This window comes from Phoenix dactylifera, chromosome 4 (genome assembly GCF_009389715.1).
Source record: "Phoenix dactylifera cultivar Barhee BC4 chromosome 4, palm_55x_up_171113_PBpolish2nd_filt_p, whole genome shotgun sequence".
In the NCBI taxonomy this organism is placed as follows: domain Eukaryota; kingdom Viridiplantae; phylum Streptophyta; class Magnoliopsida; order Arecales; family Arecaceae; genus Phoenix; species Phoenix dactylifera.
The window spans coordinates 15,258,846-15,330,934 of record NC_052395.1 but is presented as its reverse complement, the minus strand read 5'-3'; the positions used below and the strand labels follow the sequence as shown (position 1 = coordinate 15,330,934).

Below are 72,089 nucleotides of genomic sequence, written 5' to 3'. Positions count from 1 at the left end.
TTTTTTCTTTTTTTTTTTGGCGTGGGTTGTGGTACTGTTGGTCAGCGTGGGAGGATAGTAAGTTAGCAACAAGCATAGGTTCACAGAATCCAAAGGAACGTCGGCCCGTCAGGATTCTCTCTCGATCTATTACACTGTTGATACCTCTGGTGTTTCGGTAGCTGCTTTTTTTTTTTTTTTCCTTCTGTTTTTTGGTTTTTGTTTCTTTTAACTTTTGAAGGGAGAAAGTGAGGGAACACTGCAACTGAATATGGGTCATGTGCCAGTTTTCTGTAATGGAATTGGATTTTGGAAGAAGGTCCGGGATTTTTTTGTCCTCGTGAGAGGGGAGCTGGGAGACACCGAGTTCCATCCAATCAGTCATATAGATAAAAAATAGTGTGATATGAAATTTGGCTTGTAGACCGACTTAGTTAGTCAGTCATGGGTCATCTGTTCTGACTGGAGCTCAAATGCAAGTCTTTCAAGTCATGGGTCACCCAGCAACTCATAATTATGATATGGCCAAATTAGATTTGCCCAAATTTTTTTCCAAAAGCACAAAAAAACTGGACCCGATCGGATCCGGACCCGACCCGACTCAGACCCGGATCCGATCCGAATCCGACTCGGACCCGACCCGACCCGATCCGATCTTCAACCGGGTCAGATCCGGATCCAAAATTGGGATCCGAACAAAAAACCGGGTCGGATCGGGGTCACCTAGAACCCGACCCGACCCGACCCATTTGCACCCCTACTCTGAAATAAGAGTTGTTGCCTGTCCTATAATGCACAAAAGAAAAGGTCATATTAATGTATGGCAATAATAGAACTAATAATAATATCGTTGAAAGATTCAAAGATGAATACATACAACTATATCTCTTGCCTCCTCCCGAACAAAACTACCATCTCGGTGGGTGTGAGTCATCTTATAAAACTCCATCTTACCAGGCTCCCTCCCATTATCATCCATCTACAACAAAAAGTATATTGACAAACTAGTTATCATAATACATGCTATATGATAGAACATTTTAAAATAGTTTCAAAGAGTTTCAAAATAACTTACGAATTCAGCTCTACGCCTAGCATAACTCATCGAGCCTGAAGTATGAGGAACAGTCTGAGAGGCTCGTGCAGCTCTTCCAATGTTGAAATATGTCTTCCCAAAAAAAGAATAAATAATATAATATATTTAATGTATAAATTTGTAATCTATATTATTAGTAAATACAATTTAAGGAATTGAAAAAATATACACAACCTGAGCTTTCTCTGAAAACTAGTAGTGGACAAGCTCCCTCCATTAATGAGGGATTACATCAGGAGGACAAACACGAGCCACCTCCTCTTCAGTCATGCCCATGTGCTTCCAGTCCGCCTTTAGTTTCGCTTTATATTCTTTTCATTTGCGGTTGACGGACTTCAGCACCAAATCATGGCTATTTGCAGGAAGGACAAACTTTTTCTACACCAAAGTTAAGAATGTTATAACAATGATAAATCAAAAAATAAAATTGTGATAGTAAGCAAATTCAATTCTTTACCTCAATAACTTTAAGAAGCTCAACCTTATACGAAGGAAGCATTTCATTCCATTTCGTATAGTTGAGCGGACACAACTGACCCTTCCGCGCAACTGATCCTAGAAAAGTCGATAAAATGCTTGCAGCCCTCTTGATAGGCTGCCCCAGTTCATTGCATTGGACGACGATTTTCTCATCCTCACGTAGGCTCCACATGTCCTGTGCTCGAGTGGGTCCTCGTGTCCTCCTCACTCTCTCCAGTCCATCTATAAAAATAAAATAAAATATCCATGGATTGTAAGAAAAATTAATATAAAAAATGTAAATCAAATTATCCTGGATGTGCACGTCATCCATGTCTGGACAATCAACAGGTGGCACGTGCGCAGACTGAGACTCGTGCTGCTGGGGCTCGTCGAGCTGTTGGGACTGATCGGAAGAAGATCCCACGGATGTGTGCTGAAACTTAACATCTCTGAATCGTTTTCTTCGTGGCATGTTGTTACCTAGTATGCACAAAAAGAAGCAATATTAGTTAAATAATAAATAAAATCTAAATAAATTGCAATAGAATATGTCTGTTTCACCAGGTTGTTTCTTGTGTTTTAAACATTGTAAGACCACAAGATTCATTTCAAACATTTATGAATAGTTGAACCAAGTCAATGCTCTTTTCTTGCTCTTTTCAGGCATTTCTTTTCTATTGCCTTATTAGTTTCGAAAACTTTTATTGACTTCCCCTCTCACTGAACTTTCTCAAGTAAATGCCAGTAAACTTTCTCGAGTCCTGTGTTTTATCACTCTTGCTGAAAAACCCCTCCAACCCCTTCTTTTGTGTGCACTCGAATATATAAACTCTCTCCGTGGTATGAAATGTCTCATATCTTTGGACCAGTAGCCAGTTTTTCTGAACATACATACAGTTGTTGAGGCAGTTGTTACTTAAATTATCATGTTAAGCAAATTTCAAGTGGTTGGCACCACAAAGGTATCATCTGAATAAGTGTGTTCATATTCAACAGCAAATGTTGTATTCTCATTTACGCCACCCAGTTTAGCTAGAATGTTTTTCTTGGGTTTTACATTCTTTGATGCTTGACACCTGTTCAAGATATATGTGATGTGTGTGCATGCAGTCAATTAGTTAATCATCTAATTCTCTTTAGGCCTTGATATTTATGCATCTTCCAAATGCTTGGAAATATGGTTAGTTTTATTTAGATAGTTTCAGGTATTTTCCTAGTTACGTGTTGAAATGAACTAAGAAAAGAAGTATTCCATGTCTGTTATTGTACAATTGATTAATATAACCTGAGTCATCTATATACATGACTCAGTCAATGTGACGGAAAAAAGCAAAATTCAGGTGTCAAAACAGCTGAAATAGCTAGGCTCAGCTGTATTCTAAAACAGAAGCCCTGAATTATGTTCAATTGCTTAATGTGCTTGAGTTCCATGAGGCTTGTATCAAACATGCAAAGTCATTGGTGCACTTTTCATATCTTCAATTACATTAACTGAGGCCTTACTTTATGTGATTGTATAACTACTTATCTTTTATCTCTTTTATCTTAATGCTTTTATATTTTCAGGCTGTCAAGCTGCTGCTTAAGTTGGATGAGAATAATCCTGATTGCCACAGGTGTTTGGTATGTCACCCTGAAAGTTTCAACATGCCTAAAGCCAAGTGCTCTGGTTATTTCCATGGCTTATCTGGACATGCTTTTTAACAGATAAGATTCTTTCATAAAGTTAGCAGCTTTCCTGCCCCAGTGACAGACTCAGTGATACTAATTTGAAATACAAAAGTCATAAAATGCTGATTATTGCTCATTTTCTTTATTCTTCATTTTACCAACACTATATTTCACCAAGTTAATCAAAACATTTAGAGATTATAACGCTATCACGAGATCAAAACTGCGAAAATAGAATGGAACAACAAAAATATCTTCCACACCTTCGGCCGGAGATTCGTCGGGAGAAGCGGTTGGAGGAGATGGTGCGGAGGACGCCGAATGCTGGACCGCCGCCACCGGAGAGGAGGGAGGAGGAGGGGACAAGGGTCGGCACTCAGGAAACCCTAGAAATCCTAGGTTTTGGAGAGCGTAGAGGCGGAGGAAAAGCATTCGAAAGTCAGAAAGCGAAAACCGTGAATCAGAAAAAGAAAAAGGTGAAAGAAAAAAAAAAGTTTATGGAAACGGCAAAGAAAATACTGAGTCTGTGACCCAGGGCCTCTCTCTTTTCTCTTCTCTTAGATAGCGTGGTCCAGTTCGCCGGAGAGAACCCTAATCCAATACCATCTACGGATCCACAAAAACAAAAATCCAACAAAAGGTTTCTTCCCAAATGATCAAACACAAGAGGGATTCAATCAACAATCTAATCAAACCGAAAGAAAACAATGGATTCGAAAAAGAGGAAGAACAATCATACCTTCAAGGCTCTCCTGGTCGGCGCTGCAGAGGAGAGAGTAAGAGAGGAGGTTGCGCCGCAGAGGAGGGAGGAGGAGAGGACGTCGCTTGGCGCCGGAGAGGAGGGAGAAGGACGGGACAACAGTCGGCGCCGGAGAGGAGGGAGGAGGAGGCAGAGGAGGGTCGCGCGGCTATTAGGGCTTGATATGTCGATCGAGGATGGAGGAGGGGGGCGGACGTGGGTTTTGAGGGGTATTTGGTTTTCAACGACGCGAATAAGCATCGTCTTAGGCCAACTCTACGACGACGCTAAGGAATGTCGTATATTGCCAATGCTTTTAAAAAGCGTCGGCTATTTTTGGCGCTCTGCGGGAAATTGACGACGCTTGTAGTAAACGTCGGCAAAAAAGCGTCGTTAAAACCCCTTTTTCCTGTAGTGATGCGTGCGTTTTTAAGACCACCGCTGGCAGCCACGCGGGACCAATAATCACATTAAATGGGCATATACTTTGAACTCTCATTTTGCCCACTTGACAGGCCAATTAGGTCTTAAGACATCAAACTTATGAAAGAGACCGTATAGACCACTAGAGTCTTTTGACTTATTCTTCATTCGCTGCTATAATGACACAACTGATATTAGGGCATGTTTAGTTTGCGATCGGAATCAGAATGAAAATGAATTAGAATGAAAATCAAAATAATCCTAAATATTTGATTCTTAATCAAAATTGAAATCGGAATGAAATTTGAATACTGGAAGAGAATAGAGATTGGATTTTGATAGATTGGAACAATTTTTATTTTTCTATGGAATCGGAATGAGCATGGCACTTCTTCCAACCAAATGGTTGGAATGGAAGCCGCTCTTTCAACTCCCCACAACCAAGCATGCCCCTAGTTCTTTTCTAAAAACAAAACTAAATTAGCTGCACTAAACTTTAGAGTACCTTCCAGGGAAGATTTCTAATCGGGTTGGCATGTGTGCCACCAAATGTGTCTAGATTTAGTGTAGCTAATTTAGTGTATGCTGACGGCCCAGCTTGTATGAAGATGAGCAAATTCTGGCTCCATAGCTAAGCCTAAGCCATGAATGAAAATGATTAAACGAATTGAGTTTTAGTTGCGTATGATGGGATTGTACGTGAGATTATCGTGTCGTATAAAACTAACCAATCTAGTGAGTTGGACACATGTTAGAATTAGCATAATCAAAGAAATTCTGCTATATATGTTGATTCTAGGGATTTCTTACTGCTAGGATTGCCGGTCTATGTTCACAAAAAAGTAACTTATTCCAGGAATTTGTAGGAACATATTTATAGGTCTAAAGTCCTCTTTAGCTCATGGTAAGAGGAGTAGGGATTCCATTAAGGAATTCCTCCTTTTTCTTTTTCTCCATGTCAAAAGAAACATACTTTATTCTTGAGAGTCAATAATCACTTACAGGTATGAATTTATTCTCTAACATTTTTTGACAATAATAGTAGGGTTTTATTCTGTAGATAATAAATCAGATTGCAACTTTATGAGCCAATGCTGCACTAGTATGCTTGTCAGCCATTTGAAAGTTAGGTTTTTACCTAAAAAATTCGGTCAAGCTAATCTATCCATCGATATGCATACTTGTCTAAGATGGGCAATATTACAATTATATGCTATGAGAATGCATAACTAATTTTCACCAATGAGAAAAGAACTACATCAAAGTTCTTATCAAGATTCTCATGAAATGAATGATGCAAATTCCTATCTTCTTTTCGAGGGCAAAAAAAGAGTTTTTCTTTATGAAAACCCAAGCATGTTGTATGGAATAGTTGACCCATCCTGCATCCCAAAGAGAACTCATGAAAGTGGTGGGACCTAGATGCTTGCTTCAAAATGGGAGAACCCTTCAAGGTATCTTGGTTTGCATCTATCCACCCTATCCTAATCCATCAAGGGTAGCATCACAGAGCATGCGAGCCCAGCTTTCGACACAAGAAGCCCAAAGCACAAGAGATGCGTCAAAAAGAGTGGTGCTCCCCTATGGCATATGCCCCCACAAAACTTTAGTGGAGTGCCACCAATCTACCTTGTTTGTGAGGCAGAGATCAGACCAATGTGTGCATGTCTCAAGGTGCTTTTTTTTTTCCCACTGAGATGCTTGAGCTCCTAGATGTAATGTTCCCAGAAAATCATAAGGCTGATGAGAAGTTCCACAACATTTTCTCTCCGATGTCTCGTTGCAATGAATTTGGTCTCCTACGGTTCATAAGCTTTTACCTCTCCTTGCTTGAACACCAAGGCAGAATTCTGTGTCTCGATCGCAGAATGTAGCTCTGCAGCGACCATAACACGTCTGTCGGCCCTTGATTATTGCAAAGCCTCGTGGTGATTAGACTAGCTGAGTCATGCATGGGCATAGAGCCAATTTAAGCCAAGACCTAATAATCTGACGAACAATGTACAGGCTCGAGACTAACGTAATCAGAAATAAGTTGGACTGGATTAGACCATATATTCTATTTAACATAAAAATCATGATTCACCGTACCAGTACAAACCAAGTAGTATGAAACATACCATATCTTATCGGTTCAATACCGATACTCGGTATGCCAAAAAAATTTTATACTGTACCGTACCGACACTGTGCTAATGTAGCACTGGCACAGAATCTGGTACCAAAATAACAAATCTCGATAAGAATAATTTAGTTCGGTGGTACTTAGGTTCGATTTACTCCATCTAAAAGGATTTACTCTAGCCACCAAGGTGGTAGTCTAGTGGTTCGGGGCAACAATTCTAACCACATGGTCCCAAGTTCGAATCGCTGCGGCGACGATTAAATTGTGGACCGGAGCTCACTACTCTGGACACTGCTTGGACTTGTGGTGTAGAACCGCTCTTGAACCGCTAGTAGCCGGGGTGGTGCCGGGTGTGACGTACTCACACGTAGGACTCGAGCCAGAGCTCAGAGGAGTAGCTGAGCCGAGTCCACGGGTGGGGAGGGTATGAGTAAAACCGGTCGGGGTGCCCAACACACGACCATTTCTGCCCGCATCGAACATTCTCCTAGCAGGGCGGGGGCCCAGTGGGGGTTGCTACGCGGAGGTGGGCTTGTCCCTTCCTTCCCCCCTACCCCTTCTTTCTTTAGCAAAAAAAAAGGATTTACTCTATCTACCAAATTGACTCCAATTTGAGAAACTAGTAATCTTAAAAGTAATTTATCATGACTGTTCTATGGCTTCTATACATTTCACATATGTTTTATACTATACATGAATCTTATGGTCATATTTTGCATTTCCCACATTAAGGTATTCTATTAGGAATCATTTTCGCGTTCTTACTTTCATATTATTTCCTACATCCAATTCCTGATGATGACTATGCTTCAGATATTGTTTCATGCGGCCATCCTTAGAAGAAGATGGTACCTCTCTCTTTGCTCGGGTTTGCTTGCACAATACATCATGATGCTAGGTAACGAAGAGGTGCTAGATAAAACATGCCACATATCCAAGAATTTAAAAGAACATTCAAATGAATTTTTGAGAAAACACGATGCGTGCGGAGATGCACAAGGCTATAAAGATTTTAGATTATAAATAATTTGAATTCTACAAATATAAAAAATAATAATTATAACTAGTTTTTTGCAATGCATTATATCACACCTTTGTCACTTGGTTCAGAAGTATCTCCTTTTCTCCTTGAAAGTTTAAAATTCTTAGAATCTAAAATATACTAAAATATCTTTTCTAAAAGTTTGTGGAGTGCAGTCCAGAAAATATCAAGAATTTTAAAAGAGAAGTCTGACTAGGATGTTTTGGCCTTTTGAAAGAGAACTCTAATTAGGGCTATTTTTGAAACTAAAAACTGAAAAAAAAGGCCCCTTTATACAGTTTTAAGGATAAGGGATTAAGGATCCAAGGATGATTGGCAACACCATAAAACATGTTGCAAATTTTATATATTCATAGATGATGAATTTTGTTGCGCGGACTAATTTTCTAGGGTTTGACAATTGACACTAAGAAAAAACTATAAATAGATGAGGCCTACTTAATATATGAAAATAAGTGAAATACTGAAGAGGTTTGTAGATAAAAAGAAAGAGGAGATCTATGAGAATAAAACCTCAGCAATGTAGCTCGGATGTTTGCAGTAAAAACAGGGAAGCTTGAGGACTACTCCGGAAAAAGGGGCATGGACATGTGAACAGCAGTCTTCTTCAAACTTGGGATTATAATAGAAAGTTTATCTGGAATTAAGAATCCGTAGTACCATTTAACCAGTATATCGAGCTAAACATAAGAAATTTCGTATATGTGTCACACCTTATGAGAACAAAAACAGCAGTAGGCATATCTGTTTTGAACCATATACAAAATCTGCAAGCATGCTCAAAGTATCAGACCGGGAAAAAAATTATAAATTGCAGCACAGCAGCTGTCAATAACAAAACAATACACGCAAAAATGGCCTACCGACATTATTATGTTTCTGTCATTGAACAGAGTACTGCAGCATGACTCTTGCTTTGTAAGATTGGGAACAAATAATACTCCCATTGACAGATGAGCACAGGAGAATGAAGGATTAATGAATCTTTAGCAACCAGAATGGCTAGTCGATCATGATCAGCACAAGCGAAGTAATCAAAATAAGGCTCGAGGTGCACTAAGGCGTCGAGGTCTCTTGCGAGGCATGTGATTTTGCACGAGGTGAGCCACAAAAAACACACACACATATATAATTATAAATAATAATGAGTGCAGGATGTTAAACACATTCAGACTATCAATATACTAACATAAGTTAAAGAAGAAAGACCATATAAACTATCACCTAGTAATATATTAGGATCATTTGGACAGGAGCAAAAACAGCAGGAGAGGAGAGGTATGCTGCCCTGCTGCTGCTGAAAGAGGTCGAAAGCTGCAGGGAAGGATAGATGGGAGATGGATAAGGCCATAACAAAGCCCAGCCTAGATCTGATCCACTTCTCCTTTTTCTCTAACTAAAGAAGCCACTTAGTTGTTTGAGGGATGGCCCTCGCCTACGCCTTGCACCTTAGCTCGCCTTTCACAACAGCAAGCCCAAGATGATCAGATTGCAAATCACTACCTCGCCTTACTGCTATGCATCGAGTTTATCTATTTTATTGAATCCATCAACAGCCCCTTGAACCCTAAATAGGAACATGTATTAGAAGTTTAAGAGCCCCTCCTTTTGGTAGAAAAAATCTTCTCTAATGGATGTTGACATGTGCTTTATTTGGTTCGTGATAAATGAAAGAAGCAATGTACTGGGAGAAAAGAACAGGAAAGAAACTTGAAAATTTTCTTTTGCTTTAGTTGAAATTGAAAAGGGTTGATAAATCAATTGATATATCATTCAGCTACCCAAATGCATTTGCTTTTTCTTATTTTTTTCACAAAGTAAATTATCAACAATTTTAAAAAAAATAGGATCTCCTGCATAAAATTTTAACTATTTTATCCTTAATAGGCTCTCCAACAAAAGCTTGCTAAGTTTGGCATCCCTCCCTTACGAAACTTCATGAAGTAGTTGACATTCTATAAGCAACTTGTCATGTTTACAAAGCTTAGAGCCCTAAACATCCATTTTCCAAACACTTTCTTTATACTACTGTAAGACAACAATTGACTCTTATCCCCTCGACAATAAATTAGCACGACATTACTAATTCATCATGAAGGTAAAAAGTGGCATGCTGTATGAGGTATTAATTTGGTAAGAACAGATATGGAATTTGATTATATAAATCACCTGTTCTGTTTAAAAGCAATTACAACATATGCAGTAAGATGAAGACAACAATTTATTTTATTTGGAAACATTAATAATATAAACAGGGGCACTGAGAGAACACACACAGAGAGAGAGAGAGAGAGAGAGAGAGAGAGAGAGAGAGAGAGAGTTGGGTCAAAGATTATCAAACAGTTACTTCTCCAACATATTTGTATTTGCTCAATTCCCTCCATGTCATGACAGAATATTTTTTTTGCATCAGAATATAACCAGCACCACGTATTAAGATGCTTGCATCCATGACCAGCATGTAAAATAACATTTAAAGTTTTGACCGTTCTAAGAACATAAATCTAAGAAATTTGTAGTCGTGATATCTTATACCTGAGGCAACCAATATTGTGATACAAAACGCCAATCAATGGGTTCGCCTGAAGAGAAAACATGAACAGCAGGTGCAGAAATGCCAAGATGGAGGTGAAGCTAAGACAAGTTTCCCGCAGAAATTTCATCTAATTGTTTGAACATTGAAGCATTTGTTAAGCCCAAAGGAACAAAAAGATATAAATAGATTCATAGATGGAAAAATACATACGCAACTATCACCTTTACAAGAACAAGTTTGTATCATAGTGCACAAATATAGCTCCCATAAAACAAATCATGGGCCAATTGAATGGAGCACCGTATCTTTGCCTACTCTGACATACCTCTATATGCATCACCTTTGACAGCTCCAGGGGTAATGACCGCAAGAATCACAAATCCACCAAGAAGTACAAGCAATATGCCTAAGGAGTTGATTAAAAAAGCCTCATTTGAGTAGCGTGATATTACTTGGCTGCTCTGAAGAAATGTAGCCTTCTCTAAGAGGCCAGTAGCAGCAGTAGCAACGGCAAGGGCATATATGCATGCCCCGAAAAATACATGCCAAGGAAGTAAAAAAGCTCTGCCATGTCTTGAGCCACCAGGATACCAGAAGGTCACAAATCCAGTCCCCCACTGCACAAAGATGATAGCTACAATCACTTGGGAAACAAAAATGCATCCAAACATAAAATGATTGAATGTCAATGAAAAGAACTCCAAAAGCACCTGAACGCCAAATAGTAAGAGACAAGCCAGGCCCAACCAAGAGTGCAGGCTATAAAAGTTGTCAATTCCCTTGTCATTATGGAATTTTAAAGCTGCCCATACACCAATTAAAGCCAAACACAAGGCAACGAACTGGATTGTAAGATGCACCAGCTTTTTTAAATTCTTTGTTCCTGAGATTGTCTTGTATGCTAATATAGCTGCAGTCACCCCATTATGATCATTGATGCAGGAAGAATGAAGAAAAAAGTGAGACTAGAGATTAACAAAAAGCACCACTGCAGAATCTAACAATGAAATTCAAATGAGTGGATGCAATCCATTTTATTTGCTTTGGTGAGTCTCCTAGAATATTTCGCAAAGAAATGCATGGGTATCCTCTAGCTTTTTCTTGAATTCCCAAACGCCCATCTCGACTTCAAAGAGGAAAGCTCTGAGCTTTACTTCAGTACTTAAACTAATAATTCTCCTACAAGACTTTCAATAGAAGATCTTATTTCTTTCAATGGCTGAAATAATGCATGCAATTATCTGCATAAATATGTGGAGTATGTTTGCAAACAATACAAATGGTAATAATTTCTTTCATTATCTTTGCTTTCCCCCCAAAGTTTATGGTCCATGCATGACAAAATGTAACTAGCAATTCAGTGAACCAAAAAAACCAAAAGAAGTTTTAGTACTTGTTTAACAATGACAACATATAATGATAATGGTGGTGGTAATGATGATGATAGAGAAAATAACAACAAGATGTTCATCTTCCTATTATATAATCTTCCTACTTTTCTTCTCTGAAATAGATGGAATCCAAATGAAACCAATTGAAAAGTTCTCATAGTCAAAGGTTGCTGGTCTTTAACCCTCTCTAATATCAGGATCCAACAGTTCAGAATATTTCGTCACAGCATATTTTCCTATGGTGGTTATGAAATCAGAATTATTAAAGAAAAAATCAGATGAGACCATGAGAGAATGGATTAGATCTTTCCTTAAAATTAGGTTGCGATTAAGAGTTGTGCAATCTAAGCATATCTATATCTATTGATTGATCCAAGTATAAATGGGGAAAAAATTTAATAAGAAAGAAACGAGATAGCATAACAATTTAGGTTGGTGGTTGCTGGATGTGAAGCTTTTTATTTTTTAAGCAGCAGATCAAATAGTGTGTGTCGCGTTTAAGTTAACCTGGTGGTTTTGGTAAAAACTGCCGATGCATATTCTACACATTCCTACTATGTGAATTTTGTTTGACGATTCGTTAATGTCTCAATAAAACATGCATGGCTTCTGCTCCACCTCCTAATTTATGTAGTAAACAAGGTTTTGATCTAGTAAGTCAGGAATGTTGTTACATATATCTTACCAACCACAGTAGAAAAAGGCCAATCAACAGGAAGAAAATGTAAAGCCCACTGCACATATTGCTGACAATTATCTACTTTGCATCAGACCTAATGTAGCAAATAGATAAGCTGGAGGAGAAGAAATATTCAAGACCTAGACATATAATATGAAAGCTACCTACCAGACAAGTTGTCAGATAATAGTGCTAATCTCATCAGAAAATAATGCAAACATATGTACTTTCATAATTCTTTAGGTGGCATTGCATCATTTGCTTAAACCTGTCGGTTTAATTTTTAATAAAGAAATATTAAATTTAAAACATTTCAAAGCATTAAATTCTTAGCATTAAAATCTATGCACTTAAGCAAGAAATGAGTGAGACAACTATTTAGGACACAAAAATAAAATTCAAATGCTTATGAAAGCATTTATATATTTTGGCAGAGAACTTAGTAATATAAACTAAACAATCAACTTTCATGAAGAACAATCCTGCTGATATGATCAAGATATCTTTGTGAACCTTATGTTAAATTAAAAGATGGTATAGAGGCATAATTTTTTTACCTTCACCATTCAAAAGAATGAACCCAATCACCATAAGTACAGGATGGACCTGCAAGGATGTGATTCTATTAACATTAGCATCAATGAAGTAATATTTTATGAGTTTATCTAATGGATAAATAAAATCAGCTTTGCTCCATACAAATTAAATTATGCAGGTATAAACTAAACAAAGTGCAAACTCTCTAGACTAAGAGGTTCAGATAACAATTAGCATAGAAGTCGGCAACCAAAATGATGGAAAAAAGTACTTGGTCAGAAAACAAAAAACAAAAGAAAAGAAAATCAGATTTCAACAATCCACAACAAAAATGTCAACTCAAAAAAAAAAGATATTTGTAATTCTTGTTTATATACATGCACAGATGAAAAGTTGTATAATCAATTTTTTCCTGTAGTTTATGATGACATAATACACATTTGATTTACTAACTGTAGTTTTTCTGTATGTCACAAAGGAGGTGCTCACAAAAGGGCCTGCTAGTATCAGAAAAATTGACAAGTAAACATCTAAGAAAAGGTGTAAAGAAAGTCGCTATACCTACACATCACATATGTAATTGAAGAACCCGTAAATCTAGTGCACACAGTTAGGGACTGATTAGTGACAGTCATGCATCTAGGAGATGACCCGGATAGAGAAGGATGGTATAATCTAAACCCCTGCTACTTTGCTGGCATATATGATTATATGCATAAGATCAAAACCAACTCTGTCAGGGCATCAACCCAAATATTACAGCGGCACAGACCAAGATGAGTGTTGCCACAAATAGGAAGTGCACGTGTTCAATACATGTTTAAACAATGATTAAACAATTAATAAACATATCAAGGTATTCCAAACATTTCCCCGCATGCAGAAGCTTGTAGCAATCACCAATTTCTCCAGATTTTTTTTTTCTGTTGCCATGTAGGCATGCAGTTTTGTGCGTAATTAACTATTTTGGATACTCTTCTGGTCAAAGTCTCTATATTTCAAGAGGCAAATTGGATTTTTTTTTTTTTTTTTGTGGGAGTTAGTTTTGTTAACCAATGTCATCTTCTAGCAGTCCAACCAAACATCATTGCAACATATTGCAGTAGTACAAGGAGACGCCCTAACCCTAGCTGACCTCTGCACATCTTTCTCTAGAAAAGCTGTGATTCATTGCCCCCATAGGACACTGTAGTTAATATCTCCCTACTTTCACTAGAGTGGATCAAATCCGTGCCACGACAAAGAACAAATCAACATTCGGATAAATTAATATAGGATCAATGTCATCATTCGAGCTTGGTACCATAATCATTGGACAACCTAACATTAATTCTCCACCCTCTTCCCTCCGAGTTTGGAACTGACATCAATAGCATTCATCAATCGCATTCATATGCCAACTGAGGAAAAATTGTGCAGCTGATGCCCCAGAATCATTTAAATATCTAATTTTATTACAAATTAGAAGTTATGACCAGTGTTCCCTAAGTGTTCTCATATATTTCAATTATCATATAACAACGCAAAATTGGCCAAAAAATCTGTTCATGCATCAATCTGCCCACTATAGTCACCTTAAAGTCGAAGAACATATTGCATTAAACTCTTGTAGCAGCTAGGAAAGATAAAGATGGAAAAGTCCATGCTATTAAATTGTCCGCATCAGGACCTGAGAGACCTCTCTTGCAATATCACTAACACATGATACCAGACCCTGCCAAGCAGGATGTCTTAGTGAATACACTCGAAATCACAACTACACGCAGCGACTGTAAGTGTAAGAGATAGCCTACTGCTGTGTATAATCAGAATAAGGATATTTCTCTGCATCAGATGAAATCAACTAAGCAATCGACAACTTCTTTCACATCGCCATCTTAGTTTCAATTCATGGTCAAGTTGGGTAAAAATAGTTCCCTTCTCGCCATCCAAAATTCAAGCCAAACACAACTAAACAAGAACAAAAAAATCTCGTCTTCTAGACCAGAACATTAACCAAGTCCTCAATCTGAATCGAGAGTCGCAACAAGAAAAATAACTAAAGGCGATCTACAAAATAGAAAAAGATTGAGGAGGGATGGAAAGGGTTTACATTGAAGATGAGATCCTTGTTGTCGGAGATGAGGGCCATTCCCCCCCGGAAATGCATCGCCCAGGTGATGACCAGAACCGCAGCAGTGATCCCCATCAGCCGGATCACCAGCACCACCGGAAATCGGACCGCCGGAGCCGCCGCCATGTTTCTTTTTCTCTTCGAATCGCGCGGCGAGAGATGGGAGCAGGCAAGAGGTAAGAGGGAGGAGGAGATGGAATCGATGTGATGGGGGTGGGCGTGGGGGCTTCGGCTCAGCCGCTGCGGTAGCGAGGCTGCGAGATCTGCTAATATTCCCCGAATACTGATCGGGAACGGAAAAGCGGACGAAAACGGGAAAACCGCTTTGCTAAGCCAGCGGCGGGGTTCGGCTTTGACGGGCTGGCGGGCTGCGGACAAGGAACGGCAATGCCCTGGTTGCTAAAATGGGCCTGGTGGGTTTATCAAGTTCTTGTTGCGCCACGTATCAGTTTGATCTGATCAAAGGGTTGGGTGATCTGATCTAATCTGAACCCAAACGATGCATACAATCTGAACCCAAGCGATACATATAATATACGTACGGTTTATAAACTTAATAATGTTGCGGTTTATGTTAACTTTGTTCTGTCGAATATTTGGCTTTGTTTCGGGTGCTTGAAATTTCTCTTAGGTTATTAGTGTTGCAATGGGCTTGATTGTTTCAGGCGATGGTTGCTCAAATCACGCATAAGACGGGCTTAGTTATGCCATCTCCCCCGGCATATCTCTGTTTTAGTAAATGTTTGGTGATAATTTTGAATTACTCAAGTCTTTTCGATTATTAGTAGGCAACCATTATAATAATGCAGGGCCTAATCCAAAAAATCTAATCCAAAAATATTTTTTGAGTTTCTTAATGTTGTACAAGTAGTACCAAGATCTACTCAATAAATAATAGATGTAGGACTAAACACATGCCTGCACGAGTTCTCGCATACTTCTTCTATTTGAACTCTTGCGTTCTCACCAAGCTAAGGATCTAAATCCATTCAAATCTAATCATAAGTGAGAATGATAGTGTTATTTTGATGATTAACAAGCATTTAACAAGAGTATGTTATAAGTTAAATCGATACTTCATTTATAAGTTTATTACTCTCAGTATATTTGTATAAATTGATATAGATACATTTCATTATTTATATGAATGAATCTAACCTTGAGATGCAGCAAAGTGTGGATTGAGTCGACCCAAAGGATGATTAGGTCGACCCCGGCACATCAAGAAATCATTTGGCACACTTCTGCAAAAATGGCACAGATGAACAGTGAGTTGGGTCGACCCAAGGAAAGCATGAGTCGACCCAAACATCAAGATCCTCAAACAACTCAGAAAATGGTTCTCTGGATTTGCTGAGAGGGTCGACCCAAGAAGAAGTTGAGTCGACCCAAGTAAACCTTGAGTCGACCCAAAGAAAGGTTGAGTCGACCCAAGTGAAGAAAGGCTGAAATTCAAGATTCTGAATTTTCTGAAAGTTGGGTCGACCCAAGAAAAGTTTGAGCTGACCCAAGGTTGAGTCGACCCAAGAAAAGTTTGAGCTGACCCAAGGTTGAGTCGACCCAAAGAAAGGTTGGGTCGACCCAGGGAAAGGAAGGCTGAATTTCAAGTTTCTGTGTTTTCTGAGAGGGTCGACCCAAGAAATGTTTGAGTCGACCCAAGTGAAGGTTGGGTCGACCCAAGGACAGGTTGAGCCGACCCAAACACGGGCTGAACATAACGGCTAGTTGTGCAGAAATGCTTTTTGGACTCCCAACGGCTATAAACGGCTAGTTTCTTCAATCCAACGGTCAGAAAGGACTATTTGGAGGTTGGAGAAGTATTTAAGAGGGAGTATTCATCAGAGGAAGCAAACTTTTGGGAAAATACATCAAGTGCATTCAAGAGAGAACCCTAGCAAGGCAAGCTTCATCCAAGTGCTTCATTCAAGAGTCAAAAGAAAGGGGTTGAGCAGATTCAAAGAGTCATCAAGAGCTCCATCCTCCCTTGAAGAGTGAAGCATCCTTGACAAAGAAGAGCAAAGCGACTTCAAAGCGATAAATACTTTCTAACTCTTCTTTGTAGTTCATATTGTTTTATATGCTCATTTAGGAGTTTGAATCTTTTCTTTTTATTTGTTAAACACTTTGTAAAGGTTCGTTGGTGAGCCCGCAAAACCAACAAAGGTTTTTGGTGAACCTGGAAAACCAAGTGTATAGGTTCGTTGGTGAGCCCGCAAAACCAACAAAGGTTTTTGGTGAACCCGGAAAACCAAGTGTATAGGTTCGTTGGTGAGCCCGCAAAACCAACAAAGGTTTTTGGTGAACCCGGAAAACCAAGTGTATAGGTTCGTTGGTGAGCCCGCAAAACCAACAAAGGTTTTTGGTGAACCCGGAAAACCAAGTGTATAGGTTCGTTGGTGAGCCCGTAAAACCAACAAAGGTTTTTGGATTGTGAGCCCGGAAAACAATCCAACTGTAATCCGCGGAATTATAGTGAATTCCCAAGGGGACGCTTGGGGAGTGGACGTAGGTGCTAAGGAGAGCACCGAACCACTGTATATTGTTGTGTTTGTGTTGTGCTTGTGCTTACGTTTATTCTTGCATCATCTTCTATCTTTGCACTAGTTTAAATCATTCAAATAGTTTAAGGAAGCATCCACCGCACTTAATTAAGAAAACGTTTAAAGCACCAAAATTTAGAAGAAACCAATTCACTCCCCCCCTCTTGGCTTGTCACCTTGGGCAACAAGTGGTATCAGAGCAAGGTGCTCCAATAGTACTCATTGATCTCACAATCAAGAGTTAAAGATCATGACAACCCAAGTGGGATGTTCTATGAGTGAGGGGCAATCCACAAATAGACCACCTCTATTTAATGGCACAAACTACACATACTGGAAAGCTAGGATGAGGATATTCATTCAAGCTTTAGACTATGAATTATGGTACATTGTTACTAGAGGCCCTCACTCACTCTCTCACACTATTAATGAAAAAGACTTAGCACAATTAAATGCTAATGCTATGAACATACTATATTGTGCTATCCATGAAACTGAATTTAATAAAATCTCTGCATGCTTATCTGCTAAGGAAATCTGGGATACTTTAGAAAATATTTATGACAAAATTCAGATTAGCTCACATGTGCTTCAATTACACACTAACAGTGAGCCTGCAGAAAAAGATGTTGAATCTCCCAATCCGGAAGAAAGAACAACAAATGAAGAATTCGGTGATGAAAACAAGGACCCATACCCAAACACCGAAAAATTCAAAAGCTTCCTAAAGACAAAGAAGAAGAGGAAGCAAGAAGAAAGGAAGAAAGAGATAAAAAGCAAGAAAGCCTTGACCAAGAAAGAGTCAAGCAAGAAAATGAAAGTGAGGAGCAACAATAATGATACTAGCTCCAAAGAACTACAAGAGGTAACTAACTTATGCCTTATGGCACAAGAAGATAAGGTAAAATCTGAATCTGATTTCACACCTAATGAATTTCAGGAAGAATTCTCTTATGATGAACTATTAAATGCTTTTCATGATCTGTATGGTGAATGTAGAAAATTAGCTACGAAAAATAAAAATCTTAAAAAGCTAAATCTGGAAATGTCAGAAGAAAGAAATTCTTCCGCTGAAATGAAAGACAAATTAAATTCTGAGAATGAACGCTTAAGATTAAATTCGGAAGAATTGATTCAGAAAAATCAGAATTTAATTAAAGAAAATCAAAACTTAAGTGAAGAAGTTAACCAATTGAAATCTTTTATTAACAAATTCACTGTAAGTTCAGAAAGATTAAAAACGATGTTTGAAAGCCAACATGCTGTTTTTGATAAATCAAGACTTGGCTGGATTCCTTTGCTCAATAATAAACCCCTAAAGAAAAAGGTTATCAATTCGCCAAGCAAACCATCAAATAAGATAACTTATTTCAAACATAAAAAGATTGGGCATAAAAACTTTACCTATGGTTCTAATACGAATAAATCAAATGGTAAAGTTATTACGTTTAAACAGATTTGGGTTCCAAAAGGAACCATATGCACTAACCCTCAAGGACCCAAGCAAGCTTGGGTACCCAAAATGAAAATATGAGGGTGTAGATATAAGTGTGCCAAGCTACCCATGGAACAAATGAAACTTTCATACAAATGGGTGCGTTGACACATAATTAAAAATAAGTCTCAATTTATTCATTAAATCTAGTATAAGGTTTAACATTCTACATCATGTATCAAAATTATCTTTTTATGAAATTACGATACTCTCTGCATCAAAGTTCTTAAATGCCTCACATGTTGAATTTTTATCTCAACGATCTTAGTATAAAATTTTTCTAGTGCTTGCATGATAATAAGAAGACAATGAATGAATATGTATAACCTTCTCCTTTAAGTTTTTCAAAATCTAAATTTCTTCTCTAATATAAATGGTTGATGCTGATTTCATGCTAAAACTTTATTGAGCATAATACTTATGAAATCTTAGGTTATCCTTCGTGAAGGTATGAATGTAATTCATCATGTTATTATACCATTCATTCCTTATATGATTATCTGAAATGTATTATGATTTGCTTTATAAGTCTCATATATGCACTATGAATACCAAGATTAAAGAAACCTTTATTTTGGCATTAACTCATGCTAGTATGTACTTAGTCTCAAAAGACCTTGTCATTGGTTCACTTAGATTAATTTTTGCAAGGTCAAAGTTTGCTATGTATGTCATCTAGAAAAATAAACTAGAATCATTTCTAAATTTGAAAATATTGTTTCCACCTTTTAGCCGTTGGAAATTCTCCATAAGAACTTATTTGGATCTCTAGGATTGTGAACCTAGGAGATAAGCTCTCTAATTTTGTAATTATGGATGATTTCTCAAAGCTAATGTTGGTTTTATTCTTGGCACTTAAATTGAAATATTTTCTGCTTTGGCACAAACTTACAAAAGGTTTCAAATGAAAAAGGTTTGCAAACTATGAAAATAAAATTGTATCATGGCATAGTTTTGAAAACCAATTTCTTATTAAGTTGTGCACAGAAAATAATATTGAATACAATGTTTCTACACCAAGAACACCATAAATAAAATAGGGTTGATAGAATCCTTGAAGAAATGAAAAAGACAATGTTGTATGATAATCATCTACTTAAATGATTTCTGTTAAATGCTATCATCATTGCTTGTCATACATATGGTTTCTATTAGAAAACTCCTTTTGATCTTCTGAAAAATAGAAAATGATATATTGTATATCTTTTATATTTTTCAGTCATACATGTCATGCTTGATATGTTCTTATGAAAATAATGTCAAATCTGATAAAACAAATATTTCTTTGGATATCACTCTTCAATCAATGTATATTGAAAATTCAATGAAAAGATACTAGTTGTAGAAATATCAATTCATACTATTCTTATTAAAACTAGATCCTTTATTGAGAATATAGTTTATCATTTTGATTCTATGTAACAATCTGAATTTTGATAGAAACAACTGTTTAAGATAATTTGATTAAAACTTAGCTAGCACGTCTTATTGATAATTATCTTATGCAAATAGAATCTAAGTTAAATTGATTCTGAAAACAAAAAAAATTTGATTTAACTTTAATGAATCTTTCTATTGCCTCACATGCTTGTCCTTGAACCATTTTACTTAATGAAGTTATCTCTTTAGTTCAAGTGACTTGTGCTTGCTTATACTTAGGCAATCTCTTGAGTAAAGTGACTCAAATTCAATTATTGTCATGTCTCATGTTGAGTCATCTAGTTAAGAAATATGTTGTATGAATGTTTTTGTATCCTAGAGAACCTAATGAATTGCCTTCAAGAAAAGAAAAAGATTTTGCTAATGATACAGAATTTATGAGCAAGAAATTTCAACTTGAAGGACACATCGATGAAAGATACAATAAACATTCCCTTGCAAACAAAAAAAAGAGAGAGATTTTCTTCAGCCAAGGGTGTAAAGAATCTAAAAGGTATTTGGCTTGAAGAATGCTAAATGCACTGGTAATCTAAACTCTTCTCTTGCGAGTTAGTTGAGCAAAATCAATAGTGTGAAATTATATGGTTGCATGATTAAACCTTTAATTGTTGATCATCTTGATATCATGCTTCATTCTCATGCTAGTAATAATTGTTTCATGGTGTGATTAAACTACCTTTTTCTATATAATGCATAACCATGAAATACACAAGCTTATGCCTCAAACCTCTAATTCAAAATAACTTGTGATAAGCTATGAATCATTGGGCATAATGAAAATGCTGTTTGCATGGTATATATTTATATGCAGCATATTAGATTAATTTTTTATTCTGCTCTTTCATGTAATTACTTGAAATAATAAAAAGAAAGAGAGATAAAGAAAAGAAAATGAACAATTATTCAAGGGAATACTCCAATCTTTAGGAAAAGCAAAACAAGCATAATATATTTGGCACATTTGTGAGACTAATATGAACATTCCTTTTGGAAGAGATAAAATCTGTAATTAATTACATAAAAAGTTTGAAGTGAACATTTTAACCCTTCTATATTGCTCATCATAGGGATGGTGCTAATGGGGAGGCTAGTGGTAGTACCCGGCACTATTTGACCCAACTATTCGGTGTAGGGCATATTAGGGACGGCACAAGAGGGAGGCTAGTGGTAGTACCTCGTGCCCCTTCCAACTCCACCGGATAGGGAGCAAATAGAGTATAGAGCATAGAAAAGTAAAATCAAAAGAAATGAAGATTAGAATATTCACTGAGTGGTTAAAGGAAGAAATTCAAAAATGAGGAAATGAATGACAAGATAAATGAAAGTATATAAAAAGCTTGTGAAAAGCCAAATGAAGTTTCGATCACTTGAAAACACACCTTAAGGATAAAAGCTTAAATTTAATTTAAAAATGCTTCTATCGTTGCGTTTTTGTAACTTTCATTATATACTTCAATGATTGCATCATTTTGGGGAATAACTCAATATGATTTCTAGATGAAATCTACGGTTTAAGAAAAATAGAATTACTTTGGATACCTTGGTTGGTTGCTCCGATACGCATATGAAACATATCATTTTTTATCTTATAAGTGTACTGAAATTGGTCTAAATGATGTGTTTTTCAATGATCTTGATTGCAAATAAATGGTTCTAAACATATGATATTATTTTGATATTAAAAAGATTTATGGTGCTTCATATATACATTGCTGAAAAACTATGACTAAGAAATTAATTTTTTTTTTCCTCTCCTACATTATTAAAGACTTCTATCAAAATATATATGTATATATATATTATTAAAAGAGTGAATGATCTTAAGTTTAGAAATATTTCAGCTCACTCAAATGATTCTTAAAAGAAAGAAAATTTCAGAGGGAGAGATCATATAGAACTTAATCGTATAAATTCGCATCTAAAGATGAGACAAAGAATACTAAATGTAAAGTGGTATTAAACTTTGTACTTCATTGAATATCTTTTGAAAGTTGGATTTCCATCTGTATTCATTGGTAAATCATTTATTTCTGAAAATTTAATTGAAAAGGATTCCATCTGTCTTAGTTTTGAAAATTTATCTTGGAATCTACTTATGAGTTCTTATTGGCTTGCACTTTGGTATTTCAATCCTGAGCCAATTCATTTTAATTGATTTTGATGCTATGATCTTTAAAGGAGTAAAAGAAAGTTTTTAAGAGAACTCTAAAAGAACTTTCAAAGCCTTGAATTTTATATCCTACATTGCATAAATTCATATTTTGGTATCTATGCTCCAATACTTTTATATCATGAAAGAACCTTGAAGTCATTAAAAATTAAGGATTCAACATAATCTTATGTTTTTCGAGTATATAAGTTTTGATCTTTATTTGCTCTTATACTATACTCTGAAAATTAATTAGATTGCTCTCATCTTGTTATATACTTAATATATATATATATATAAAGATGTTGAGTTTTCATTCGTGCCTTCTTTGAATATTATTCTTGATACTCTTTGAAATAACTTGAAAAAGATTCCATCTACACTTGATTTGAAAAATATCTTTGGAATCTACATTTAGAGATCACTTCTGGCTTACATCCTTAATATCTCATTCCTAAAGCCAAACACATAGAAATAAGATATCATTTTATTAGGGATCATGTGCAAAATGGAAACATATGTATTGAGTATATATGTACTGAAAAACAATTAGCCGACATACTCACAAAACCCTTGAGTGAAGATAGATTCTGCACGCTAAGGAGAGAATTGGGTATATGTGATCCTTTTTATTGAAGAAATATAAAAGGGAGCCAGTAGTCTCATGATACATTCCTCCAATTTCTAAAAATCCATGAAACATGAGTCAAACTTGTTATCTATAGATTCCTTACTCATGTATCATTGTCCCAGAAAGAATTTATAAGGATTGGAAGCCAGAAAAATTTTTAGAAGCAAAAAGGAAGAGAAAAGAAAAATACTGCACTTGGGTCAACCCAACCCAGAATAGGGTCGACCCAACGTTGAGTCGACCCAAGAAGTTTCTTGAGTCGACCCAACGTCGGGATCCCACTGTTAAAAGGGGGACCCGTGAGCTATCTAGGGCACTGTTTGCCCTTGTCCTCTTCTGAAAACCCTATTTCCTACTCTCAAATCTTCTCCAATCATCTCCAAACAGTAGATTACTTCAAGATCTTGGAGAAATGGGACCCAAGAGAGTCTCATGATCTTGTTTAGAGCCTAGGATATGTATCTAGTTCTCATATGTATTTTGTGTTTATCATGCATCTTTAAACTTTGATTAAGGAACATTGTATCTGCTTTTGTTTTTTGGTCTGAATGTATGAAAATGATTCCTATTTTGATCAATGAAGTTTGCAGTTTATCATTTATTGCATTTTTTCCCATGTATCTTTTTGATGATAACAAAAAGGGGGAGAAGTAAAGAAAGAGTACTTTAGGAGAAGCAAAGATCATCTTGGCGGAGAAGTAAAGAAAGAGTATCTTAGGAGAAGTAAAGGGAGAAGTAAAGATATCTTTAGAGTAAATAGAGTAACAAAAAGGGGGAGAAGTAAAGAAAGAGTAATAAGAGGAGAAGTAAAGAAAGAAAGAGAAATAATTTGTAAAACAAATTGAAAATCATATAGGAAAGCATATACATCCAAGGGGGAGCAATTTGCAACAATGAAAATGATCAACTCAAAAATTTATATCAAATTTCAGAATTTGGCACACATAATTTCAGAATTTGGCACGCACCTTTCACACCTCGATACATAATCTGAAACTCATGTTTTATCTCAAATTTTTGGAGTTTCATCTTTAATGAATTATAAATGAAAGGGGGAGTAACTCAAAAAGTCAAATTGGCAACATTTAAATGATATAGGGGGAGACTTCACTCTTATATATGAAAAGCTGAAATTCAGCAAGTTAAGCCCTTTTCAAAAACTGATTTTAAGATAAGTATCAATAGGCTCATACTCTTTATTTTGTAATCATCAAAAAGGGGGAGATTGAGAATGATAGTGTTATTTTGATGATTAACAAGCATTTAACAAGAGTATGTTATAAGTTAAATCGATACTTCATTTATAAGTTCATTACTCTCAGTATATTTGTATAAATTGATATAGATACATTTCATTATTTATATGAATGAATCTAACTTTGAGATGCAGCAAAGTGTGGATTGAGTCGACCCAAAGGATGATTAGGTCGACCCCGGCACATCAAGAAATCATTTGGCACACTTCTGCAAAAATGGCACAGATGAACAGTGAGTTGGGTCGACCCAAGGAAAGCATGAGTCGACCCAAACATCAAGATCCTCAAACAACTCAGAAAATGGTTCTCTGGATTTACTGAGAGGGTCGACCCAAGAAGAAGTTGAGTCGACCCAAGTAAACCTTGAGTCGACCCAAAGAAAGGTTGAGTCGACCCAAGTGAAGAAAGGCTGAAATTCAAGATTCTGAATTTTCTGAAAGTTGGGTCGACCCAAGAAAAGTTTGAGCTGACCCAAGGTTGAGTCGACCCAAAAAAAGTTTGAGCTGACCCAAGGTTGAGTCGACCCAAAGAAAGGTTGGGTCGACCCAGGGAAAGGAAGGCTGAATTTCAAGTTTCTGTGTTTTCTGAGAGGGTCGACCCAAGAAATGTTTGAGTCGACCCAAGTGAAGGTTGGGTCGACCCAAGGACAGGTTGAGCCGACCCAAACACGGGCTGAACATAACGGCTAGTTGTGCCGAAATGCTTTTTGGACTCCCAACGGCTATAAACGGCTAGTTTCTTCAATCCAACGGTCAGAAAGGACTATTTGGAGGTTGGAGAAGTATTTAAGAGGGAGTATTCATCAGAGGAAGCAAGCTTTTGGGAAAATACATCAAGTGCATTCAAGAGAGAACCCTAGCAAGGCAAGCTTCATCCAAGTGCTTCATTCAAGAGTCAAAAGAAAGGGGTTGAGCAGATTCAAAGAGTCATCAAGAGCTCCATCCTCCCTTGAAGAGTGAAGCATCCTTGACAAAGAAGAGCAAAGCGACTTCAAAGCGATAAATACTTTCTAACTCTTCTTTGTAGTTCATATTGTTTTATATGCTCATTTAGGAGTTTGAATCTTTTCTTTTTATTTGTTAAACACTTTGTAAAGGTTCGTTGGTGAGCCCGCAAAACCAACAAAGGTTTTTGGTGAACCCGGAAAACCAAGTGTATAGGTTCGTTGGTGAGCCCGCAAAACCAACAAAGGTTTTTGGTGAACCCGGAAAACCAAGTGTATAGGTTCGTTGGTGAGCCCGCAAAACCAACAAAGGTTTTTGGTGAACCCGGAAAACCAAGTGTATAGGTTCGTTGGTGAGCCCGTAAAACCAACAAAGGTTTTTGGATTGTGAGCCCGGAAAACAATCCAACTGTAATCCGCGGGATTATAGTAAATTCCCAAGGGGACGCTTGGGGAGTGGACGTAGGTGCTAAGGAGAGCACCGAACCACTGTATATTGTTGTGTTTGTGTTGTGCTTGTGCTTACGTTTATTCTTGCATCATCTTCTATCTTTGCACTAGTTTAAATCATTCAAATAGTTTAAGGAAGCATCCACCGCACTTAATTAAGAAAACGTTTAAAGCACCAAAATTTAGAAGAAACCAATTCACCCCCCCCTCTTGGCTTGTCACCTTGGGCAACAATAAGCACTACGATTAGCTCGTGGTCAGCTCAAAATACTTGTGTTATAGTGTTTTCTAGTCAACATAGGTCGTGAGTCGAGTTTGCTCTGCTATTATTTGTAACAATTCAGGATCTCACCCAAAAAGACTAGTCGGAAGGTATTTTTTGAGTTTTTTAATCTTGCCCAATGAATAATTAATGTGGAGGCTAAATACATGCTTGCATAAGTCCTTACATACTTTGTCACAACTTAGAATCCCACCCAAAAAGGCTAGCCGGAAAATACGTTTTTGATTTTTTAGTCTTGTATAGGTACTCAAGATCTTTCCGACAAATAACCTGATACGAGACTAAACACATGCCTACATGAGCCCTCATATACTCCTTCCATTTAAACTCTGACATTCTCATCGGGTTGAGGGTCCAAATTCATTCAAATCTAATCACAATCATCACGATCAGCTCATGGTTAGCTTCAATGAGCCAGTGTTGTAGTGCTCCTTAGTCTACATGGGCTATGAGTTGGGTTCGTTCTTATACCATTTATTACAACCCAGGACCTTGCTCAAAAAGACTAGCTGGAAGATATTTTTTTGAGTTCCTTAGTCCTATATAAGTGCCCAAGATCTCCTCGGCGAATAACTAATATGGGTTTAAACACATGCATGCACAGATCCTCACAACTGTTACAGTATAATTATGTCATTTTCTTAAATTTTCTTCTCATAAGGTGGCCTAAGTTATCCGTGCTTAAGGTTCTTCCTCCGGTCATGTTCATCAAAGCTATTGATTAACTCGAGATTGCCTTCCATTAATCATCATGAAACCGGTCTGATGCCAGACAGCAGGAAAGAAAGAAAGAGAGAAGAAGGAGAGAAAAGGAGGAAAAGAGAGAGAAGGAGAGAGGAGGGAGGGGGAAAAAAGAACTAGGCTTTGCTCCTAGCCCTGCTCAGGGTTTCACATGCCAAAGCTAAAGAAAGAAATTCAGAAATTTTATTCATAGCATAACTCTAAACGATGTACGGTCCAATATATTTATAAGACCCAAAAAATGCAAAAGACTCCTAAAAAGAAACTAGTCTCACAAAAGACCTTCAAAATAACGACATACCAAAATAAGCCCTAAAGGCTATCAAATAACAAAATACCCTAATAAGCCCAAATAAAATAAAATCACTCCAAAATAAAATCAAACTGACTGGACCATCCTCTTGCAGCGATTGTGGACCTGAGTAATAGGCGATCTGGCATTGGTGTCCGCACCAGCTCCCCTCGGGTGGAAAGAAGTTGACCTTGACGAACACGACTCAGTGTAGCTCTGCTAGTATTCCAATAGGTTCGAATCAATATGCTGAAGCTCCTCGCGCGTGAGCCAACTGGAATCGGATGCTGGTCGTCCTCGCCAACGAACCAAGAAGCGCGGGATACCTCCATCACTGGTAAAAACTGTTTGATCATCTAAAATAACATCAATGTGCTCTTATTATACTCGGTGGAGGGGTAAATGAATCAAATCTAGTATGGGATCAATAATAAGGAAATCATCGGGCTTAGGAGATGGTTCAACAAAAGGGTTATCGCAGATTGTTGGTGGGCCGTTGTAAGCAACCAAATCTTCAACAATAAAAGTCGGGCTAATACCAAAATCAGAGGGGAAGTCAATGATATAGGCATTGGTGCCGACCCTGTGCAACACTCTGAATGGCCCAACACCATGAGCCTGCAATTTCTTAACGGTTCTAAAAAGAAATTGCTCAGTCCGAATACGAATCATTGCATAATCCCTAGTTTAAAATTTCCTAGCATGAGAATTAGCTTGCATCTTATATTGAGCATTATGTGCATGGATGCGCTCTGATACCAATGTTGATGCCGAACAGCAGGAAAAGAAAGAAAGAGAGAAAGAAAGAAGAAGGAGAGAAGAGGAGGAAGAGAGAGAGAAGAAGAAATAGAGAAGGAGAGAGGAGGGAGGAGGAAGAAAGAACTAGGCTTCGTACCTAGCCCTGCTCAGGATTTCACACGTCAGAGCTAAAGAAAGAAATTTAAAAATTTTATTCATAGCATAACCCTAAACGATGTACGGTCAAACATATTTATAAGACCCAGAAAATGCAAAAGACCCCTAAAAAGAAACTAGTCTTACAAAAGACCCTCAAAATAACGACATACCAAAATAAGCCTCAAAGGTTGTCAAATAACAAATATCCTAATAAGCCCAAATAAAATAAAATCATTCCAAAAATAAAATTAAACTGGCTGTAACATCCTCTTGCGGCGACTGTGAACCCGAGTGATGGTCGATCTGGCATTGGTGTCCGCACCACAGACAAAATGATCAGGGAATATATGCGCAGAAAGCAGGTCCAAAACAAGAACAAGCCCATGAGCCATTTGTGAATGCTTCGATTTATACGGGAACTTCAAAGAAATATTGTCAAATCCATCTACCAAAAAAAAAAAAAAGAAATATTGTCAAAATGATTTGCTCACCCTGATCTATATATTGATTCTTGAACATCAGGGAGAGCACATCTTATATTGTTTATGGTTCGGAGGATGCAACATGCATATTGGGAGGCTCCCAAACCCGCTGAACAACAAAGGGAGTGATGATGTTATAATTAGGGACTACTTGTCCTTCCAAAAAAATTGTACAGCTTTTGTTCATGGATAGCTCGGGTCGGGGAGTGGGGTGGGGGGACAATATCCTTTGAATTATTAAAAATTCTAAGTTTAATTTTATTCTTTTCCTCAATCTAATGGTTCTCCATTGATGAACTGATAAAAAATTATTCAAACACTACAAGAAAATTGGGCATTAGCGACGCTTTTTTTGGCCTTTAGCGACGCTTTTAAGCGTCGGTAAAAACCATCCCGACGCTTTCCCAAGCGTCGGTAAAGCGTCGCCTATGCTACAGTGGAGAAAATATTTTCCAACGCTTCCAAAAGCGTCGCAAATTAGCGACACTTTACCGACGCGTTTTAGCGTCGGTAATTTACAACATAGCGATGCATGAAAGCGTCGCTAATCGGACTTTAGCGACACTTTAAAGCGTCGGTAAATGTTTGATTTAGAAACGCTTTAAAGCGTCGTTAATTAAATTTTACCGACACTTTAAAGCGTCGCTAATTGATATCTATTCGTGATTTCAACGACGCTTTAAAGCATCGTTAGAATATTATTTTTTTAAAAAAAATTTAAAAACTTTTTGAACTCTGTTTATAAAATCAAAACCACACACACTAAACGAGATATACACACGGCACAACCAAACATATTTATCTAAACATTCATATTGTCAAATTACATTCATATTGTCAATTTACGTTTACAATGTACTTCGAAAAGCATAAAAAATATACATATAAAACTCCAAAATAAATGCTTCGGGGTCGATGGCATCACCATCTCTACGTGCAGATGAAGTATCAGGAACCTGTAATAAAAAAAACTTAAGAAGGTAAGAATACGAAAATTATTAAGCTCTTAAAAAAAAATATGATACTTATGTAAAATGTTCAAGAAGATGTAGTAATTTACCTGAGGAGGGACAAACTGATGCAATAAAGATGTAATCTGATTAATCTGAGCCCTCAAAGATTGTATCTCTGTCTGGTGGCTCTGCTTCAACTCTTGTATCTCTGCGTTCATATCATTAACCTCTGCAGTGCTACTACTATGTCTAGCATCTTGAGTATATCTACCCACTGCAGACAACTGAGTGGGGGTAACTCCAACGCCATAACCCCTCACTCGACCATAACGCTCCGAGCCCATCAATTTGGTAAACACCTGAGCTTCGATACCTCTGGTGTTGCCGATTGAAGATGACTCTCTGATACGCTCTGAAATAAGGGATGTAGCTCTGTCCTATATCTCTCAAAAACAATCAAATTAATTTTTGAAAAATTGAAATACATGAAAAATCATTGCACAAATTATTAATGAATACATACAACTATATCTCTCGACTCCTTCCGGACAAAGCTGCCATCTCGGTGGATGTGAGTCATCTTATAAAACTCCACCTCACCAGGTTTCCTCCCATGGTCTTCCATCTACAACAAAAAGTATATTGGAAGTGCTATATATCATGATACATGCTATATGATACAAGAGTTTCAAAGAGTTTCAAAAAAACTTACGAATTCAGCTCTGAGCCTTGCATAACTCTTCGAGCCTGAAGTGTGAAGAACTGTCTGAGATGCTCGTGCGGCTCGACCAATGTCAGAATATGTCTACCACGTAAAAAGTAAATATTGTAATATATTAAATGTATTAAACATTATATAAGGTATTGAGAAAGAATACACAACATGTCCTCTCTCGGAAAACCAATGTGAACAAGCACTCTCCACTGATGATGATATACATCAGGAGGACAAACACGAGCAACCTCCTCCTCTGTCATACCCTCGCGCTTCCAGTCGGCCTTCAACTTCGACTTATATTCTTTCCATTTGCGATTGAGGGACTTTAGCACCCAATCATGGCTCTCTAGAGGGAGCACAAACTTTTTCTACACCAAAGTAAAGAATGTTATAACAATATTAAATCAAAAAATTAAAATTATAATAGTAAACAAATTAACATACAGTAGATATCAAATTAACAATATTAAATTCAATTCTTTACCTGTACAAATTTAAGAAGCTCAACTTTATAAGAAGGAAACATATCATTTCACCTATGATAGTTGAGCGGACACAACTGACCCCTACGCGCAACCGATCCTAAGAAGGCTTCCAGCCCTCTTGATAGGCTGCCCTAGTTCGTTGCATTCGACGACTATCTTCTCATCCTCACGAAGCTGCCACACATCCCGTGCTCGAGAGGAACCCCGTGTCATCCTCACTCTCCCCTGTCCATCTATAAAAAATAATAAAATATCCATTAAAACATTATAGGCAAATTAATTAAAATAATTAGATTGTAAATGAACTTAGTATATGCACTTTAAATCAAATTACCCTGGATATGCAAGTCATCCATAACCTCCTGGCCTGGATCGTGCTGAGACTGGAACTCACGCTGAGTCTCGGACTCCTGCTGCTGGGCTGCTGGGATCGCATGAACTGAGCAAAAGAAGATCCCACCTGAGATTGCTGGAACTCCACATCTCTGAATCGTTTTCCTCGGAACATTTTGTTACCTAGTATGCACAAAAATGAATCAATATCAGTTAAATAATAATTAAATACTAAATGAATTAGTAATAAAAAATACATTATTCAATGTATACATCGTAAATTTTTCTTACCATAACGAAACTATACTCTCTCATTGTCCATCAGTTGGCATAATATTAAAAGGCATACACTGAGTATAAGTCTTATTATCCTCCTCTTCCAACCTTTTTCCTATATCATACAAGTCCTTAGGTTTAGTCTTAATGACAACAGACCAATCTTTATCTTTTGAGTCTTGTACAAAAAACACTTGTCGAGCTTGAAATGAAAAAATGAATGGGTCATCTTTCAATAGCACACCGGTATGTATCAACCTTGAAAAAATTATAAGTGTGAAACCATTTATGTCTTGTCTCAAACCTCTAGATGAGTTTATATCCACCCAATCACATCGAAATAGTACTACCTTAAAGTTTCCATAATAATCCAGCTCATAAATATCCTTCAGGGTACCGTAATAAGTTTTTCCGTCCACCTCAACCATAACCCCACTATTTTAGATTTTCTAAATTTCTCACGTTCTTTAGTATGAAATTTAAAACCATTTATAATGAACCCATCATATCTGTTGACAATATTGTTCGGACCTCGAGCAATGACTATTAATTCATCGGAACAATTTTTCTCCATCATCGTGGGTACCTAAAAAATTATAGAAACAATGATTAATTATTCAATGACAATGTTTAAAAAAATTGTAAAAATACCTAATGTATTAAATGTCTAATCTGTTTGAATAGCCATTCAGGAAATAACTCAACTAACCATCTTTGCTCAATCCTTAGGGTAGGACGAATGTTATTATTGATGCTTCACTGAGTTACTAAAAATTTTCTGCACGATCAGAAACTCTTTAGCTAAGCATTTATATCTGATATGATAGATAAGAAGATTACAATTATACTAATTAACCTGCGATACTCGGATATTATATCACTGTGAAGTAACACATAGCGATGTGCTTGTGCCAATGATTTTTAGTCAAGAACAACACTTTTAACTGTCCCCAAAACTCTTCTCGCAGATGAGAACTTGTAAATTTCTGCATTCTCTACAATATCATAATTTCTTGGAGGTCGATTGAGAGCAGTTTCAATACCTTCGAGATATCTCGAGCAAAATGTCAAACACTCCTCAGCAATATATCCTTCAGCAATCGAGCCCTCGGGATAGGCTCGATTGCGTACATAATTCTTTAAGCGCATAAGAAACCTTCAACAAGAAATTTTTAAGATCAATATCAACATCGATATGATTTATAAATATGGGTATTAGAATTTAGCAAAATCACCTCTCAATAGGATACATCCATCGGTATTGAACCGGTCCACCAAGTTTAGCTTCCGCCGTTAAGTGAATGAGTAGATGAACTATAATAGTAAAAAATCCAGGAGGAAAGATCTTTTCCATATGGCATAATGTAAGGGCAACATTAGACTCCAATTGATCAAGCACCCTAGGATCAAGAACTTTTGAACACAATGCTTTAAAAAATAATGACAACTGAGAAACAATTACAAAAACTTGTTTCGACGTTGATGATCTTAAAGCCAATGGAAGTATATCTTGCATCAAAATATGACCATCGTGACTTTTAAGATTTGAAAGTCTTCGCTCTTTAAGATTTACGCACCGTGAAATATTCGATGCATATCCATCAAGAAGCTTCATATTTTTCAAAATCATTAGAAAAAGATCCTTATCTTGAGTAGATATTGTGTAACATGCAGGAGGTATAAAAAATTTATTATTAGCAAGCTCTTTCAGATGAAGCTCTTGTCGTATGCCCATGTCTTTCAAATCAAGACGCGCTTTCAAGTTGTCTTTGGTCTTTCCATCAAAATTTAACAATGTTCCAATCAAGTTATCAAAAATATTCTTCTCTATGTGCATGACATCAAGATTATGTCGAAGAAGATTATACTCCCAATAAGGTAAATCAAAAAAAATACTCCTTTTTTTTCATAACTGTTTCTGTGTAGAAGCAACCAATGTGTCATCGTCATTTTTCTGTCCATATACGTTGTCATCATTCTCAAAAAAGTTAGCATCCTCTAAAATCTCTGATATTAACCCTTTATTTAATGAGCTACCGACATCCTCCCTTCCCCTCTTCTTTGAACATTTGGAGACCTTACCGGGTATGTAATTTGTGTCATGCATTTGTCTAAGAACTTCAGTACCAGTTGGTGGAATAGGGGCAGAACGCAACTCTGTGGTACTATCAAACAGATCATTCTGAAATCGAAATGGATGGTTTGGTTCTAACCATCGACGATGGCCCATATAACAGAACTTTCCTTCATGTTTTAACCAATATGAATGGGTTGAATCTCCACAAGAAGGACATGCAATACGCCCCTTAGTGCTCCAACCAGATAAATTAGCATATGGAGGAAAATCATTAATAGTCCATATAAGAGCTACACGCAATTTGAATGTTTGACCAGTAAAAGCATCAAATGCATCAATACCCTCCCATAACTGTTTCAATTCCTCTATTAAAGACTGCAAAAAAACATCAATATCATTACCTGGGCCCTTATCACCTAGATTAACCATTGACAGAATGAGTGAAGACTGTTTCATACACATCCATGGTGGTAAATTATATGGAACCAAAACAACCGGCCAAGTGTTGCATGTAGAACTCATAGTTCGAAAGGGATTAAATCCATCAGTAGCCAAACCCAGTCTAATACTGCGAACATCAGAAGCAAATTCATGATGCCTATCATCAAATGCTTTCCATGCTAAACTATCTGCTGGGTGTCATAACATTCCATCTTTTGTACGGCCTTCGTCATGCCATCTGATCGAGGAAGCCGTCTTCGATGATGCATACATTCTTTTCAATCTAGGTATAAGAGAAAAATATCGCAACACTTTAGCCGATTTTTTCTTAGTCTGTGCAGCATCCACTTCATTCAAAAAATCATGCTCATCTTTAGCTTTCTCCCATCGTGAAGATCCACATATTTGGCACGACTCTTCGTTACTATTTCCACCACGGAATAAAATACAGTCATTCGGACAACTGTGTATCTTCTCGTATCCAAGATCCAATTCTTTTACTAGTTTTTTGGCTTCACAAGAAGATGATGGCAAAGTAACGCCTTCCGAAAATGCATCATTTAATAATTAGAGAAGCATAGTAAAAGACTTGCTAGACCACCCATTCAAATACTTCAAATGGAATAAATGCACAAGAAAAGAAATTTTTGTAAAATTCTTACAACCCAGATATAGTTCTTCATCACAAGCTTTCAACAAGTTATGATACCGAGCTGTGTCATCATCAGAGTGTATATGTTCTTCAACATGCATAAAATCAGTTGCTGTACGCTTATCACCTATTCCAGTTGCTTCTTGTCCTCCACTAATATCTGTTAAATTTTTAATACTATGTCCAAGAACATCTCTAAGTAAGCCATTTATATTATCTTCTCCTACAGGATTTCTTTCTGTATTACTGGATCCAAAACTAGAGGTGTCTTCTATATACGAGTACATGGAGATGACAATATCAACTCTCCATGAAATACCCATTCAGTATAACCTCCCGTAAAACCATTCCACACCAAATGTTCTTCAACAGTTTTTGGAGCGAGAGAAGAAGCATTTATACATTTTCGACATGGACATAAAATCTTTCCATTCATATTAGATTTCTCAAAAGCAAATTTAATGAAAGTTTGAACTTCATTCAAATATTCGTCACTGTATCTCAGCTTATTTATCCAACTTTTGTCCATTCTAAAAAAAAATAAGGTGGTAATGTCACAATCCGTAATTGAACAAGAAATATGTAACAGCGATTACAATCCATACGAGGGAATCATGCATTAAGCTTTGAGTCATTAATTGATCTTACAGATCATTTTGCATGATCCCATATTTTTCAATCTAAACCTATGATGCTTTACTCATTTGAATTGTTTCTTAGACTAAAATGCATTAACAAGATTGTTTTTTGCATTATCATCAACCCCATAAAGGAATAAACATATGCTTGGAATTGCTTCCCAGACTAAAATGTCACTGTAAGATCGTTTTCAGCATTATAGTCAACCAGTAAAAGGAATAAACATATGCTCGCTTGCTGAATACTGTTTGCTAGCTTAGACAACCCAGAGAACCTCTAAGAGGGATAGGCCTTTAATGAGAATAATACAAGAGCTGCTAATAATAAGGGAGAGTCTGCTAATAATAAGTGATAGTACAAGAGCTAGGGACTACCTTTTCTATAACAACTGCAGGATTGAAGAGAGTATGGCTCACATGGGAGAACACCTCGATTCCAGATAGAGAGGCAAAATCCTACAAGTACAATTGCAAGATATCATTAATGAGAAGAAAAGCCAGGAAAAGGCCAAATCTTTCTTGCTTTTTTTTGCCTGAAAAAAAAAGTGAGGCAAATCCAATATGAATAACTCACTTTGACTTGTTTATCCCGGGCGAGCGAGTATGGCTCTGTGTCGAATTCGTAGCAGAGCTTTCCATTATTCCACTAAGAAAAGCATTCAAGAAAACATGGTGACTCGAAAAAAAAAAGAAACGACAAATTCGAGCAAAGTAGTTCCAAGAGTATGTTTGAAAACAGATTTACATCCTTCAAGATGGCGCAGAGGACTCGGACGGGATCTCCTCGGAGGAGGAGGAGGCGAGAGCCGAGGGTCCGAAGGGTGGCGTCGAGATCGGAGAGGCAGTCGAAGAGGAAGCGGATCCGGTTGAGAGCAAAGCGGGCGGAGCCGGGGGAGAAGCGGATCCTGCAGTTGTTCTCTTCAATCCTGCAGTTGATAAAAAAGGACAGCAAATTTACTTATCTCATCAACCACCGAACCAAATGAGCAGATCCAGAGGGATAACTTGAAAGTTTCAACCCTCAAGAAAACTAAGTATGCAAAGCCATGAACAAACTCTGCTTTCTTGCATGCTCTGGAACAAGGCGTTCGAGAGCATATGGAGGGATGCAATATGGGATTTTAAAAGCGTTCACTAAGCTTCAACATTTAAAGTACCCAATATGGGATTTGTCTCATTTCATACTCTTAAATGTTGATTAAACTTCACCATGGAAGCTGATTGCAAGCTCAAGTAAAAAGAAGAAAAGAAGAAAACCCATGACAACATTATTTTTATCATATCCAGAAGGAACAGACTACCACCCTACATGCCATCCATGCTAAGAAACAATATCAGAGCTGCCATCGCAGCGATTACAATCCTATGATCGAAGCAAGAGAGGAAGATCCCAAATGTGGCCTTCTCCTTATCCTTGCCGGCTCCAAACTTCAAACGCCGTGTGAGTGCTCCGCGGCGGAGAAGGAGGAAGTTGTCCACGAAGAGGAGGCCAACGGAGAGGGGGAGGAGGGGAAGGAGATGCGGCGGAGGAACGCGATTTGGGGTCGTTCGTCGGCGGAGATTGGCTGAGATCGGTGAAAAGGGCTGAGGACGGAGGGGGTCGGTCGCCGTGAGTTAGGGATTTAGGGCTGTGGTCTGTGGAGGGAGGAGGTCGATCGGATTTTGTGGTGGGGAGGAGTGAAGTCCGACAACGCTTATAAGCGTCATCGTATTTTTTCCTACGCTGACGCTTATAAGTGTCGGTGATAAATATTCCGATACTTATAAGCGTCGGTAATGGGCCGCCGACGCCGACGCTATACAAAGTGTCGGCGGAACGTTTTTTTAGTGACGTTTTTTACAAGCGTCGGCGGTTACTGTCGCAAAAAAAAAATTTGCCGATGCTTTTATGTAGCGTCGGCAATATAGAGTCGCCAAAACCCTTTATTGTTGTAGTGAAATTTCCTACCTTATGCAAAGATTTTATTTTTTTTTCATGAATTGTTGACGGAGATGTTTGTTTGCTACTGTTTGATATTCCTTTCACATGCTTGCTTACTCTTTAATATTTAGGAAGACAAAAATCTCAAACATCATACACTTTGAGTTATAAGCTATTTCAAACATTCAACCTATGAGCATGGCACAAAATAGCATTTGTTTAAAATTAATTTAGGTGCACAAGGTTCCTCTTTTATTGATAATATATGTGTATAAGGTGTTGTTACTTAACTAATATCTTTTATGTATCCATCCGTGTTTGTAAACGAAAACACTATCCGATGGCTTTGCATATTATCCTAAAAAGTTCTAAAATTTATTAGATGACTTTCTGATCCGGCTATTCAGATACCAATACCCATCCTCTGTATCAAAATTCTGGAAGAATAGTAGCAACTCTTCACTTTTTTAAATATACAGAATCTAATAATGCGGCAGACTGATAGTATCATATTTTGCTAATTATACAGAATTTATATTGTAGATAGCTATAACAGATATTTTTTATTTATTTTATTTTCTGATGCTTATGTATATATTTATTTTAAATTGATTTAATATATCTATTTTTTAAAAAAAAACAAAAAGAAAAAAACACTATCCGATACCCATCGTCAGCAACCTAGCTCTGAGCATTCTACATCCTGAAGCACGGTAGACGACAAAAATATTGAATAAACAAAAATAATCGGCTAAAAAGGAATCCCTTTTCCATTCAATGTACCATCATCATTATTGTAAGATTGCACAAAATTTATAGCCTTCTGATGACCGTTAGAATAACAATGGCTGGTCTTAATAGTAGCAATGTTATCATCCTTGTTGCTACGTTGCTTTGGAGAGACCGCAGCGAGGACGACGAGGCCGCAGAGAACGGCGAGGGCGAGGCCGAGGGCGTTAACGAGCGTCGCCTCCGGTGAGCGGCGGGGGAGACCACGGTTGATGTGGAGGAAGGTGAGCTTCTCGAGGAGGCCGGTCTCGGCGGTGGCGACGGAGAGGCCGTAGGTGTAGATACCCGCGAAGACATGCCACGGCAGCAGCGCCGCCCGCGTCCGCCGGCCCTCCCCCCGGCGCCAGAAGCTCAGAAACCCCACCACCCACTGGATCACGGTGGCAGGGCAGAACAGAGCATAATTAAAACAAACATAATAATGGACGTGATAATTAAGGTCCACTGTGCAAAGGACAGAGGCATGGGAAAGGATATAATAAAATATTTAGCACAACGAACCAAAAAGGCTTCTCTGCTATCGGGAATAAGGGTTCGCGGAAAGAGAAAGGAGGCAAGTATAAACCAATAAAAAAATATATCTTATATTTCGTAGTTTTCAAAAAAAATAAAAATAATTTTTCATATTTTATAAAATATTTTTATAAATAGTATAATAAATATTTTATATAATTTTTTTAGCAAAAATAAGCTCAACCTAATATAAAATATTTTAGAATATATTATTTTTTTTTTGGTCAAAAATAGGAGGGGAGGGGGAGGGACCAGCCCACCCGCGTAGCAGCCCCATTACTGAGCCCCCCTTCCACTAGGGAATGTTCAATATAGGTCGCAGGTTTCGCGTGCCTTCCCCGACCCGTGGGCTCACCCCACTGGGTTCACCGCCTCACGTGTGGGTACGTCACCCCAGTGCCACCTTGGTACAACTGGAAGGAAAGCATAACCGCCAACAAGCCAGCCGAGCGTGGGGCATCCGGTCCCCTAATTTAATCGACGCCCGTGCGTTTCGAATCCGGGCAACTTGGGCGGAATTATCGCCCCCTTACCACTAGGCTACTACCTTGGTGGCTATATTATATTATTTTTTCGTGATCAAAGCGTACATACAAAAAATATTTTTTTAGATATTATATACTCAAATATCACCTTTTCTAAAAAGTATATATTAATACAAAAAATTGTAAACCAAACAAATCATCATGGAAGAAATTATACCCTACACTATGGTATAACTTTGCCGCATGTTACTAAAATAGGTAACCATGCACGAAAGATATAACCCGAACCGATCCCCACAATAAACACCATCTTTTGCCCGTGTCTACTTAACAGCGAACCATGGTAACCTTCACCCGCTCGAACCAATCTGAATTCCATTTGGATAGAGCGGGCAGACTTGAACTTTTTCTGATTACGACATTGCCTAACTTTCATAAGAATACTATTATAATAACAAACCCATAGGTGGGATCTCAAATCAAACTATAGCAAGGGAACTTATAATACCATTCCCCTTCTTTACCCTAAAGAAACAAGAAGAGGAAAGGCACATGCCCCTTCTTATAATCCACACTTTTGACTCGTTAATCTAGGCTAAACTTGTCACTAACAATAGCCACTCCCAAAATGGAGATCCATTTCCCATCAACTTTCTTCCTTGTAATTCTAGCTTGAAGTAAATCCATTTTGGAGAAAAATCTGAACTGACTAATTGATGCTACATGGTACATACCCCACCTAGAGGTATAGAGGGCACGAGAAACTATTAGGTGGACCAGAATTGGCCCATACTTTGCGTCATCCAACCTAAATAGGACAACACTTTCATCCAATGGAACGCCCGTCCGGTTCGGTGCTTGTCCAATGTAGCTTTGCGTGTCGGCGGCATGTCCTTCTCAAGCTCCAAAACAAACAGCAGAGATCAAATGGCAGCAATCAAATCATCGTGTGCTAAAATTCCAAACTATCGACGGTGAGATTTATGGGCCATTACTAACAGGGAGAGAAGAAGGGGGGATCATCAGACGGACCTGGGCGGCGAAGAGAGCGACGCAGAGGAGGCCCATCCAAGAGTGGAGGCTATAGAAGTTGGCCAGGATTCCATCGTTGCCCTTGAACTTGGCCCAAATACCAAAAAGCCCGAAACCGAGTGCCGCCCCTTGGAGCGAGAGGTGCATCCACTTCCGCGACCACCCCGAGAGCCACCTGTGCGCCAGTATCCCTGCCACGTATCCCGTCACCCCAGATACGCTCACCTCCCGGTAGTATCCGGAGATTCCGGACTCCACCCAAAGAAGAAACAACGGGAAAAGAAAAAAAAATATGTATACCTTACCTTCGCCGCTGAGAAGGATAAAGCCGATGACCATGAGAAGGGGGTGGAGGACCTGAAAAGAAAAAAAAAAAAAGACAAAGGAAGGGGGTTTATTTTAGAAGAATTCAGAGGGGAAGAGGGGTATTTGGGGAAATGTAGGGAGATTTACGGAATAGAGATGGTCGAGCTGGGAAGTGGCAGCGGCGGAGGTGGTAGAAATGGGAAGAAGAAAGGTGGTACGGAAGGAGAGGGTCCACACGAGCACGAGGATAGCGACCAGGACACCAGAGATCCGGGCCAAAGCCAGAAGACCAGCCATTCCGCCACCTTTAGTTACGGACTCTTTCTCTCCTACTGCTGTGAGAGTAGAGGAAAGAAGAGGTATACCAGCTAAAGCTTTTTCTTCCTATTTGGATCCATAGAGAGTGGCTACTTTACCTAACTACGCTTTGGTTATTTCGCATTCCACCCTTCTCTTGCGCTGCATTTCTAGTTGCGTTGAGATTGGGGCATAGCTGGTAATGTACGGTTGAAGTATAATATCAGCCCTCTGATGCCGTGGGCCGTGGGCTCCTCTTGCAATGCAGCAAGGGAAGCATGATTAGTTCCCTCCTTCTGTCTGAACTATGGACCCGACGGTACAGATGAACGGTGGTGATGGAGAGAGATCGGGCGCGTCCGTACGTTTCGGATCATATTAGAGAAATATTTCTTTTCGGATTTGTTTCCAAGGTCATTATAAGCGGGCACATGCGGCGCACTCAACAAAGCACAAGCCAGAGTTACCGGACACTGAAACTGAGACACATGGAATGCTGGTAAAAAAACGCTTCTTATGCGCGAGACCCGCAAATTGGCTCAAATGGGCAATTTTCGGGCAGCTTATAGGTTGTCTTTTTCATTGTCCAACACTTTAGAAATTTTTTTAAATCTTTTAAATCCATAACCAATGGCATTAACAGAAAAGAAAATCAAAGTATACACTGACGGGAGGAAACGGACCCTTTTTCCTTCTTTCTTTTTTTTAATAGATGGACAAATCATACAAATATAGTATAAATACAGATGCTCAAAGTGTAGAGAGAAGAAAAGTATAATATTTTTTAAAATTTGTATCTAAAATAAAGCAGATTAGTTTATTCTAAACCTGATTAGTTCAAAATAGCTAGCCGTTGATTGTTTTTAAAAGATAGACTGGTTATTTTGCTTTCTTTTACTAGTTTAGGTTTAAAATATCTGTCCAAGTCGTATATATGGCTGGTTTAACGGATCAATTGGAGCTGCCCATATACTCTATATTAGATACGTAATAATGATAATTTTTTAGGATTAAGAGAGCCTAATCCATAACTCTGTCCTATAACCACCCATCCTTTTAGGGTTGATTTCAATTGAAATTGAAACCCGTCCTACTGACCCAAGTAGCAAGGAAAGAGCGCGTAAGCTCAATGGTGACATATATAAATAATAATTAAATAAAATTTTATATAATTTCTCAAGATTTTGGTAAGGTTAAAAGAAAGAGAGGTGAGATTTATTTTTGGTTTAAATTTACCTCCATAGATTTCAATAAATTGGATTCGGATCAAAGTTCATGGCCCAATAGATATACCTCCACAGATCCCAATAAACATTGAATTTATCTTAGATCCTCTGTTATATGGGCAACAGGAATTTCAAAGTTTGGAGTTTTGGTCGAAGAATAGAATAATGTTGGAAAACTCATTATCTTATCAATGGGGAGCTCCTTAGAGTTGTGTTTGAAAAACAAGCTTCTCGAAAACATTTCTTGCTAAAATTTTTGGCAGTGAAATATTAAACTTTAGTCGATTCTTAAATATGAGTATTGATGATTGTAGTTTCTCTTCCTTTATATGTGTGAGCCAAATTTTGTAGTAACTTATCAAGTTTCCAATTGGCTTGCCCAAAGTCATTGATGATAGACTTTCATTATGCACTTGAGTTCAAATTTTTCTATCCATTGTTTGCATAAGAGAATAAAATATTTTAAAATTTTGAAACATTGATGGTGAAAAAATATGCATTAGTGAAGTCATCACTAGGTTATGTTGCGATCATTGTTCGTTGTCCAGTTTACAAATCTTGTAAACTATGCTATACAAATAACAGATATAATTTATATTTAAATTGGTAAAAAATACTAGTCAACTAATCTATTACAATGGTACACAAATTTCTATAACATCAGTATTTATTTTGTGTTTGTATGCAGCCATATTTAAAAAAAAAAAAAAGATATACTTAAATTAATTTTGGAATATCATTTTTCTTCAACGTTTTCATAGAATGTAAGAATAGTTCCTATTTTGAACTGACCTGTTAGTGTTGTTGCTTCCGTTGGGGTTGGCCAATCCCGTTGCCCTAAAACAATCAATATTTATGATGGCGTTCCTCTATTTTTAATGGCCGCTCCTTGTCCTCATCCTCACTTAAAGATACAAATCTATTATGCCTATAGTCAATATGACCACTCACTAAAGAAGTTAATGGTTTGTCAACTTAATTTCTAAATCACGACATTATTTTTTCTGAGAAAAGTTATTGACATCATTAATATGCAACATCTAGGTACAACAACATGACTCTACTAGTAGAACTTCTAGCAGAAAAACTTCTTGGGATGCCCATGATCTATGCACAAAAAATATTTAGAATTTTTTTGCACGAATACTTTTTTAAAAATTTAAATTTGTATAAATACCCTCTTAAAATTTAATTTTATTTTTGTACCCTTGTAAAACATTGTTTTTATACAAATGTCCCTAATATAATGATTCTTCTAATACCGTTAATAAAAACTATATTTATTTTAATTAAAAATAAAACAAAATTTTAAAATTATATTTTTGTTCCTCATTGCAATTACTTTATAAATGTTTTTTTTTTGGCATATCACTTTATAGTAAAAACTTTATAATTGAAACCATTAATTTTTTAACGGTGTTAGATGGTGTAGGTACATATGCAAAGAAAAGAATAAAAAAAAATAGTAGAATAGCAAAATAAGTGTTTTATGAGAGTATTTATGCAAATATTAATTTTGAAAGTGTATTCATGCAAAAAGCGATATTTAGATACCTAGGAGGATATTCATGTAAGAAATCTAAATATTTATTGAACCCATAACAACTTATTTTGGTAATTATGCAATCAATCAATCTCTCGTGAATGACAACAAATACCATGAGTTGCACTGATTCTCTCTTGCTACATGGTAAGACATCTATACATTGATATGGGAGCCGGATAATATTACTTTTTCTTTAGAAATAGGCGGAGATAATCTCAAGAACCAACCAATTCAAAACATCATTTTCTACTGACAAGTTCAAAGCTCGGCCCCAGAATAATTTTTTGATTTTTCCAAAGTTCGGTTGGATCTACGCAGACCTTACCAACGAGCTGGCCGAGTAACCTGCAATATAATAGCCCCAGATGGACCTCGGGCTCGAACCGGCCATCTATGTCCAGCCCCCAAAACTATAATTAATAGATATAATTAACAACGAAGTACGTGTCACTTGCAGAATGATTAACAGTATAGGATATGTATATATATATATATATATATATATATATATATATATATATATATATATATATATATATATATATATATATATATATATGTATCCTGTTAAGGACCCGGTAGGAATTCTTCTGAAATAAGACAACAGGGAATCTTTGCGAGGGTCCGTTCCAGCTGCATCGATAAGAATTATAAACGAAGCACACAATGCGCAAGAATTCCCCATATAAGTCCTTGTGGTCTTCACTCCATTCACAGAGAGAATAAGAAAGAGATCACATAGGCTTCGAGAGGGCAATGGAGGTTTGGAAGAAAGACTTCAAGGTGGGGGAGTGCAAGGGCCAGAAGACCGTAGATGGGGAGCAAATACCTCTAGTGCTGCACCCACCCCAAGCCGACCGAGGAGACTTGGGCTCGCTGGTGGCGGCCCTCAAGGCCGACAAGGAGTGGTTCGAGGAGATGCTGATAAAGAACAGCGCCATCCTCCTGAGGGGCTTCGACGTGCGCAACGCCGAGGACTTCAACGAGGTCGTGGAGGCGTTCGGGCGGGACGACATCAGGTACGTAGGGCCTGCTCCGCGGACCCATGTACACAAGCGGGTGTGGACTGCCAACGAGGGACCGCTCTCGGAGTTCATATACTACCACCACGAGATGGTTCTGGTAAGTTGATCGAACGGCATGCTGTAGTTTTGAAACCAAAGGAGCTTGGAATCTCCAAAACCTTGCTCAAGGAAACCATTTGAGAGGGGTGAATCCATTGAGAAACACACGTAGGGCGAAATTTGCCTACGGTTTCCCATACATCATGTTATCGCTTATTTGTGCCTCCTATGTCGTTCTCTCTCTTCTTCATGTGTTTGTTATTAATATGGACTGTAGATCAAGGAATGCCCCAACCAGGTAATACTCTTCTGCGAGGTGCCACCGCCGGAGGGTGGTCAGACACCCTTCGTGCCAAGCTTTCGAGTCGCAGAACGAATGATAGAAGAATTCCCCGAGAACGTTAAGGAAATGGAGGAGAAGGGATTGAGGTACACATTTACTGCCCTTAGTAAGGACGACACGTCTTCCATGAGGGGAAGGGGATGGGAGGATGCCTTCGGCACATCTGATCGGATCGAAGCTGAGAAAAGGTATAATCGACTGAATAATTTAACGGATTGTCTGAGTTCTACGTACTTTTCCATCGATCCATTGAGTGCCCAACCTTACCCGATACTCTTCGGAGAGAGAAGTCTAGTAGTTGGAAAAATGCAATATAAATATCGTAACACAAGCTCTTTTGAGTCATCTATTTGTGAAGCATGTCAAGCCTTCCAGTCTCCAACCACGAATCCCGCATTCCAAATGAATCTCAGCAATTAATCCCTGCATCCATCCATAACTTTGTTGATCTATTTCGTACAATTTTGATTGATGGAAGCATAAGCTTCTATATAAACTATTCCTTTCTTCATAGCTTGTGCATCGCATGGCGGCACAATTGTCTCACTTGATTGTAGGGCCAAGGCGCTGGGGATGGACATGGAATGGCTTCCTAATGGCGGAGTGAAGACCGTATTGGGCCCTCGCCCACTGACCCGTGTGTTCCCAGGGAGAAGAGGGAGAAGGATGTGGTTCAACACCGTCGTGGGTATGCATGGGAAAGAGCTCAGCTCAGCCACGATGGCCGACGGATCAGAGATACCAGCAGATGTTGTGAAGAGGTGCGAGGAGATCATCGAGGAGGAGAGCATCCAATTCAAGTGGGAGAAGGGTGACATACTCTTCTTGGACAACTTAGCCTTGCTTCATGGGAGGAGGCCCTCTTTGCCACCTAGGAGGGTCCTCGTTGCAACCTGCAAGTGATCAAGAACAGAAGGCATGTGTTGTTGTTACGTTAATTCTGAATAATTTGGTAGACCCTCCCAAAAATAAAAATAAGAAGGATGCGTTAAGGTTGTGTTCTTTCCCTTTTTTTTTTTGTTTTTCTAGTAAGCAAAAGTGTAAGGTTTTTACACGGAACAAGTAGTGTAAGGTTTGCTTCCTAAAAGATGATGAATAATGAGGGAAATATTTATGAAGAAGGTGTGTGACGCTTGCACGTTGTATTAAAGGCAAATCACATAGCTATTTGGCCGATTAACCCAAACAAAGGACTCGCCAGTTGTTTGATGGAAATTACAAATTAATAAAACTTTAGAAATAAACAAATAATAAAACTTTCAAATTCTCCATGAGCTTCATGACAACTTTTCCTCACAGCTATGTTACCCCTATACTATGTTACCCCTATACATGTTCCAACATGGCGTCAGATAGTTTCTTAATCCACTACCTCTCAATAGGGTTATAGTTCTGTTTAGGGCTTATTTAGATTTTCCTACACCATTGGGCTGAAAATCCTATAAAATTCGTTGATTGGGCCAACAAAACCAATAAGATCACAAGCTACATATTGGATTAGGTCTATATTCATAAAATACCCAGAAATGGTTTTAGATTGGATCTGCCCAAATTACATAAGAACAGCAAATCTTTTTTTCTCCCAATAGAATTCGAACCGGCCCATTCCGAAGCTATTCCTAGATATTTTACCTACAGCTTATAATCTTGCTGATTGTACTTTGTTCAGTTGACCTAAAAAAATCACGTAGAATTCGTAGATTAGGCCATCCATTTGGCCAACCCAAATTCTGTAAAAAAAGAAACAAAACATCCTTTCCGATAGCCCAAAATCTAGAATCTGACCTAAAAATTTAAACAAATTCTTTAGATGAACCAAAAAAGCCCAATTCATATAGAATTTTCAGCTCAAACAGATCTTAGCCTATAAAAAGTCTAAAACAGCCATGAAGACTAATCAAATTCACATGTAGTAATACACGAATTCATTTAAAATATGTTTTGCCGCAATCTCAAGATCCAAAAATTATTAGATCAACAGCTTATGTAATCCTTCCTACCTCTCCACATTCAACCAATCCCTTAGCGGGATCGATCGATGGCTTTGTATCATACAACCATGCAAACAGCATCGCACAAACCTGGTAGTCACGCATCCAGACAATACCCATCCCCACTCTCAACACCCTCTCATAGCAGATCACAAAACCAGACAGAAACAGCTGAAATTAAAATGCAAAAGAAAATGCATGCGAGGGGTGTCTAATTCAGATAAAATTAGCCAATATCAAAGTACTCAAGTCTAAATGGATTTCCTCTCGAAGAAAATACCAAAACATGGTCAAATACCCCGGCCCTGGAAGAAGATATTGGCCTGTTGGCCTTTCCAACAAAAACCACAACAATCAATAGAAGAAGAAAATGAAAACTATTTGCTGCTACCTTTAAATATTATTAATGAGCCTGTCTCAGAATCAGACATTTTTCCACAGCATTCCAGAGCTGTGCGCTACATAAGCACGCTAATTTGGTGACCACCAGTCTCCTCGCCAGATCTTCAAGAGACTGAAAAATGGGAACCAAAGTAAAGCAGCATAAAACTGAACTTAAAACATCCAACAGCTATAAGAAGACAAGGCCTCAAACATGCCGCCTGCGTCATATCTGGATCTTCAACCAGCCCATATATCATCCGGGATTTATTTTCACAAGACTGGAAAGTTCCCATTGTTTTCTCCTGGGCTTCTCTTTATTTTATAAAGCAATCACACAGGTAAGCAAACAACATTCTATAAAAATAAATAAAGCCAGCCTTGTCATCGTTAGTCACTTCGTCTCTTAACTATGATCTTTCTGGCATATATCCTAGTGCCAGTAGCATCCTTATGAGGTCCGGTTCAAGACGGTATGGCCTCGGCCCCTCCCAGCATAGCCATATCCTCGTCCATAGTATGAGCCCCTTGTACGCCCACCACGATGGCCACGCCCACCACCTGGGCTGGGCCGATGCCTTGGAAAATCACCAAAAGTCTGCACAGAAGAATTATTTGTACAGCAGAATCTCTATAAAAGTGGTATACAGGTCAAGATCAGGAAAGTGTTCAGCTTACCTCTGTATCTATTTTCAACTGCTCGGAGAACTTAGTTCTCCCAATCCTCGTACCATGATCGAGCGAGTTGGAAGAGAGTGAATCAAAGAACTCGTCCTTAGAGTAAACAGGCTTTAGGAAGGAAAAATCGTCAATAACTGGTTTTTGTGATAGAAAATCAAATATTTAAACCGGCAAAGAAGTAACGATGGTTTCAAATGAACAATGCCGATATGTAAACAACTGGCAGAACAGTGATGTTTATTTCAGAAGAGCATGTCATGATACCTTTATCTCCAATTTTATGCACTCTGGAGCATTGTCCTCCAGAGTATCATCAGCTTCATCTTCTCCTTCCCCGTCCTTTAGCTGGGCTTTGTTCTTACCAAGATGGCCCCACACTTCATCCTTCTTGAATTTTTCATTCATTGCTGTGAAATCAAATTCTTCAGTGAATTTGGTGACAGGGCGCGGATACTGCAAGAACAGAGACAACGGTCCATTTCATCAAATAAGTAAACTACATCAAGATAGGATACATTCCGTATCTGCATAAATAGATGGCAGGTAAATAAAGGTTTGCAAAGGTGCCCACATGCACGAGCTTGCAATCGTGAGCTTGTGTCATGGTCAGGTGTTTAGTCATGGAAGGACGGATGCATACTGATGTAACTATGAAGGAATATCACTTTGTATGTTGTAAGAACCGGGATTGCCTCAGTCGTAAGACACCACTTTAAACCCGGAAGTTCTGGGTTCAAGTCTGGACTGAGGTATCCTCAAAATTTTGACCCAGGTAATAATAATACAGGTGGGACTCCTTCCTGTTCTTGGAGGAGGACGAGGTGGATGCAGAAGCAGAAGAAGAGTACATCTGGTGCTTGAGCTGCCAATGCAAGGATGGAGGACGCATGCATGCTGATGCAATTATGAGCAAAACATGCATGCCAATATTAATTATGAAGGGCACATTAATGCATCATTCCACATAGAAAACCACATGTGAAGCCCACAATTCAATTATAATTGCTAACAGGTAGATTTAGAAAATTTATTGATTTCAATAAATTTGAGGTGCTTGGTTGAAAATCCTTGGTAAAATTAGATCAAACATGTTTAAATTGAAGGATCCAAAAAGCATGGATAGACCAAGTAAGGAGTTATTAGAGAGAGATTAGAGCAAGATTTCTATACCAACCGGTACCACACCATACTGGTACCGAACCGGTATGCAATCTCATACCGTACCGACACTCAATACATCTCGCCGTCTCGTACTATACCACATATCGACACTGTAATAAGATGGTACCGGTATGGAGTTCGGTACTGAAACAGCGAACCTTGGTTTAGGGACAATGAATTGAGTGGATGCAACCTGAAATAGGAATTCTAGTGAAGGTCCATAAAGATGGCTACCAATTGATAGAACACTGGCCTTTTTTCATTTATTGTGCTTAGATAGCAATCAGAGGTATATGAAACAAAAAGACATTATTGAAGGAATCCCATGTGTTCAGGGTTTGGAAAAGGGGGGCGAAGGATATTAAACATAAATTGGAGAAATAGCGCCTATGTACACTTCTTATGCACTCTTTTCTACAAGATCATGTGGAAGCTGCAGTTTTCAGAATCCTTCAAACCACTCTTAATCACATGCTGCCACATCAGCTCCTAATAAAGGGCATACAAAATGCTAGTATTTCTTCCCTTGTAAGAAATTACGGGGGAGTGAGTATGCATTCCAATTGCATGGATCTGGTTTGGAAAAGAATCATTATTTAAATCCATTAACATGATCTTGAACTGGTGAAGCATAAGTTGATATTTTGTTTATATATTGCATTTTAATTACATAATAAACTGGAGTTAATTTATCCAACTGGAATCATGCTGCATCATTTAAAAGCAAATTCAATAGCCAGTGCTAAAAGAACCAATTGGCTACTCCAAATGGCCATCACGTGGTGACACAAATAGGTAGCCAAGACTTCAAGAAAAGCCCTCCATAAATGTTAAATATGCAGACATCTATGTAAATTTACTTATTTGTGTACTTCACCTATATGTATTGCATGTAGGTCTCACTTATCTATTTGATATTAACATTGATCTAATTTGATAAACTAACTAGAGTTGTTTATGAGATCAATGGAATGCAAATTCATGGACCAATATTGAGCTTCTATATTTTGGCTTAAGAAATGGGAGCAACCACATAACTCATAACTCATAAAAAACTTAAGAAAGAAAAACAACTATATTTTGGCTTGATCAGAAGCTTAGTTTTCTGAAATGGGAGCAGATTCAGGAACTGGAGCATGGAGTGCGGCTCTCGAAAGAAACATAGAGCGAGGAAACACTTAGGTAACAGGTGCCATAGCACTATTCAGAATGACCATAAAGCAGATGCAGCAACATAGAAGTTTCTCATGATGAAGAGAATGAGATAAGAAGACACTGATTGTTCACGACCCCAAGGCAACATTTATTTGGAAGCAATCTCTCAACCTATTGGTTAAAGTAACACCAAAAAAACATCTCAAGTAGGATTTTCACGTAGAAGCAAATGATTTATAAAGCTCTCTAAACTTGGCTATTGATAAATCCTTCTGTGAAAGTTATCAGAGGATAAAATGCAGTACGATGAAGAGAATATCAACACAATAGTAGGATATAAATATCAATAACACACAATCCTACAACTGTTTCTTGCTCCATACATACACATATACACACACAAAAAAATAAAAGAAAGATGCAAGTACACCACAATATACTTGCGATAACATGCCAAAAATAACATGCAAGTATGAGAAACCTTAAGAACCACTAATGGGGGTTACTTTCCAATCTTTTTCCTATGTCAACACTAAACTGTGTCACTCAACTCTTTCAGTTTACCTCCAAGTATCCACACCAGACACTTAAACATGGTTTGTGTGCGACATTCGGGATGGGACTGCAAGAAATTATTGTAAATTAGAAGGATCTGATATTTAGACACATTTCCACACTCGAAAATCACACACAATTTTACGTAACATAGGTACTAGAAGGTTGCAGAAGTCTCTAGTGCAATTATCTAAAACTCGGTATATGAGAATTCAAATTCAGCTGAGTCAGATTTTTCTAGATCTTCAGCTGAGTTGGCTCCAAAAATCAATTTGTCTGTCCTATGAACTGACTGAATTCACCAGATAGTGATACGTTCTAGGTCAATGTAAGTTTAGTTCCAAGACCTACAACTATTTAGCTAATATAGACATGAATATTTTCCAACGTTCAGTCCATAGGCTGATGGTGAACTGCAGAATGCAGCTATTGGAGAAGACTGACTGCTGACCAAGCAATGTATGAAGCTCGTATAAACTAGCAACTTACTAAAGGGCACAACTATACACTCTTACAGCAACTTTATAAGGGAATTACTTGGAAGTACTATGCATTTAATAAAATCAGAGCAGTTTTTCTACAAGAAGTCATTAGTATCAGACCACTTATTAAATGAGAAAGAGTGAAAGACTTTTCAGAAGGCACAGTAGATGGGAAGAGTTGGTGTTCATCTGATGAAATATGACCAGGGATGATGTAATTGCGTTTGGGAGAAAGTAAACCTACAAACTACCATGCAACATGCACAAGCATGCATGCACATGTTTTTATCACGCATATGCACGCGTGCATGCGCACAAAGAGATTCAGTGAGAAAAGCCAACTTTGCACTAGCACTTGCAGAGTCTTACAATAGAATTAGCTACTGAAAAAGACAAGTTCTAAAGATACAACACATTTTATACATTTTTGGGCGACAAACTTTAGAAAATGCATTGAATTATTCAATAAGCTTTGCATAAAAGATGAATCAAGAGGCTATGTCCAAGTTTGCTGCTATATAGCTACATGTAGCATAGAACCCCTTGCCCTTACCCTTAATGTGGCATAGAATGCTTCAAGAAGTTGAGAACCAAAAAAAATGAGGTAGGTTTTCCTAACTCAGGTTTACGTAATAATTTAATATGAAGCTCCGTTAGATGTTCTCCTATGTCAACACAAGTATTTACCCTCTAAAAAAATATCTGACAAAGTATCATGAACAGAAACTGGTAGATTAGGAGATAAATTATAGGTCCACCTCACCAATGAAGAAAACAGGACAATCATTTCCTTAATTTGCCGCAAGGTGGCATCAGTTGTATGGGATCAGGAATGATATCCTCAACCAAGTCTTGAATTTGTAAGATAAGTAAATGCTGTAGAGCATTTAAAGCTTTCCATACTGTGCTGATATCTTTGTGAAAGGATTGTTCAAACATATCACATATACTTCCATTCAGGAAAGGAAGATAGATTGACGCCCACAAATAGATCCTACTTACAAAATGCATTCATAAGTGAAAAATATATTCAATATTTTAAGCTAATGCAATGTTGTATGATATTCAAAATCCTGGGCACAAGGGTACAAGATTCGTAGAAGCATGGAATTATGGACATATCAGTATATGTTTAGAGTCAGTGGCAGTATATAAAATACAAAAGACTATCTAAAAAATGGTTATAGTTCAATTTTATATGAAATTCAGCTTACCTATATAAAGATGTTATGATTGGAAATTTATGTGATATTTATGCTTTTGACATCACCTACAATCACTAGTTGAAATCTCATGCCTTACAAAGCTAGCCAGAAATCTCATGTGATAACTGCCAATAATCAGAAGAAATGGAAGAAAATAGAGATGCAATACCCTGTTTCCTCTTCCTCTTCCACGCCCCCTGCTGCTGTGATAAGTCTGCAGAGCAGCCCCATTTGGCTGGATAAACAATTTATATATCAAAATCCAAATCAATTCGAAAAAGATTTTCTCAAAGAAAGAATATCTGATGTATAAGAAGTAAATTCGTAGCAGTAAAATCCCAAAATAATAACTAAATATGAATTTAACTTGTTCATCCTCTCATTTAACCAGTCCCTCCATTCTACCAGTTTACAGAAAAGATACAGGAAACTACTTTAACACAAAAATCAGCATCACTTTTTTCTCAACTCAACTCAACTAGCGCCTAATCCCAGACTAGTTGGGGTTGGCTGCATCTCTTTATTCAAAACAATAATACAAAAGCCATACTTTGGAACAGTATCACAAGTGTAATGACAGTAAATCAGGGCAGCAGATGTTATTTTGGTGTTCCAAATCAGTTAAAAGCAAAGAAAGAGCATGGTTATGAAGTAATAGTTTTATCTTAGCTATACTGGTCTCCTTGGATGCCAGTCATTTTCAGAAACTGTGTTATTCAAAGTCCACTCCCAAACTTTCTAGAGAGCAAACCACACATCAATCCTAAGGTTGTTCCATTTTAACCAATTCTGATTAGACTAATTTATGCTCCTGCTTTCAATTATTCAGATCGAGAAATTGATTTTTTTTTCAAAAACCATTAATTTAACTATTAAAATGCTATATCAAGTAGAACAGAAAACTGTGCACATGTTTTTGAAATGTTTCCAGTCTTATCATCATATGGAATCTAATTTCATCAATACTGCACCAGAATCCTCAATTATCATAAACCACATTCCTTGTAAATCATGAATAAAATGGTCAAAGATTCATCTGTGACCATGTCAAAACAGGCATATACATGCACCCCCATCATATTCAAAGTCTTAGCTACACAGAACAAATCTGGATATTTTCAGTTTCAATAATCTCATGCAATGCAATCCTTAAGGAATGTTAAATAGATCCTCACATATGGTCCAAAAAGATCCAACACTCATATTTCAACCTCTCCCCACTTCCCATTCCTTGTTACTCTTTAGGCAAGCCCAAATAGGGTTTCTAACAAGCCCTCTAACTCTAAGATTAGTAACGTTCTGCTTTTCTACTTTTAATGATCTAATTGTTTATCTTGTTTTGTCCACTTTCTTAGAAGGTACTTATTTTTGCAACATGCATTGTAACTCTAGGGTTTGCAAGTTAATTTTTCAAATTTAAAGCATACATTATGGATAAAATTGAATAAAACAGCACCTTAACTTGAGTCTAAACTCTAGAGTCTAAAATAAGATTAATAACAGATCACAAACTGGAATGTTTAACTATATTTCATGCATGTAATGTTCCAACCAAGGAAATCTTAAATCAAACATTGAAATAAGAAGTGCTGCACATAATATTTCATAATTGGCAGACAGAAATATAATAAAAGCAAAGAGGCACCAATACAAATGAGATAGCAATCCAAAACAGCTATCTAACTCAACACAACTATGGGGTAAATGTAAAAGCAATCTATAGATTCTTGGGGCTCAATTATGTGATGGAAAAAGATGAAAACAAAAACATATATACAAAGTAATGTGAAAGGTAAGATGAAAGATGAGCAAAGGATAATAAAGAACAAGGAATATAGTCATTGATTGACAAATTATGCCACTGGAAAATATGTAGCTTGGGTGAAAGGACAATCTTCAAGACAACAAGGTCCTTTTATTAGACCCGAGCAAATTAGGCTTGGCTAGCCTACTCCCAATCCACCCAGCCTGGTTTTGGGTGGGCTCAGTCAGTATTTTTCAAAAAGAGGCCCATAGATTTTCAAGCAAGTCCTAGGTTGGCTAAGATTTGTATTGGCCTAACCTGACTCAAGATTAAATAAAATATATAAAATAGATTTTATAAAATACATTATACTATATTATTGAACTAAAATATCTACACGATCTTATCCTAAATGTTTTGCACCCACCAAATTGTCTCTCCCTATTTCAAAAACCCTCTCCTTTCCATCATCCGCATCTTTGTCACCTAATTCCCTAGACCTAACCTGATTGTTCCTCAGGTGTCTATCGCCATTGCCCTGCAAGCCACACATTGGCCATCACCACCAACCCCTTTCCCCAGCTCCTCCCATCTAGAGCACTTTCTCTCCCCCACCCTCTCTCTCCCCCCTCTCTCCCCCTCCCCCTCTCCTCCCCCACCCAAAAAAAAATAAAACAATCAATCTCACAGCCTTGCAATCAGGCTCGGCGGAACCGTCCCGAACCAGACGGTTTTGGCCGCTCCGAGACGAGACCAATTGCCGGAGCCAGAGAAGAAAATAGAGAGCAAGCAGGGGAGGGAGGGAGAGGGAGAGGTCGGGACGCCGATGGAGGGCCTGCGGAGGCCGCGGCAGGCCTCCCTCCCTCTCTCCCCCTTCTCTCTTTCTCCCTTTTTCTCTCTTTGATAGTACTGTGCTCTCTCCTCTGTAGGGGTGGCAATTAGGTCGGATCAGACATAAATGGATCAGGTCAGATGCAGGTCGGATCAGAAAATTGTAAACCTGAACCCGACCTGTTTATTAAACAGGTTAGAAAATTACAACCTGAACTTGCCTGTTTATTAAACGGATAACCCGACCCGACCCATTTAACCTGTTTAATAAAAAAAAAAAGTTAATAAGGCAAAAAGGTCTCACCACTCAGATCAGAGGGCTGGGGGAGTTGGAGGAAGCGAGATCGACGGCGTGGGAATCTCTATGGTGGCGGAAATCCGGAATGGCGGCCGCGGAAGAGTCGGTGGTGGAGAGGTCTCACTTAGATCGGAGGGCTGGGGAGTTGGAGGAAGCGAGATCGACGGTGCGGGGATCTCTACGATGGCGGAAATTCGGGATGGCGGCCGCGAAAGAGTCGGTGCTGGTGGAATTGGGCGTGAGCCGAAGGAGCCAAGCTACGGAGCGCGGCCTTGTTGCGGTCCTTGAAGGGGCCGAGGGAGGAGCCCACGAAGGAGGTGGCCTCGTCCTCGGCGACAGCTCGAATCCATCATTCCGATCTTTGCCGCCATCTCAAAACAACGATCGCAGGGAAAGAAGATGAAAGGAATCACCGCGCGAGAGCAGGGGTTTGGGGATTTCTTTGGGATAGGGTTTTGAAGATAGATTTCTTCTTCAATTTGGGAGGAGGGCGCTGCAATAAAAAAGGCTTTGGAGATTTGTCGGTTCGAGGTGCCAGCGAGGATGTGGCCGTAGTGGGGGAGGCCGGTGGCAAAGGGGGGGCGTCGTAGAAGATGTACTCGGGCATGGACTCGGTGCACTTCAGCTGGGTCTCGAAGGCGGCAACTTCCTTCCACTATTGGAGGATGCGCTCCTCCTGGTGAGGGAAGGAGAACTCCCTCCCCTCGCAGACGTCATCCATGGTGGAGGGCAAGAGGATTTGGGGATTTGGATGGCTGGGGGTCCGGAGGAGGCCGGCGCGAGGAGCGAGGGGAACGAGGGAAGAAGCCGATAAGGGTTTTATTTCCACCTAGGGCTTTTGCCTTTGATTCGGTTCTTCAAAGAATCCGTTGGGCTGAGGGCCTGAGGCACTTGTTCTTCTTGATAATAAAAAAACCTTGGCCCATATATTAAACGGGTTAAACGGGTTAGATATTTAAAATCCATATCCGACCCAATTAATAAACAGGTTAAACGGGTCGATCTGTTTACGACCCGAACCTGTTTAGGCCAAACCCAAACATGTTTATGGTGGATCGAACACGGGTCAGGTTGGTGGGTCGGATCATATTTTGCCACCCCTACTTCTCTGTCGGTACTGGCCTGGCACAGCCCGTATCGACTTGTGCCACCAGGGTACAAGTACGGTGCCCGATATTAGTTCCTCCAATCTTGCTTGCAACCAAAGTTCATCGTCTTGGTACCGAACTCTGTACTGGTACCACACTAGCATAGTGCCGATACGGTACGGTATGAAATTTTTTTGATATACCGAGTGTTGATACGCCATCTGTATCGGGTACCGGTACCGAACTAGTATGGTACGCCCTGTACCATCCGGTTCGGGCCGGTACGGCATATCTTGCTTCAACCATCTCTATCCATACAACTTTGCTCCTATTACCCCTTTCTCATGCCCTAACTCCTCTCACGTGACTACCACCAACTCAACTGCACTATCAGTAGGCCCCAACTCCATAATAAAATGTAGAACTGCCATGATTTACTTTGTTGTTATGACAGCCTTCCCTTAATCCCAGCTCGCCTTTTCATGATAAAGGAAATGGCAAATTGGGCCCAATAGAGTTGGTTCAGGTCACCACTCAACTTAAAAAAGTTGGGCTTAGGTTTCATATGTTACCCAAATTCAAGTTGGCTCGAGCTCAGGGCTGGAGTTTCTGCCTAGACCATGCATTTTGATCTAACCAGAACCCAGCCCAACCTACCCAATTCACAACTTTACTTTAGATATAGCAATACCAAAGAATGAGAGCCGAGAGGAGCGGAAGGATGGTGAAGAATAGAGCAGCAGACATCTTTCTCAAAGATCTTGACCAAATTCAGTCAAACCTATCCCTTGCTTCCCTAGGACCCCTCATTATTAAGATTTCTGGGTTTCCTACCAAACTAGTGATGATTATATGGAAATTGAGGAAGTGATGTGTGCAAAAAAGAAGAGGGAAAGAAGCACGTAGATCAAAGGGGAAGAAAAAAAAAGATGGGCAACGGTTAGGTGTTTGATCAAAGCAAAGAACAAGGAGTGGGAGCTGAACCTTTTTAATTGCCAAATTGGACTCAATTTTACGTGAATCCCTAAGAACACTTATATAATAGAAGCCCTCAAAAAGCCCTCTAATAGCTTTCTGATTTCCTTAAGATGGGGCTCGACCACTTTATTTTAACAGACCTGTCGCATTACAATCATAGCATACCACTTGAGTTGCCATGTGATGAGTGCATGTGACAGATTAAGTGAGTGTGCACACCTATCATAGCACAGGTGAAGCAGTCATACATCATAAGGGCCAAAAAATGCACTGAAAAGACGACAATATCAATTGAATATAAACCAATCTAACAGTCAAAATAGAAGAAGAGTTCTATTAAAAATGGGGAAGAAAAAGAAAAGGTAAACTACATTGACTTATGACTTGGAATATGTTTTTACATCTCTTCGTCAAAGATCACCTTCGCTCTCATTGTGCAAAGACTTTCCATGTCAAATGGAGGCTTCGAACACTTATGCAGGTCAAGAAGCATAACCATTGAAACTCAAATCTGAAAACATAGCTGACTAATATGGAAGAAAATAAGACTAAGACTAGGGCGTAAACAATCAGACAAACTAGAGGTTATGTAAAAAAAAGCTATTTGATCTAATATGTATGCAATGTACCTTGCTAGCTGAGATCAGATTAAATTATTGAGACAATCAAAAGAATTAGTCTACAAATTCCAGCAAGAAAGTGAAAAATCCAAATAAAGTTCAGTGGATTGGTGATTGTCAAACCTTTGATCCCTCCTTTGGATGCATAGAAGATCCTCTCAAACCAGTCTTGCACATAGCAAATATTTGACAAAGAACAGGGAGGTCAATCTGAAATTCAAGACAGTGATCTGGAAGGATGAAAAGAGTCACTGTATGACCAGTTCTGTAACACGAAGGCAGCACTATATATCAGGCCTCAAAGGGAAAAAATGTTTCGGTGAGTGTATGGGCTGATTAGGGTTTCAGGTTTCCAGTGAAAAATTGAGGCAGGTAAAGGACTGAAAGGAATTAATAACAGGGGGAAACAGTCCAGATCTAAAGGATGCTTCTTCTGGCTGTTGCTGGACCAGACTGACCAGATTTCAGGTCTGAAGGAAGGGCTGCAGAGACCCAATGATGCCTGGCTGCCATTGTCAATGCTGCGCTAGCCAGGAGTAACAGGGATGGACAGCAATTATGGGTTTAGGGTTTTAGATGGCCAGAAGAGAAAGTAAAAAGAAAAAGATGCAGATGAAAAAGAAAAGAGAGAGAGGGAGCAAAGAATGAGAAAAAAGGGACATCAGAGAAAATAGATTAACCTCTGGACTTGCTCCACTGGGCTCACGCCAACTTCATCTCACATGGAGAGAAGACAAGATAGGAGAAAGAAGAGCTTCTCGTTCATAGGTAGTTTCGTTATAAAGTAAAGCCCCAGGGCCGGCCGTAAATAATATAAAATTGCATTTTTGCTAAAAGGCCCCTCTAAGAAAGAATTTACACAAGATCCCTAACATTTTTTGATTTACTTAAGGCCCTCAACCCCCAAAAATCATAACATAGAAGACTCAAAATAAAATAAAAACAAAAACAGCTAATATAATCACTAAGTAACAACAAATAAAGGACTCAATCATCATCTAGAAAGTATTCACCTCTCATTCCAAAACTTGTAATCCTTCATCAGATCTCAAAGGCTCATTGATCTCCATCATCCTCCAATTGCATAAGCTTAAATTTGTAATCAATAAATTAGGCTTCGTTACTTGCCAACCAACATTCTAGGATGAATGGCAAGTCCTCCTATTTCCCAAGTTGCCAAAATCAAAAAATGTGGAACCAATTTATGGTTGGCATCAAAGTTCAATCAGTCAGCAGCATTATCAAGGCTCACTTACGTGGATAATTTATTAGCTGCTAAATTTGATAAATGACCAGACCTTTTGGATTTACCATATTTATTTGACTGCTCATGTATTGTATGTGCAAATGTGAACCAAAAAGATGAGTGAATGTCATCTCACTTTCTCCATTTTCCTTCATTAGCAGCTAATAACCTTCAGTTTTTTCTACTAACTTCAAAGTTACAATCTGAATTAGTTTCTGGTTTAAAATAAAATTGGAGTTTGAACGTAGATTTTCTCTTCAGAGGAACTTCACCTAGTCTTGGGCAGTGGGTACATGTGATGCACGTGAGAGGAAGTATAGATGGTTGTGATTGCCTATGTAATGAAAAAAAATATATTATTTATGTAACTTGAAAAACACTTTTGAAGGTGATTTCCTCTATATCTCTCCCTTGTACTGGAAGCTAAACTAAGGTGTACTTCTTAAAGATGGAAGCAGTTATCGAGTTAGCAAGAGGGATAAGAGACAGTCTTCCTCCCGTTCTATAAATGTAAAAAAATATTGTCTTGAAACCCCTATCCATTATTTCTTCTTCGTACTTTCATTATCTCAACAAATTACCATGCGTGTAATTATATAATATACCTATATGTATGTGTGCATGTGTGGATGGACGTATCTATGTGTGCATGCATGCATATAAGTAAGGTAGAAAAAAATCAATGAATGGTCATAATCCAGTGAAATGGTGAGATAGGTGGTTCTGATCTTATCTAAATTAGGATTATTTTCCATTAATATACACTGATAAATATGCTCCCATTTTTATTGGCGTACTTCTTTTATATCAAGGGAAAAATGTAAGTCAAAATAAAATGATACACACTAGTGTATGCCCACTTTTTCTTTGCCATTAGCCCTGGCACACTACTGGGCATCTGACTGGCGTAGTATGGTACCATATAATACTATAAGTGCTAGACTATCTACAACATGAATTCAGCATGTGATACTCTAAAGTTTAAATCTTGCGGAGGTGGGGAAATCATCCATAAACACAAAAGACCAGGCTATCTTTGGTCAGCTTTATGAATCAATTGATTCCCATCAAAGCCACATGATATGAAATTGCTAGTATTTCAAAAATCATTTTATATTTTCAGGTTTTTCATTCAATTTTATCTTTAAACCTTTCCTTCTTCTTTCTCGAAACATTTGATGCAAATTTCTCTTCCCAATGGGTCTTCCATAGATGCGCATTGCACATGCAAAATCTATAAAACTCATGTTTAAATTTTTTTTATCTACAAACCTTCCAGTAGCTCAATTATCCATGATTAACCTTTCTAGAAGAAACCCAGATTAATTCCCAAATATTGTTGTCAAATTTCTTATTCTTGTTCCATAGTGCATTATCAGTGCTGATTGCTATATGCATGGATTGTCGAACTGCCCAGTTCGATCCATACTGAGCCGACCTGGCACGGGACCGGGTCAGTTCGCCTGTGGAGTTCGGAACTGAACCCGAACCAGTCCCAAACCGGATAGTTCCGCATGGAACCGGCGCGAACTGGCCGGTTTGTACCAGTTTGAACCAGTTCTCCCTCTCTTCTCCTGTTTTTTATATGATGGGATGTTGGGAAGGCAGTTTCTCAAGCCTTCGTTCAATTCTCCTTCAAACCCTCCACCCCGTGGCCAAAAACGCTATGATTCAAGACGAATCTAGTCCAGAATAAGGTATGCTTCCTCCCCTCTACCCCATTTTTTTATTTTGTTTCTTAAAGCCAAAAAATACCTCAAAAATTGCAAAATAATAAGAGATCATGTCAAAATTTTGAATTAAAAATTAAAAAATAAAATAAAATTCAAAAAGAGTTTGTAAAATCAGAAGCTTATTTAGAAAAATATAAGCTACTCTCCAGCTAAATTTGGTATCCATTTATTCAAGTTTTGACGCGATCATGTGTATAGTAATGTAAGCCTAAATTTTAAAAAAATCATAAATAAGCAGCCTTTGATGCATGCCCGCGGGCCTAAAAAATTATATGTAGCATCCATGGTAGGATTCTACATGAATGTAAGCTCAAATTATTTTTTTTAAATATTTATATTTTAAAACTAATTTTTAAATTTAGAAATATATAATTAATACCAAAAATTATAAAAAATTAGTAGTACATATTACATATTTCAGAGGTATTTTCGAAAGTAAAATTTTTTTTCTGAATTTATTATATTTAAACATATTTTTAAATTTAAAAATTATTAAAGATCTGAGTGTGGTTATTAAAAATTATTATAATATATTTAAAAATTTTAGAAATATTTGTATTTCTCAGAGCTAGAGCTTCAACGAAAATGCTTATAACAGAGCGCATTCCTCATGAAATGAACGTACAAAACTACAACGCCACATGGTTAGAGGGATGGGCTGATGTGCCTCTTGATTGTGCTATTGATTCGGATATCTACGAAAGACATCGCCACTCGATGAGATTTTAGATATCGGTATGTATATTGTACTTTAAATATGTGTAATTAATTGTATCATTTTATATTTTGTATCTTACTAATTGATTTTAGAAAATTCATGTTGCTTCTTGTAGCATGCAATATCTCATTAATCATTTTATATTTTATATCATTTTAAAACAACAAGATGCATCATTTAGGTTATATCAGAATCATAGAAATATCAAAAAATATCAAAAAACATCAAATCATACTTAAAATTATTGAAAAAGTTGAAAAAATAATTACCAATAAATCAAACCTAAAAAGCATTGAAAAAAATGGTGTGCCGGTTCTGGCATGTCTTAGCGTATCGTGTGTCAATATGGTACCGAATTGGTATTGTACCGAACCGTCCGCCGATCGATACAGATCTCGGTACCAGTTGAGCAGCCTTGGCTCTATGATTCAAGTCTAACTCAAAAGCATTGACTCATGATAGATGGTGATATTTCGTATATCCCGTTGCTTTTGCAATAGGTTTTCTACAACCCCTGAATCTTTCTTCATTTTCAACATCACATCCAAGACTTGATTTGATTAACCTAGTTTCTCTCTTAAATGTCCCAAAGTTATATATGAAAAACAGCATTTGTACAGATGCAACAGGATTTTAAAATAGTTCCTCCAAAATAACTCCTTTTGTAAAATCTTTGTTTAATAATTTCAAAAAAGAATAGTTCATTTTAAGCTTCCCATTCCTCACCAATATCATGTTCTCCACGTCTTATTGTAACTGATTAAATCAATCTCTAGTTTTCATATCGCGCTTCTTGATTGTTCCTTCTCATCTTTACGAGAACAACTGAATGGATAAATCATCAATTCATAAGTTGCAAGCATAGCCCTGTGTATTTTAGCATCTTTCCTTTCTCTTCACCATTTCTTCAAACAGAATCTCTTAATCGCAGATAAGACCTTAACATTTTGCGGCCAAGCTTTTCCGCCTATTAAACACTTCTGATTCTCAAAGAAATGATCAATTATAATGTTCCATGTAAGTATTTTTACATTTTCGAGCATTAATTTCCCTCCAATAAGTTGTCTTTAATCAATGTTGCATATTGAGGTTTGATTCCATAACTTTATTCTGAAGTATCATATGGTTTGATTTCTTTTCATTTTTTATTTAGCAGAAAAATCAATTGTTAGTCAATGCAATGTAATCAAACTTTCTCCTATAAACACCTTAAAATCTCTGCATATCAACCTTTCTTTAGTTTAGAGGAAAATAACCAACCTACAAACCATTTAACTGGCATACTAGAGTATCATATACTCTTACCATAGGTATTTGTGATCATCATATCCTCTGTTACCGCAACTTCATATCCAATCTTTATTAGTATTGTTATCTCAAAACCATATTATTTTTTAACAAAAGAAACTGAAAACCACCAACAAATACTTTCTCCCTAGATTCACTTGCATGGATACAAAGGTCTTATCAGAATTGATTCAAATTTTATCCTTCAGTATTACTTATTGTGTACAAGATAATAATATCACCTCTCAACTCCGAATGCCAAAAAGTATAAACCTACTTTCGTCACAGTTATATCTGCAATATTATCGTGCATATATTTTTTAATATTAGATTACACTGCTCATAATCTTGTAGTAAATTGATGTCCTATGCATGTGCAATACCGACTCACCATTATATCCACTACCTCACTAATAGTTGTTAGAGCATCAACATTCTATGTGGTGTAAATGGTACATTCAACTTTCACCGAACAGCATTTTTTCTGACTTCAGTCCATCTAATGCAGGGAAAAATCTCATGTCATTGAAATTGGGCATCACTTTAAAGAGCCAGCCTCGCCAGCCTTCTCACATTTTTTAAAAGCAATGTTCTTATATATTGCTTATGTGAAGTGCACTAGCTTACTAACATCCTATTTCTTAACATGATCAAGTTGGTTTGCCAAAATGGGGACACGCTACAGCCAATTATTGCTCATCAGTCACAAGGCTTGAGTTTTAGGGGGATCAATGAGAACCAGATCAAGATTCATCTCATAAATTCAGCCTCTGTTTCTTATGGCTTGTACTTCAACACCTTCTACATGTGATGTTCACATTCAGGGGGGCAATTCACATTCTTGAGATGTGTGAGAATGATTGTCAAAAGGAGTAAAATGTCTATATTAATGGAATATGATCATAAACATGACAAGATGTTAAAAGAACTATTAACTTATAAAATACAGGTGTGGAAACAAAATAAAATTCAAGGAGTTAGCAAGTTCAAAAAACATAACATGGGAGTTAATAGATTACGAGCATTTTTCTGGCATACCTTCTGCTCAGTTGATTTTGGTAATGGCAATATGGGCTCCTTACTTTCAGCTGGAGACAATGCAGTTGGTTCAGCTATTAATGGTTTAACCTTAGCTTTGGGTGGGTTAACTTCTACATCTTTGTTGCTCATTTGTGATGGCTCGGAGAAAGCAGACATGGAAGGGCCAGGCTGCGACAGCTGACCTGGAGTTACCAATAGTAGTGATGATTCGACTTGGCTTGAACTGGATGAGCCAATAATGGAGGACATGGCCTGGGATATAGTTTGAAGAGTAACACTGGGACTGGGAACTGTCCTCATTTTGCTACCAATGATGGATGACATATTCTGAGAGAGAGTTGGAACAGACTCAAAGGTTGATGGCGTTACAAATGGCAAATTACTAGCAAGAGCTGCTGCAGGACTTGCGGCAGGAGGAGAAGTGATAGGAGGCTTGCTTGGCATCAGACTCGCTGATGTTTCAGGAGCTAATGCACTGGCATGGGCAGGAGCCAATGTTGGAGGTGACATAGATGAGGTTAGACTAAGGGCGCTACTACCAGGTGGCAATAGAGGAGGAGGAAACTCAGGCAAACTTGGAGATCCAGATGGTAATGATGCATTAATTCCAGAATATTGCAATTGCTGTTGCATGGAAGGAGGAATTGGCAATCCAGGTGGTGGACGAAGCAAAGGTGGCTGTTGCAAATGAGGAAGCCCGGATGAGGGTGCATGATATCCCTGCCAATACATTGGCATTGCAAGCCCAGAGCCATCTGGATTTGGCAAAGGTGGTGAAGAGCCCCATGATGCTAAGCTTCCCCCAGGAGGCAAGCTGCCTTGAAAAGTTGACCTTGGGTGCTCCAATTGAGTCGCATGGGAACTGGGATCAGGTACAACGCCACTTCCAACAGAAGGCAAGCTTGTAGTTGTAGATGCAGTTGCCGGACGAGAGTAGTGTGACTGCACAAAATTGACAACCTTGCTGAGTCACAGATTCCTAAGTTAAAGCTCTATTTTACAAGGCCAGTTTGCATTACCTGAATAATAGCAGGATCGCTGTGTATATGAGCAGTCTGAACAGGTGGTGGAGACTTAACCTGTAAATCCTGAAACCAATGCAAGATAATAATTAAGAATCAGAAAAAACGAGCATACATAGGAGTAATATTTGAAGTCCCAGCATACATCAAATAAGAAATATAGATTTTGTTTTTAAGAATTCTAATTACCAATTTTTATGCACAGAAATGAAGATTGATGGTTAAGTATCCCCACAAATAGACACCATCATAAGTTCATCACAGAGATGTGGATGGGTTGCACTCCTTATACTCAGTGGCCATCACAAACAAATGTTCACCGCTTGAATCAGTAGATTAATAATGTCCAAGCAAAAGAGAGATATAACTTAAGGCTAGAAGTTATTGTTGGATAATTTTACAGAATAGCAAGTCAGAGAGAGAGAGAGAGAGAGTTGGCTAACTAACTATATCATGTGGACCATCAATTCTTCAACGGATGACCAACATATGGGAAAATATAGAAACATGATGACAAACACTCATGCATTAAAACTGATACATCTTACTGATCTCATGATTCACATTCAACAGAATTAGCCAGTATCTAACAACAATGAAACACTTAAAAAACTTGACCTGAAGTTCAGTAAGTTATATGATCTTCATAAAAATATAGCTCAGACACATGGAGATCCAGAACTTGGAAGAATGACACATCACCAATGACATATGGAGATTCGGTCAAGAACATAATAGTAGGTACAGCATTTACTCAAAAACCTTAAGCCTAGCAGTATCAGCAGGTTTGTAATTGGGCATTTAACTGAAGTTTGGGAAGAAGATAAATAAATGGGTCCAATGTGAATTTTGTATTTATTTAGTTTATCTGCCACAGCGAAGATATACTGTGCATGCAGATTGTCCGTAAATACTAATGCATGACCCATATTTGTTCTCATAGTTCGGACTTATTCCTAAGATCTGAACAATAAAGTAAGCTATTTCAGGCATGTTTGTCTACCTTGATATCACTCCCACGAAAGATTATGTACTCATAGACTTTGTCACTAGCAGGAATTTGTGGACCATCCTTCTTTCGTCCTTCAGTTCCGAACGATCGCACTACCAAGACAAAATAGCAATTAACAATCAATGGGGGTTATTTCAGAAACACATAAAATCCTGCAGACCAAAGAAGTAACAAGCACAAAATAATTTTGCAAGATTATAATGTTCCAATATTACTAATACTGAAGAGAGTTGAATTGTAAGGAATTAATAGAGCAGAGCTATTGTGGAAATATTGCATATATTTCCTCAATGATAATGGAAAGAACTCTTAGTATGCAAATATGGTGCCAGTAGAGTGCTTACAAGGAATGCAATATTATGAAAAGTAGCAACAAAGTAAGCTAGCAAGCCTTGCAATTGTTGGGCATCTTTATAGAAATCCAAACAAATGACTGTCCATTGCAAGAATATAACACCATAAGCATAATTATGATTAGATAAGCTGATGCAATATGCCCAGTTCCAGACAGCTGTAAAACATGCAGCCTACATGTCTTGACCAAAAACCAAGAAACTGGCATGAGTAGGAGAAGCTTATTGGAAAAATAGATGGTTAGCAAGACCCATGTGCAAATTCTCAGGCACTGATATAAAGATCAGGACTGAGTCGTAAAACGTAGAGGGTGTTAGATCAGATCATCGATCAAATTGTGGGTCATAGGAGATTTTTTTTTATTGTCTTCAAAATTTTAAAAATATAAAAGAAATGTTAATTGAAAAAATGAGTCAATTGTAAAGTAGATGAATGAAGAATAAAAAAGTCATAAATATAAGAAGTCTAGTTTCCGCCATCATAAGCCCATACATGGAATGTCCAGCAAATGAGACATCATGTCTAGTTATTAAAGATATTCATATATTACCTACTAATTCCATTATCCTTTAGGATAGAATATTTTTAAAACAATAAATCTTGTGATTCCAAAATGCAGGTTGGACTCCGTGGCCATTGGTTAAGAGTCCAGCACATGGTAGGACTCTGAAGTTTTCCTATTTCATAGTTCATAAAAGAAACTTTCCAACAAGAGTAGAGAACTAGAGATCATTGTCCAAGCAGATAATGGGCTCTCTTACACAAGGCTTCCTTTTCCGACAAGCACACGCAATCCATATGCAACATGCTAGTCAGATTTTGATAAAATGTTGTAAAAAATACAAAATTGTATCTCTTGCTTTTAAGTCCATGAAGTCCAAAAAGTCCGTCAAGAAAACAAACTTGATTGAGCTATGTCAGCAGGGGATTGCTCTGCTTCACTTTCTCTTACTCGTTCTATGGAAAGGGGTGTCAGGGGTAAAAGTAAGTTATCATTTCGTTCGTCCTTACGTCCTCACTTTACTTGTTTTTTTAGGGTTATATCTCTAGATAAAATCGTGTTATAAAGCTCGTTTTCTTTTTCTTTACCTTTTAGAAGTTAAAAACTCTAAGAGCTTGTCCATTTTACATGCTTGAAGCTTGTAAATGATAAATAAGTAATTTAAAATAAAATGGACTTCCATATATTTCCATATATAAATAGCATGATAAGTTCAATCTTATGATCCAAAGTACGAATCTAGATCTTATGATCATGACTGATCCCAGTAACAGGATGAAATCCAAATCACCTAGTGCTTCATTTGGATCATAAAATCTTAACAACAATATTCTCAAGCACCATCTAAAAAAATAAATAGTTTCCAACAACGTATCTTCGGTTGGTTTTATTGGAAAGTGTCTAGTAAGGTTTTATTGCCATCATTTCTTCTCATTGTATGTCTGGAGATAAGTATAAAAGTAATTTTCGTCTTAAGAACAGTAATTATTGTTTTAAGAAAAAGAAACCCAAAATTCCTCCATCTTTCCATATAATTAAGTTGCCATCAATTATAAGATTTTTTCCCGAACTTAATATGAAGCATAAAATTCATAACACTTTGTTCCTTAACTTGGTAAAACCAGTATGCTTGATATCATGTAGCTCAATATTGTAAAGACTTTCTGAATTAGAAGTAAAAAATTTCAACTATTATTCTGTATGTAAAAATTTATCTAAGATTTTTCAATTTGGTGTGGTCATATTCTTTCGAAGGAATACATTCCAACGAGTAGAAAATTAATGTTTCTCAGTGAATACTTAGAAGGTTTACTGCCATATATTTATTGATCTCCAATAAAAGAGTCCCAATATCCACCAATAGGAATTTAGTGACTATCAATTGTCATCATTATATTAAAGAACCATTATGTTCTTTGAGGATGAACAAGATTTTGTCTACCAAAACTATAAAAAGCAAAGTTTTATAGTAAAGGTAGCCAACAACTTCTGCCAATAACTCTTTCCTCTATAAACTTCTCGCTTGCATCTGTTTGGAACCTTGCATCAGCCTCATTTATTCCTTGATGGAAATTGAAAGTACAAGCCCCTTGCCAACAAAAGTTTAGAAGAAATGTTTCCCTAGCATAGCCGTTAGCCAGTATCTATGAGTCAGCGGTTGCTAAAGAATTATACAACAACTAAGTCACTGATCAAACATGAGGAATGATATACACTTACATGATCATCTCTGTTAACTTCACAGTAAGATCTTTTACAACTACTCCAAATAAAATTAAAGAATATTTTGCTTTTTTCTCAATCCACCTATTGTCAAACCATCATTCCACCTAGATGTAGACTCAACTGGAGGCTATATGTGAATGCAGGATGCACGATAAACTTGAGAGTCTTAGAAAAGCAAAGAGTAGGGTAGATAAAGTAGAGATATCCTTTTCCAATGTCGTACAGTCACCAAACCAAGTAAAGGTTAATATAAAAATTCTACAATTCAATAATGTAACGAGGCCACCAAAGTCGCATCAATTGATATGATTCAGCAGTAAAAGGATCTTTCCACAAATGAAGCATTTTTTAATTTTCCTCAACCACTTAAGCACCATATACAATATTGACAAGGTGAATCTGAGATCAGAAGAGAATAGAGAACATTAAATCCAGATGGCAGTTGTTTGTGCATCATTTTTGGGTTATGAATACATGAAGAGAATTATATTCTTTAAAGAGCCGGGACAGGGTTATAGATATAGATTTCATTGATTTTATTTTCATTTTTAAATATGCTGGTTAATTTGTTAAATAACATAACTAGTTATTTCCTTCTTATCATTTTCTTACTATCATGTTCTCTCACAAATTTAGGCAAGGTTATAATTTTCTCCAAGATTTGTCGTCTCAGTACCAAACCCATACCGGTACCATCCTATTATAGTATCGGTACGTGTTACAGTACAAGACGGCAAAGCGTGGTACAGTACAAGACTGCATATCAGTTCCATACTAGTATGATACAGTGCGTTTGATATGGTATGGTACCAGCTGGTATGGCAAATTTTTGGTTTTTCCTTTTCGTCGTCATTTGTTAAACATGCAATCTTATCTTTTTTAATGCACATAAGGTTTCATCTTTGACCGATCTACTTTCAGTGACTAAAGAGGTTGATACACCAAAACATCACATGCATAGGATTTTCTATTTAAAAGTTAGATATCCTGTCATATAACCAACAAAAGGAAACATATAAACATCAACATTTCTAATATCAGCGAGGGCTTAAAAAGGTTAAAAATTGTTACGGAAAAAATAGAGAAAAATTTTTAATTAAAAACAAAAGCTTGCATAAGGACAAAATCAATAAAAGCATAGAGTAAGACCAAAAAAAATGAGACAAAACTGAGCATGAAGATTTTTTCCTATTGTTCATTTGTTACCAATATGTTGTTATGGCAAGAGTGCAAGATCTAGTGGAGTATCTTGAACTAGAAGAACCTTGAACAGAACAAATTTGAAAGAGGACAAGTGCATAACCAGGTGTGAATTCTGCATCCCTTAAGCCCTACTAACCCCATAAAGGCACATAACAAATTTGCTTGCATGGAGAATGGAATAGCCAAGTACAAGACCAGAGTGCTTGGACTTGCTCTGGCAACAGAACAGTGAAATTTTTAGAAAAAGTAAAATCTAAGAAGTATCTCAAAAAGAAAAAGCTCTAATACCCTCCAAATACAAAAGTTATTGCCATATGGAGGTATGGAGCTTGAACTTGAATAGAAGAGGTATCCTACTTTGTAAATTGGGCTTTGATGCATTGATGTGCAAAATATATCCATATCCCAAATTTCAATCTTGAGCACAATGCAGTGATTCATACAATAAATATTGCTAATTAAACAATTAAAGCCCAGCATAAAAACTAATCTTTCCACAAAAGAAAAAAAAATGCACCTTTAAATTATGTATAAGTCCATGCTGAATTATATGCAGATCTCATTAGAGAGCCATTCCACACAAAACTTCAAAAGGACTTTTTATATTCTTAAGAAAGTGTGACATAAAAAGAATTCCATCATGAAGAAGAATTCCATCGCGAAGAAAAGGCCAACCTAGCAAAATCTTGAGGGAGAAAGAAATACGTACAATGCCGCAAGGAGAAAAACTCTACATAATCGAGAATTACGTTAGAATAAGAAAAGATTACAAACATGTGAAAAAATAAACGAAAACACAATTTAAGGGAAAAGAATAAAAAATAAACGAAAAAGAAAATACTGAACCAGTGAATATGAGAAGGAAAATAATTGTGAATTAGCAAAAACAACAACTAAATCCCCTACGAATGAAAACAAAAGAACCAAGACATATCGACACAAGCAACATCCACGTCAAAGAACACCTTGAATAGAAACCAATAGCCCAAAACCCTCGAAGAACGCCTCAAGAATCCAACTTTACACTAAAAGTGACCGGAAAACCACATAAACCTAAAGAACCAAGGCAAGAAGAAAGAGAGCCGCTACCGTTACGCAATCCAATGCTGGATTCCTCGATGTTGATATTGTAGAGGATACCCTCGTATCTGATCTCGCTCTTGGAGGTCAGGCTGATGAGGCTCCCGATGTAGGAATCGGCCGAGGGCCCCGATCTCGAGCTCTCTGCGGCCATGGCCTTCGCCCTCGCGCGGCACCGATGCGAGCCGCCAAGATTCGTGCGGTTTATATACAAGGAGGGAGAGGAGGAGAGGGCGAGAGACCACCCCAACGAGGAGACAAGGTGGGGTGGTGATGGAGAAAGATGAGAAGCAAGCAGCCCCCCACAGCTTCCCCTCTTACTTTTGCCACTGGTTTTGACCCCTACCGGGCCCCATATATATCGGATTCATGGTGCATGTACGGGCTTCGCCTGGGAATTGCGAGATATTTTTCTTGGTTTTTCCATTGGGTGCCTAGGTTTTTCCTCTCTTTGTTTTCAGATAAAAACCGAGGTTTTCTCCTTTACTATTTGAGAAGAGTCCCGCTGCTCGGCCATGCCCTTCTAGTTGTAGCCTTTAACCAGTCTTCCTAATAAAATTTTAATTGAAATTTGTGAAAATTAAATTAATATGCTTGAAAGTGTTAGATTAGCATGGAGCCACTTTGAGCCCGTTCTCGCATATTTAGAGGCACATCGTCCTTTGTGCTGCAAGTGAATATACTACTTGTTCAGAAAATTTCATTACATAATTATTCGATTACATGATATTATAAAGTTTAAATTGTTATCCATGCTATTAGGTTTATTATGACATGTTTTTTTGGATAAAATCATCCATGCAATGGCATTTTCGTAATAGCTAAGAGGTGAAATTATAACCATGATACTTTACTTCTTTGTCACCGAATAAAGGACTTTCATAAGTTTGTGAAAAAATAGGATGTTTGTAGAGTTCAAAAAAATCGACCTATATTTGACAATATAGATAATTGCCAACCAATAAATGGTCTAGAAAAGTGATTATGAAGACCATTTATAGGTTAATATTAAATCAATTAAGTCGGGCAATATGATCAGTAGCTTTTGCTGGACTCGTCGGACTTTCTTTTTCAGAGAAATATTTTCTTGCAATGGCTAAACGTGCATGAAAAATTCTTCAACCCGCTTATATTAGCTTGGCAATTCAATATTCAACCTGCCCCTGTGTATTGCATCAATTCTTATGAGTTGCACTAATCCTTCATGCGATATGAGAGAACTTTTTATGTGCACATAACAAGCACCTCAAGCACTACTTGTGTTGTCATGAAGTAACTTCTTTTCTTTTTGTTTTTTCTTTGCTTCCGACTTACTTTTACCAAAAATAAAAAGAAAAAAACTCCATTATTTGGATAAAGATCGCGTATCTAAATCAAATTGCTAAGCAACTTGATGGAAAGTTTATTAACTTGGTCATTTGGAGGTTATTTATTCATTCAAAAACTCTAAAAAAAATCAAAATCTACCATCTAAAACTCCCATTCCTTATAAAATAGCGTAAATTAATT

General features: G+C 37.7%; 4 protein-coding genes and 1 long non-coding RNA gene across 6 annotated transcripts; 1 reads left to right on the top strand and 4 right to left on the bottom strand.

The window, feature by feature from the left end:
* Nucleotides 1-764: 764 nt before the first annotated feature.
* LOC120110368 lies at nt 765-1,286 on the bottom strand. The gene is made up of 3 exons (XR_005511299.1): nt 1,250-1,286; nt 1,055-1,147; nt 765-958 (listed from the first exon to the last, which is right to left on the bottom strand). It is a non-coding gene; the product is annotated as an uncharacterized LOC120110368 (long non-coding RNA).
* Nucleotides 1,287-9,869: 8,583 nt separating this feature from the next.
* On the bottom strand, nt 9,870-15,176 carry LOC103695683 (probable transmembrane ascorbate ferrireductase 2). Of its 2 annotated transcripts, none has more exons than XR_602279.4 (5): nt 14,773-15,175; nt 12,701-12,749; nt 10,784-10,983; nt 10,295-10,690; nt 9,870-10,200 (listed from the first exon to the last, which is right to left on the bottom strand). XR_602279.4 is itself a non-coding variant. In XM_008777065.4 (5 exons), the coding sequence occupies exons 1-5, from the start codon at nt 14,917-14,919 to the stop codon at nt 10,172-10,174; spliced, it is 717 nt and encodes a 238-aa protein (XP_008775287.2). In that variant the 5' UTR covers nt 14,920-15,176; the 3' UTR covers nt 9,870-10,171. The 2 variants fall into 2 exon arrangements, 1 of the variants encoding a protein (XP_008775287.2); XM_008777065.4 differs by having other exon boundaries at nt 10,399-10,690; nt 14,773-15,176.
* Nucleotides 15,177-37,630: 22,454 nt separating this feature from the next.
* LOC103715956 (probable transmembrane ascorbate ferrireductase 4) lies at nt 37,631-40,422 on the bottom strand. The gene is made up of 4 exons (XM_008803762.3): nt 40,159-40,422; nt 40,011-40,062; nt 39,706-39,896; nt 37,631-38,045 (listed from the first exon to the last, which is right to left on the bottom strand). Exons 1-4 carry the CDS (start codon nt 40,306-40,308, stop codon nt 37,638-37,640), a joined length of 801 nt encoding a protein of 266 aa, XP_008801984.2. The 5' UTR covers nt 40,309-40,422; the 3' UTR covers nt 37,631-37,637.
* Nucleotides 40,423-43,789: 3,367 nt separating this feature from the next.
* LOC103698826 (clavaminate synthase-like protein At3g21360) lies at nt 43,790-45,497 on the top strand. Its single transcript, XM_008780877.3, has 3 exons — nt 43,790-44,202; nt 44,422-44,675; nt 45,045-45,497. The coding sequence occupies exons 1-3, from the start codon at nt 43,837-43,839 to the stop codon at nt 45,388-45,390; spliced, it is 966 nt and encodes a 321-aa protein (XP_008779099.1). The 5' UTR covers nt 43,790-43,836; the 3' UTR covers nt 45,391-45,497.
* A 1,341-nt stretch (nt 45,498-46,838) lies between these two features.
* On the bottom strand, nt 46,839-71,006 carry LOC103715938 (protein decapping 5). The gene is made up of 8 exons (XM_008803736.4): nt 70,590-71,006; nt 65,708-65,808; nt 64,702-64,770; nt 63,680-64,624; nt 52,268-52,333; nt 47,805-47,993; nt 47,538-47,648; nt 46,839-47,457 (listed from the first exon to the last, which is right to left on the bottom strand). The coding sequence occupies exons 1-8, from the start codon at nt 70,732-70,734 to the stop codon at nt 47,311-47,313; spliced, it is 1,773 nt and encodes a 590-aa protein (XP_008801958.2). The 5' UTR covers nt 70,735-71,006; the 3' UTR covers nt 46,839-47,310.
* Nucleotides 71,007-72,089: the final 1,083 nt, after the last annotated feature.

Coding starts and splice junctions, on each gene's coding strand:
- LOC103695683 (XM_008777065.4), bottom strand. CDS start 14,919: ATGGCGGCGGCTCCGGCGGTCCGATTTCCGGTGGTGCTGGTGATCCGG. Junction 10,984..12,700: donor CATTCTTTTGAATGGTGAAG/GTAAAAAAATTA, acceptor GGGTGACTGCAG/CTATATTAGCATACAAGACA. Junction 10,201..10,398: donor CAAAGGTGATGCATATAGAG/GTATGTCAGAGT, acceptor TCAAACAATTAG/ATGAAATTTCTGCGGGAAAC.
- LOC103715956 (XM_008803762.3), bottom strand. CDS start 40,308: ATGGCTGGTCTTCTGGCTTTGGCCCGGATCTCTGGTGTCCTGGTCGCT. Junction 40,063..40,158: donor AGCTCGACCATCTCTATTCC/GTAAATCTCCCT, acceptor TTTTCTTTTCAG/GTCCTCCACCCCCTTCTCAT. Junction 39,897..40,010: donor TATCCTTCTCAGCGGCGAAG/GTAAGGTATACA, acceptor GATACGTGGCAG/GGATACTGGCGCACAGGTGG.
- LOC103698826 (XM_008780877.3), top strand. CDS start 43,837: ATGGAGGTTTGGAAGAAAGACTTCAAGGTGGGGGAGTGCAAGGGCCAG. Junction 44,203..44,421: donor ACCACCACGAGATGGTTCTG/GTAAGTTGATCG, acceptor TATGGACTGTAG/ATCAAGGAATGCCCCAACCA. Junction 44,676..45,044: donor CGGATCGAAGCTGAGAAAAG/GTATAATCGACT, acceptor ACTTGATTGTAG/GGCCAAGGCGCTGGGGATGG.
- LOC103715938 (XM_008803736.4), bottom strand. CDS start 70,734: ATGGCCGCAGAGAGCTCGAGATCGGGGCCCTCGGCCGATTCCTACATC. Junction 64,625..64,701: donor GCGATCCTGCTATTATTCAG/GTAATGCAAACT, acceptor AATTTTGTGCAG/TCACACTACTCTCGTCCGGC. Junction 47,994..52,267: donor GAAGAGGAAGAGGAAACAGG/GTATTGCATCTC, acceptor CTGTTCTTGCAG/TATCCGCGCCCTGTCACCAA.